Consider the following 72,089-nt stretch of genomic DNA (forward strand, 5'->3'; position numbering starts at 1 on the left):
CGAGCTTGCGGGATATTTTTGAAGTAGAAGAGGCTTGAGTTAGGGATGTGCCTTATCACCATACTTTTTTGTAATCAGTATGAATGTTCTATCAAAGTTGCTAGATAAAGCTGCTTCCGCGAGGAGAATTGGTTTCCATCCGAGATGTCAGAAGATGGATGTCAAACACCTGAGCTTTGCAGATGATATATTGGTCTTCACAGATGGAAAGATCAGATCTCTAGACAGTATTGTTGAGATTTTTGAATATTTGGCAAAGATATCAGGACTTAAGATAGGTTTGGAGAAGTCTACAATCTATTTAGCTGGTGTGTCAGATGCAAGAAGACAGGAAATGGAGTCGAGATACTCAATACAATCAGGAAAGATACCTGTGAGGTATTTGGGGCTTCCACTTTTTAAAAAAGGATGACGATAGCAGACTATAAGCCGTTACTGGATCGTATCAAATGCAGGATCAGTTCATAGACAGCAAGACACTTATCTATGGCTTGTCGTGTGGCACTTATACAATCAGTTATTGTCAGCATAACAAATTTCTGGCTTTTGGCTTTTAGATTACCACAAGCATGCCTTAAAGAGGTGGATAGAATATGTGCAGCATTTTTGTGGTCAGGTCCGAGCTTGAATTCTAGAAAAAAAAGGTTTCATGGGAAGCTATTTGTAAGCTAAAAACAGAAGGAGAATTCTTACATCAACTCCATCTATGTGGGTCAAATGGATTCAAACCTATCTAATCTGTGATGAGAATTTCTTGTCAATCAAAGATAAAACCAGCAAAGGTTCTTGGATGTGGAAAAAAATCTTGAAATATAGAGAAATGGCTCAAGGGTTTTTCAAGAAAGAGGTGAAGAATGGCAGTCAAACTTCATTCTGGTTTGGTAATCAGAGCCAACATGGAAGAATTTATAATCTGACAGGCCAGAGATGAGTCATAGATACTGGGATACCGATCACAGCAACGGCAGAAGAGGCTCTGAAAAACAGAAGGAGAAGAAGACATAGAGCAGATCATCTAATAGCTATTGAGAATCTCCTATTGCAGCAGGAACATATATTGGTCAACGAGGAAAAGGATAAGCCTCTTTGGAAGCAGAGTGAGGATACTTACAAAGACTGTCATGTCCCCGATCCTATATTGGATCGTCCGGAGGGACCATGGTGCAAGGAGACGCACCAGTCAGGTCGTAAGACCATGAGACAAGGGTATCATTGTCCAAAAGGAAAGTTAAGGGTATCAAGAAGCTGAGACTTAACCAGAATATGAGGGAACAAGTAATAAGGAGCTGGACAAGTGAATCGGGAGCTGGACGAGGTCCGGATCAAGCTCAGTCAGATAGGTGCTGATGGAAATCAGTTCACCTTGATTTAATCAGCTCATAGGAGCTGGAAGACTTGCTCACTCAGATGGGAAGAGTGTTCCGGTCCGAACCAATGTGGTCGGGTCCGAGCGGTTATGGACCGAGCCGGTGGTCCGAGTGTGATGGTTACTTCAAGTGCATCATAGGTCGGACCAGGAGTTGAGAAAGGGCTCAGGAATCGATTTGGGGAAAAGAAAGAAAAGGGAGAAACCGCCAAGGGCAGTTACGGGGCGACAATTATGGGGAGAACTGCCCCTTTTGGTTATCTTTTAGTAACTGCTCGTCCAGGCAGTTATGGGGCGGTTATGGTCGATTTCTTCTTTATTTTTCCTTGTCTCTGTCGAAAATATGATGGCAGAGAAGACAGAAAACTCAGACAAACTTCCAGAGAGAAAAGAGAGACAAACCGACGGCTAGGCGATCTGATCCATGGTGGTTCGTGGTTATTTCCGGTGGAGTTTGTCTGTGAGATCAAGAGGATGGATACTAGGCTGAAAGACAAGGAGAAGGAGATTGAGAAGGAGAAGGAGACAGCCCCTAGAGATCGTAACCCTAAGGTGAGAGGTGTGGCCGAGAACCACCGGACATAGCCGGCGGATGAACCGTCTGTGCGTATGGTTCGGTCTGGTTCGTTTGGTTACACCCATCTCTGATCTTATACTCTGCCCTTCATCTACTTCTTGTTGTGGTATTGGATGTTGATGTTTCAGATATGGAGTCATTCATCCTAGGCCTTGGCCGGATCAAAGAACTGATGACAGTTCATGGCTTTGGACGGACTTACCATGATCAGGATCCTTGATATATGGTGTTTTTGACATTATTGTGTGTGTGCTTTCTAACTTTTTTTCAGTGTTTTATAGAGTTAGTCTAGTCTTTTTAGAGTCATTTCAGGTCTGGAGATGACTGAAGAGGTAAAGGAAGAAGCTGAAGAAAGGAGCAAGAATTCGAGATTTTCCCGAAGAACAATCCAGCGGAGCAGTCTGACGGTCGATCCAACCAGGAGCAGCCAGACGATTGTTCTCGATATTTATGAAAGTTTCCATATCTTTCAAAGATTTGCCCTCATTGTCGATTCCCTACTATGAAGTCTATGGGAACCTCCATATAAAAGCGGCCCCTATCTATCTTTTACTTTCACGCTAGTTTTGCAAGAGACCTAGACCTATTCTTGATATTTGCTATTGTAAGGGAAACGGCTCCTATTCTTGACAGAGAAGATCATCCTGAACCCTATTGATTTATCTTTGAACTTATATGCAGTATTGTTCAGTTATCATGTCTTGTTCATATTGTGTTATGGCTGAGTAATCAGCTAGCTTGTCTATGGTTCTATGGTGTAAATAGCAAGGCTAAATAATCAGCTCTTAATGCTAGATTTAACCTGATCACCTACTGCTAGATCTTAGGTTTAATCCACTCATTAACCGTGTAGTAGTTTGCTAGACATTGGATGAATGAGCCGCGCATCTCTAGTCAGCGAAGGTAGATACTAGAGTGCTCGGTGAACTTATCGGACTTGATCTCTATCGCTGTGATCGATCCTTGATCCAAACGACAGTTTAGGTTTCGAGGTCGAACCGTAAAGGGAACATCACCATGACAGTGGGTTGTTCTGCAAATAGTAATCCGTGTTCCAGATTGCGTTTTAAGGAGCTTGAATAAGGTTTTGGTTGAGCTTAACACCCGATGAGAACCCCTAGATCGGCTTATCTCTAATATTGAATTTTAATCATCTGAAATCATTTACTTTACTTGCAAGTCATAACTTAATTAAAAACCCCACTTTTAGTTTTAGCTAAGTTGAAAACTCATAAGAACAAAGTGTAGACTGGTCCTATGGATTGAATCTCAAATACTACAATTACCACTGTTAACTTGACAGTAGGAAATGTTCAATTTTAGTATGTCAAGTTTTGGCACCGTTGCGACGGGGACCAGATATTTTACCTTTGCTTTTCAGTTCTATATTTAGTCTAAAACATCTAACTTGCTTTTCTCTCTTTGTTTCAGCTAATGATCCAGGTGCATGACCAGTAGACATACTCGGAGCAACGCACAAGGACAATTATTCATGCTACATAACAAAGAGCTCGCAAGATTAGAAAGACAGAACCGTCAACAACTGTGGCCTACTAACACCATCATGGTTGATCACGGAGGCCAAGATGATCTCACTGCTGGAATGGCGCTCATGCAACAACAGATGCAGCAGATGCAAGAGACCATCAATGCACAAGAAGCTGCTCGCCAAGCAGCCGCCGACCTCGCTGCTCAGCAAGTCGAGCAACAAGGCGCTCCCATCGGAGAGCGGTACCTTCCGCGAAACTTCCCCACCACTCGCTCAGCCATCATCCCTCCTCCCTGCAGTCGACATGATTATGAAATCAAACCTGCTTTGATCAGCTTGGTGGAGAAGAAAACGTTTAACGGTCTCGTATCCCAAGGCTGATAACCCGGTTGACAACGCGTCGAACGGTCAAGGGCAGAACAACGGCTAGAACGGTCAAGGGCAGAACAAGGGCTGTAATAACCCTCACGAGCAGATATAATTTTGGTCAAGAAAATTCTTTAAGATCAGTTTGAAGATTGATCGATCAGAATTTAAATAAAAATCGACACGGTGAATTAATCTCGACGGGGCTGTCTTTTGGTCGAAAAACTATCTCTTGATGGTTCTAGGTCGAGTGTTAATTATTATTGTCGATTTTTATTCATGATGGGCAAGTTTATTCAGTGCAGGACGAGATTCGAATGATGAAAAATATTTAGTCGAAATAGTCCGAAAAATATCGACAAAACTCTGAAAATTATTTCTGAACAGTTACATGCCTTGCACCTTGTAGCGTACTTGCTTCCTCAGTAATTAGGTCACATGACCTGCACCTACTTGCTTGCCTGCTTGCTCATTATAAGTCACATGCTGGTCACAAGCTACTTGCTTCAGCTGCTTGTAGCTTTCTTCATGGGAAGGAAAAGTTCAGCTGCTTGTGCGGCTTGGTGTGCTGAAGCATGTCTCCACCTGTCTAGCCTCAGCTTTGCCTTGTGTGGGAGTGAACCCTCATCTGAAGTAACTCCTTATGCTTTAAAACACCTTCTTCTCTCCTCTGGACGTTCATAACCTGCAAGAAAAACCAGAGAAAAATTCAGAGAGAAAGAGAGAAAGAAGAGAGAAAAATCTGTGAGAAAAACTAGTTGCAAAATTCAGAAAAAAATTCAGAGAAGAGAATTGAGCATGGACGAACCTTTCTCACCATCCTGTGACTTTAATCAGTGAGTATTTGTGTGTTTAAGAGCTGAAGATTTGGCGTCCTGAAGTAGAGAATCACCCATGTTCTTCAGCCTTTGATTTTGATCGGTAAGATGGTTGTGGATCAGTTTATGTGAGAAGTTTTGTTGGTTTGCCTACACTGGGGATAAATTCTGAATAAATCCAACCATGGATCCTTGTGGTGTTGATCAGGTTAATTAGTGGTTAGCTTGAAGAGAGACAACCAGTCAAGTTTAATTAGTTGAGTAAAGCCGGTAAGCTTCAGGTTCTTGATTCAGCCATGTTTTGATGAGAACCAATTGTTGTATGTTGGTTAACCTGTCAGGATCAGTTGTCTAAGGTCTTGTTCTCTTCAGTCTTGGTTGGTTTATGATTTAATCAGTCTCATAGAACCAGTAGACAAACTGATAAGAATTATGGGAATTAAACCGAACTGATTTGATCTTATTTAGAACTGAATTGAGCTGAGTATGTTCTGATCGGATCTGAGCCGAGCTGTCTATGGTCTGAAATTGTCTTGAACTGATGTCGTCTGAGTATAACCGAGTTAAGCTGTTGGGAACTGGTTAGAACCGGAGTTAGCTGAGCATGAACTAAGCAGATATGAACCGAGTTAAATTGTTAAAGCTTGAACCGAGCTGAACATGGTATCAATCTGTCTTGAACCAAACTGATATGAGAGAACTGAACTGAAATGTTATGAACTTAGTTGAGTTTCTTCTTGAACCAGACTAGTGAACCTTATGTTCCAACTGTTATGTTTTGAATTCAGATGGCTAAGGAGAGTATTCGGATCAGCCGGATCCTTGTGATGGTTCTGAACCGAGAGTGATCCAGAAGTGAAGTGTGATTAGCTGGAGTTTGAGTCTAGTCTTCCTTAGCCAATCTCAAGGATTTAAAGGTGAGTCTAGATAGATGATGAATGAATTATGAATGAATATGCATGATTGCATATTGAATATGGTTGATTAATTAAGAATTAATCATGAATTAATTAAGGGATAATCATTGATTAATTAAATATTAATCATAGATTAATTAAGGAGTAATTATGGTTGATTGATTAAGTATTATCCCTTGATCTATATTTATATATGAAGTATTTATCTAGTTTAAATGCTTAAGAATTAATAAGAATAATTCTTTGAGGTTATCCCGAGCCTTAGTACTTGTTCTCAAGTACTTATCTATAAGTATTCAATTAATAAGTGTGAATCACGTGAAGTCTTATTGTATACTCACTCTCCCGAAAGTCCCGCATTGCCGTGAATTGGTCCTGCGATATGGATCAAGGTCATGAAGACACGATGATGGGGTCGCACCCTGGAGGCCGTGTAACTGCATGCAGCGTTGGATGTTCTATCTTGGAATATCTGATGGAGATGATGGTTATATTTATTCCCCGTTAGGCTCGGTTAGCCTTGGTGGTTTTTCGGGTTTAGCATATATATATATTAAGAGTATGAGTGATTGGCGGGTCTCGTGGAGGTGATGTTTAAGATAGATTCACATGGATGGATTGAGAGGCCTTATAATTATATTAATTATGGAATATAATTCCACTGCATTCAAATGGTGTCGCTTGCTCGGGATACTATTGATATGTGTTTGGGTGTGGGATTAGACTCACTGAGTAAACTAATTACTCATGACCCATTTGATATGCAGGTAACCAGTAGGTGGGAGACCTTTACTCTAGGACGGGAAGGAACGACATTAGCCAGCGGTAGTTTTATTATCCTTGCAGTCGTTTTGATATACTTTATGTATAAGGTTTGTTGACTGAAAACCTCGAGGTTAATCTGTAAGATTTTGTAAGATTCTTTTAAAATGAATAAGTATATTGTGTATAAAGAATATTTTTAAAGTACGGGTTCCAAATGATATTAGTCCTTGTCCGGACGAACCAACTATGGGGTATTACTCTTAAGGTTGTAAAGCCTCGGGTTATACCTAATAGGATATGTGTACTTAGGCGGTTGGCCTAAGGTACCTGGATTTATTTCGGAAACTTCGGGTTAGTCGTTTATGTACACATTGTGGCTTCTCGGTTTGGTTTCAGTTACGAGTGATCGGCTGTGCATGTTCTTGTTTGATTGTTGCATGGCTGGTCGAGTCAACTTATACTTAGACCAGATCGGGGGTGTCACAACGGCTATCAGTAACCATACCAGGGAAGAACATATGTCATGAGCCAAGCGCAGCACAACCAGTTCCAGAACCAGAAACAGAAAGCTGCTCAACATACCGCTCCTTCGCCAGCGATTTCTCTGCAAGACGAGATAAAGGGTCTAGCGAAGATGATGCAGCAGTTGCTGCAGGGTCAGCAAATTGAAGGGAAAGCGTTGAATCAAGTCACCAGGGACATCAACTCCAGGATGAACCACATGTTCAATGACTTGAGTACCAAATATGAAAACATAGCTAGTCATATGCGCCAGATGGATGTTGAGATCGCGCAGATAGCTTAGAGCGTCACGAGGCAGCAGGGTACTATACTTGGAAAGACCGATAAAAACCCTAAGGAATGCAGTGCCGTAGCACTGAGGAGTGGAAGAACCCTACCGGATACAATTCCCAAGAAGTTGTCAGCAGCGGAAAAGAGGGTGAGCAACCATGATCTGAACCACCCCCTTTGTCGGACGAGGAACCGGAACAATCTGCTGAGACTGATCCAACCCCTAAGCCCGTTCCTCCGCGCGAATACGCCCCTAAGGTTCCATATCCTGTTCCGGCAAAGACATCTCGCAAGGATCGGGAGGAGACCAAGTGTAAGAAGATGCTAGAGGATCTAACTATCAAGTTACCTCTTGTGGATGCGATCCAGATGATACCTTCTATGCGCAGCTTAATGAAAGGGTTGATCTCTGGCAAGGTAACTGGAGACAGTGAACTATTGATTATTTCAAAAGAGTGCACTTCGGTACTTCAGAACAAGACGATTAAGAAATTGGATGATCCAGGTAAGTTTGTTCTCTCCATACAAATTGGGAGAACCGTATTCGCTTGTTATCTATGCGATATGGGTTCCAGCGTCAATCTCATGCCTTACTCCGTGGCAAAACGACTGGGCTTCACAGACTTCAAGCCGACAAGAAGCTCCCTAGTGTTCGCCGACAGATCAGTCAAGTCACTGGTGGGTATTTTGGAAGATTTTCATGTCCGAGTGGGTAACACGTTTGTTCCGACATATTTTGTGGTTCTGGAGGTTGAAGAAGAACCGAGGGATCCACTCATTCTAGGTCGTCCTTTCTTGTGCACAGCTGGTACGATCATTGATGTTCGACAAGGGAGGATTGATCTTCACCTAGGAGACATTGCGATGAAGTTCGAAATGAACAAATTGCTGAAGAAACCGATGCTAGATGCGCAGACCTACACCGTTGAGGATAAAGATCAGGTGCTATTTCCTCAAGAAGGAATGATTGAGGAAATCATGACCGACGATCCACTCGAGCTAGCCCTGATCCGTTATGAGACAGATCATAACGTCATGAGTGTGGACGCGGATGGCTACGACAAGACGCTTGACTCTGCCAAAAGCATGGAAAGGCTTGTTGCCTATCTAAGTCTAGGGGAGAAAGACTAGAGGAATCAGAGCGACGGTCTTTCTCATGAGGATCCCAAAGATCTTATCAAGAGACTTGAGGAGTTAGCCTCAGCAAACAACTACGATGAAATATCTGCAGACTACATTATCTGCAAGATCTTCCCCTATTTTTTATCTAGAGATGCTTTTAGCTGGTTCAGTAAGCTGCAACCAAGATCTCTAACATGCTGGGAATACATCAAAGAAGCCTTCATAGGCAAATTTTTCAGCGAGGCTGTAGCAACTCGAAGTAAAAGGCTTGATTACATGATTAAAGAACAGGAGAAAGGAATAATGATTAGTATGAGTCAGATTCTTGACTTCATCTACAGCGAGGAGAATGGTGATATTGGAACAACGACAACTCATGTCAAGGAGCCAGACATTCAGGTTCACCATGCAGATGAGAGTAAGCAGAAGAACGAACTGAACAGAGAAAAGCTGGTCAACCATGATACAGTTGAGGATGATGAATATCATGTATCAGGAGAGCAGAGCAAAGTAGAAGAAGCTGATACAAAAGATCCGACTTCAGCATCGATCGACAGTAGTAACTCAGAATCGATCGATATCCGCACTTCAGAAACGATCGATACAGATATTTGTCATCGATCGATACCTTCTACAATCCCTGATGCTACCACTGTGTATGTTAGGACTGGACGACCGAAGGCAATTAGAGACTATAACAGTCCTGAGGATGCCTATGCTAAAAGGTCTGCATTGCGTCGTTCAGCACTTCAGAATACTGTCCTTGAGCTGCACCCTGCATATATCTCTCTTGTGGGTCAGCATTCTTTCCATGGTTTTTCTCATGAAGATCCCACTAGCCACCTGGAGACATTTGTAGATCTGGCATCGACCATCAAACGCAATGGAGTCTCTGAAGACTACTATTTATGCATATTATTCTCATACTCTCTTGCTGGAGAAGCAGTATATTGGTTCAGGAAGTTGCCACTAGGATCTCTCACTACCTGGAATGACATCATATACGCCTTCCTCAACAAATTTCTCTATGATGCTGCAGCAAATCTAGAGATTGAGATAAGGTCTATGCTGGAATATATGGTGGAGGATGATGAGCAACATGAGTCTGGAAAGCTGAGCACAGTAGAAGTAGCTGATATTAGTGACACAAGCTCATCATCGATCGACACCCTTACCATAACATCGATCGTCACCCCCACCTCATCGTCGATCGACCCCAGTACCTCAGAAATGATCGACACAGACTTTCGTCATCGATCGATTCCACTTGAAATCCCTGAAAGATCGAGTTGTCCTCAGGACATTGCAAACTCGACACAGGAGAGCATCGATGAATCAAGCTGTGATCTTACTTCAGATGTCGACAAAGTCACTCTGAAAGACTTTCTGGAGTTCGAAGAATGGCTTCGGCAGAAGCTTGATGATCAGCCCGCTTCGGGAAAAGGTTTGGAAAATTCCTTAAAGGCTGACGACATTGACCGACATATACCTGATGAGATCGATCGACACCCATCCTACGACATCGATCTACAGTCGCCATCTAACATCGATCAACATACACCTGACTGTATCGCTCGATACCCACCCGATTGCATCGATCGACACCCATGTTTGGATGAACTATCAGGATACATGATTGAACCAGAACTGGTTGGAAGAAAAGAACACACGTCTGGAGCCTCACACCTTGCTGTCCCCGAAAATCTAAGACCACCTCTATGCAAAGAAGAGGCTGTTGGGATTTGCAAACGAGTGAAGAGGATACATGATCCTGTGAAGTTTGTTGTTCCATATGAAGTGTTTGAAGCTGAATCTCCTATCCCACCAGATAAAAGTATGGAGTTAAGTTCCTATGGTGGAGTATTTGATGATAATAAGTACGTAGAAGCTTCTCAAAGAGGGCTGCGATTTAGAGATGAAGTAGATAACTGCCCAGCAGAAGTACCATCGAGCGACATCAACAGAGCAAAATCGATTATAACTATCATTACATCATCGATCGATACCGGTCATATACCATCGATTGACACCCTTCGCGAATCAGAGCAGAAAGAGTTTGAAGTGTGTCAACATCTTTTTGATGGAGGCACCACCACGCGATCAGACAAGTCTGGGGGAAAGAAGTGGAGGAACTGGAAGAAAAGAAAAAGAATCAATGAAGATTCTCAGTTATCATTGATTCCTCACTTCTCAGATGATACCAGTAAATCCAGAGTGAGATTACACAAGTCTGTGGGAAAGAAGGGGAGAAATTGGAAGAAGCGGAAACGAACCAAAGGAGGTTCTCAATTACCATTGACTCCTTACTTCTCAGATAGTATCAGAAAATCAAGAGTGCGCAGCAAATGCTTCTCACATCCATATGCAAAACTTAGAGCACTCCTTATTGTTGAGATGATAGACAAAGGACAAAGGTCTATAAAGGAGACTTTCACACAAGAATGATAAAGCTTCAAAGAGTAGACATTGAGACTTGATTTGGAGCAAGTTCTCATTCTCATCCGGACTGAATCAGATCTCCAGAAGTCAAGCTAATGACTAAACATAAGCGTCGAGTGGGAGGCAACCCACCATTTGGTTTGTTTTAAATATTGTTTAATTTTCATTTATTACTAATTTTTCTTGTTTTCTAATGATTTCAGGTAAAAAAAAAAAAGAACAGTAACGACGGTACTGTAGCAGAAACACTGTAGCAGCAACATCGAGCGACACTGTAACATCGAGCGACTGTAGCAAAACACCGTTCATCGAAAAAAATATATATTATTATTATTATTTTTATTGATTATTGGTTTTATTATTTATTTATTAATTGTATTAAATGTTTTGTTTATGTTTGGTAAAAGGACAAGATCCGAGAAAGACGAGATTGCAGGAGAATCGATGATGGCAACGTAGCATCGATCGACAGAGCATCAAGAGTATCGATCGCCACTTAACTGTGTTGCTCGACACTCACATCCAAGCAGGTATACCGTTTTTCCTTGTTAAATATTGTTCTTATGATTTATTTTCCCACCAATCTTAGACTGGATAGCGCTAGTGATAGTGTTGTTTAAGTAATACTCCCAAGATAAAGCATACACATTTATTTATGTTAAGAAATGAAGTTGGTAGAGAAGAATGTCCGACATGATTTGCTAAGATGTTGGATAGGTGAATTTGGTTGCTAAGCTACGATATTGTATAATGTGCTTCTGTGATTAGGACTTTTTAGATGTGGATTGCAATATTGTAGAGGTGATCATTCTAAGTTTTAAATCATGTGAGTCTCTGCTGTTTTTAAAACCTCTTTCAGAGAGACTGCCCAACTGTTTTGCTTGAAGACAAGCAAAAGGGTAAGTCTGGGGGAGTTGATAGACCATATATTTTACCCATTTTTAATCATGGTCTATAAGTGTTTTAAAGTGTTTTAAGATACAATTATTATGTTTTGGAGTCTATTTAGAGGTTTTACAGGTTCAGGGACGTTTAGGAGAAATATAGTGATTTTGGAGTCTTTTGGAGCCTTTTGAGGTGTAGAGTTGCACAGACGCGTCAGATGTTTAGCTATGGATGGAGACCTTCCTACCGTTAGATTGAGCCCATATTTTTCCAAAAGATAGAGCTTTGAGTTATCTTTCCAATGCCACCAGTCGCAGTTCAATCAGCATCATGTAGCATACGTTATGCCCGTTTTACTGAAGAGTGGTCAGTCTACCTCGCGAGAGGAAGCTGCCGAGAAGAGAAAGCCACGTCGATCGATGCAGCACTCTGCACGTCGATCGATAGAGATCCCAGATCGTGGGCCTTATATATTTTATGACTGCGTGAAGTCCAGAAGCCACAAATTACTAGAACGCCCTTGGACGACCAAAAACCCTATTTATGTTATTTTTAAGCCATTGTTGACGGCTACGCTTTTTACGCGCTTTCTGTTTCATTGTTTCTCTTAGAGGAGAGAAGGGAGGAACTCCTATCAGAGTCCTCCTGGAACTCCATTGGTTTTCTTATCTATTCTATTTCAGTTTTATATCTAATCATCTATGATTTCTATTTTCATGTCTGAGTAGATCCACATGTTAGATCCAGGGTTCATATAGGTTTATGGGATTAGCCCCAAACTATAGATCTGCCTTGTTGAGATATTCATGATAGATCTATACTTATTGCTTGTTCTAGAGTAATTAACTAGAATATTGATTATAGGATTGCATACACAAGCATCCTTGTTATTCCATACTGACATCTATCTATCATATTAGGATTGCTAGAGAGGGCTAACCGCCAGTTTAGCATCCTAATAGGGCAAATCATCTCGCGCATAGGCCTGGCTAGAACCCGTCGATCGATGTCCTCAACTGACTATCGGTCGACGTAGGTAAAGGTGTATCGGTCGACGTCCCTATAGGACCATCGATCGACACTCTTTCGTTGTCACCATACTAACCGTTGAGATACGAGATCTAGCGAGTTAACCAGTGAAACATGCGACAACTGATCACTGAGTTAAGCGGTTGAGCTCTAACATATCATGCATGCAACAGATAGGTACCTATAGGAATTATAATCTCCAACACCTCAATAGAAACCCTAGATCTAGCAACCATCCTTCCATCGAACAACCCTTGCCAAGCTGAACAATTGACTTGTTCAACTTGTTTACTGCTTTGTTTATTTAATTGCTATTTTATTGCTTTATAATCTATTAGCCTAGTTTATTATAAATTGTTTAGATCTAATCGTTTCCCTAGCTCCTTGTGGATTCGATCCCTAAGTACTATAACTCGATCTCTTTCGTTGAAAGTAACACTCTTTAGGGTAATTTGAGTGATATCACGCTCAGAAAGATGCTCTGGTACAAGTCGAAATTCAGAAACTCAATAACCCTCGACAAACCGCGGACGATCCAGAACACCCTCCACAAGGCGATGGACTACATCATAATTGAAGAGGAAACGAAAGTCTTGTCGCAAAAGCATAAGTCGACAAGACCATCCTCGAAAGATGTAGACCCAAAAACGAAGAAGAAAAACTCTCGTAACGACAAGTACGTCCATCACGAGGGGGAAGAACTCCAAGGGGCGCACAACTACGCAATCAGTTCAGATCAAGGTCGAACCACGGGGAAGACATTGATTCGCAATCAAGGATACGACGAAAACACCTTCTGCGAGTTCCACCAGTCCCGAGGACACTCCATGACCAACTTCAAACTCTTAGGAACGAGATTTGCAGCAAAGCTACTAGCTGGAGGGCTCTCAAAAGTAACCAGCGTAAAAGATCTCATCCTCGAGACCGATCATCCCCCAAAGACGGACAGAAATCTACCCGCGGAGAAGTCCCCTCAAAGTAACCAATCCGGGGATAAACGCGGAAGAAGGTCGGACGACAAAGGAAACGACAACAATCGTCGCAGAGTCAACATGATCATCGGAGGATCGCAATACTGTAATGATACGTGTTCGGCCATCAAGGCTTACCAACGGAAGGCCGAATCAAGTGCAAACTGGCCTACATGGTCCCCTCCCCGAGATGGTCAAAGCAGCTCAATAACTTTTACGAACGATGAAGCCGGCAAGATCGATCAACCTCATTGCGATCCACTCGTCATAGATCTTTTCATACGATATCTGGAAGTCGGGAGAGTCCGCATTGACACGGGAAGCACGGTCAATGTTATCTTCCGCGACACTCTCAATTGGATGAACCTCGAACTCGGAGAAGTATCCCCAACGCCAAAACTACTTACGGGTTTTTCGGGCGAAGTGTCAATGACTCTCGGATCGATCCAGCTGCCAGTCATTTCCAAGGAAATCACAAAAATCGTCGTTTTCGCGGTGCTCGATCATCCCGCCATCGCCATCTACAATGTGATCATGGGAACCTCATGGCTCAACGCCATGCAAGCCGTTCCATCTACATACCACCTTGGCGTCAAATTCCCAACCCAAAACGGAGTCGCATCCATCTGGGGATGTCAGAAACACTCGCGGCTATGCTTCCTCGCGGAGCATAAGTTAAGGCAAATCGCAACTTCCGCAACGGCAACTCGCAACCGCACGAAGTTAGCTCAACCTTCGGCCGAAAACACCTCAAAGAAAGATGATTCGATATCGTCTGCTGACGCGAACGCTTCAGACATCGAAACTCAGCACGATTACGACGACTCAGCCGAAAAACCCGGATAAAACATTGACCCTGTCACGGTCACCACGATCAAGGCGGTCAGCACGGCGACAACCGCCGAGTAAGAATACTCGCCGCATAAAACAGAACTACGAGATGGCTTGATCCTCGAAAGAGGTATGTAGGCAGCTCGTCAAAAGACGAGTTCAGCTATCCCCCTCTCCAAAAAGGGGGGGAGTGGGTACGTATACTCGTATACTCCCAAATTTTAAAAGATGCATCATTGTAATCAAGTTTTTTAAAACTTTAATACGCATTTTTTCTTTTATTAAACACTTACGTATAGTCTTCGAAACAACTAGGAGACGTTGCCAAGTTAAAATTCGAAATTCTGCAAACAATTTTCCGAACGCGACCATAAAAGCCCGACACATATTTACTCCCCGTTCGTTGATTGGCCCCGACGAACACACCAGCAGTCTTAAAAAAAGGCAACCCGATCACTCTTTTGATTCTCGAAAATCCATCACAAGGATAAAAGTGCGCTACAAAAGTCCGAAATTTTGGTCAAGCAGTTCCAGTTGGCTTAAAAATTGTCTCTAGAAAGATGCTCGATTCATGCCACACAAGTCATATAAGCCGAGAACCTATCGTGGATTTTAAATCGGTACAAACCAGGTAGAAATCGCAACAGAAAAATCGATAGCCGGCTAGTCAACGCACAAACCTTAAAACCGAGAGTAAACCTAGGTCTTGCCCTAAACCCATCGCATTGGTCTCTAACATCTCAAAACATGATATCTAAAAAATGATACGAGATCCTAAACTATATCTCTCCGTTCATGTCTCAACGTTCCCGAAAGTTCGTAAGAATAAATAATTTTTACAAAAACTCACGTCTCGAACAAACCAACAGATTGAACATCTCAACAGAATTAAATATGAGATGACAACTCATGTTTACTTCAAACCCACTCGAAACAAAGTAACTCAAACAAACATCCGTTTTATATATATAAACCGTAGAGCTACGGATTCAAAGCCACCAACGGCTAGTCCCGATAAAGATAAAAACGGCCAAACAGGCCAATACAAAGTTCAAAGGCCACATTTGGCCGGACACAAACGAACGAAAGCCACACTCGGCCGCAAAATACTAGATAAGGGAAAAAAACTTCTTCCCGTCAAACGCTCACCTCTCACAGATCAAAGTTCCCGGACAAGGAAGCTCCGAATGCATCTGAGGGATAGTTCACTTCCTCGTCGTCACCAGCAAACTCGGTCGTGGCCTCTACAGTATCGGGAGAAACCGGGACGGGATGCGAAAACCCCTGGATCCTCCCATCGATCGGAGGAATGAGCGTCTCAGCATGGGCATGGTTTTTCATGCCATCTTTCATGAACCTCATCTCCTTCTTGAAAACGTAGTCTTCCGCGTGCATCTTCCAAAGACTCCCGATTGAACCGCGGCACTCACGGTAATCACCCACCAAAGTGTAAGCATCCTTGAGGTTCTCGTACTCAATCTGGAACTGAGAGGCACGACTCTTCATCACCGCGACGATCTCCCTCTTACCCTTCTGTTCCACCTTACGAACGGCATTTGCATGATCACGAGCAAGTTTCGAGTCTCGCTCTAACATCTCGCCTTGCATATGAGAAAGATCCTCTCTGCCTTCTCCGCTTTGAAGCGATAGACCATGGCCTCTCAATGGCTCGCCTCAAGGGCCGAGCCAAGCAAGTTCAGACCCTGCAAAACCAATTAACATGTTTTAGGGGGGAAAAGGAATATATAGAAATGTCGGCAAAATTCTCGAAAACTAACCCCATAGATGATACGAGATCCTTCTGCAACGACTCTTTACCTTCCCGATTCGTCCACAGGCGGGGGAGGATAGAAACTCGAGGGTAGACCGGCAAAGAAATCGTCGAAATCCAGGATAGGGATCTCGCTCGTACCACTTCCATCGCCGTAAGCACGGTCCGGGTCACATCCTGGGAGCGTACAATCATCCACTGAAAACCTGAAGCATCAGGCTCGGAGTCGATGTCTGTTTCCGCGTTCGAAGCAGAACCGGGATGCGCGAGCCTCAACGCCTTTCGAACTATTTTTGGCGTGATGGAGGTCCAGAAAAATGGACCATTCCTGAGAAGATCCCTCGCTGCGATCGTATCTTCAGGAAACGGAGCAATCAGATTGATGGAGGGACGATCGTTCGGCAGACTCCGAAACAATAGGATGCAACTCTCTTCGACAGACGCGGCGTTTATACGAACAAAGAAGAAAAATTTCTTCCACGAGTTAAAGTTGGAAAGAAACCCCTTGACCACTGACTTAAAGTTCCGAGGGACCAGTGGGTACTTGTCCGTATTCCTAACGATCTGCAACCTGAAAAGCGCTTCGAAGTGGTCGACGGTAAGGGAGAGACCGTGCTCGTAGCTCAAGATCAGAACGCCAATAAGGTGATGGATACTAAGGGGGTTCAGTTGACTTATCGACACCTCAAAACGATTCGACACGCGGACGATGATTTCAGGAATCGGGAACTACAAGCGGCAACGCACTATGAATGCTTCGTAACAAGTAAAGTAACCCTCTGGGGGACTTCTAGCACGCTGTCCTTGACAAGGAACCCGGAATTCCACCGTGTCTGGAATTCGGTAGAACGACCACACGGTCCGAAGAAAGTCGCTAGTGCTCCTACTCGGTGCACCTTCTTTGACCAAACGACGGTTCATGACTGGGAACAACTTCTCGTTGGGAGGTGTGATCGAACCATACCTCGCAACCCACCTACCGAATGAGGCACAAACTCGATCTTCGGCACAAGGAGTTCTTCGTGGACAAGAAGAAGAAGATGGAGAGGAGGGAGAAATTCTTTCAAAAAACTCCTTATGAAAACAAGCAAGTGAAAAATTATGAAAAAGTTACCTCTCTTATTATAGGCATGAAAAATTACTATTTACCTGATGACTTTTGGATATGAACTTCGCCCAAATACGCCAATCTCGTCCAAACTCGCCATACCGCATGCTAAAATCTCAACGGGAATCCACGATTCTAACGAGTTGGGGGCAAACTTTTGGGGTCGAAAACGGTTACGACGAAGTTAATGTCCAAACCTCCGCAAAAACAAGTGTGAGTGTCCTTCAGCGACAATTATGCTTGGTAAAAAAAATGTCACGACACAAGATCTCGAGATAAAACCTTGTTCGAGTCTCAGATGGATCAAACACAAGCTGTACCAAGCTAACGGAAACGTATCTAAACCAGCCACGGATAAGTTCGAGTGTGACGATTGGACAAGCCAAGTTCGGTCACTACACAACGACCGAGCGTGCGTCCCGCTCGGTCGCTACGTAGCGACCGAGCGTGTTTCCCGCTCGGTCGCTACGTAACGACCGAGCTTTCCCAAAACGTCGAATACAACACGAATCCATGCGTTCTCGTCTACTCTTTGATGCTATCTCCCGAAGACCGTAGCAAACCCAATTCATGTTTCTCGACATTTGTAATCATTAATCGAACTTTACGATAAAAACCGCAGAAAGTTTGTTTATCGAAAGAAGCCGTAATAAATGCTTCAAGTTAAAAGACGGCCCAAAGGGACCTATGACATGACTTGAAGCCCACTTTACGATTTCTTAACCAACAGCCCGTAAACCGTATGACAGTTTACGCTTGGTTCGCAAGAAAAGATAAATATCAAGTTTCCGCGGATAAATACGAAATTTTGAAGATAATTACGAAGATCGGGAAGAATGGAATATCTCCATTTTTAGGCTATGTTGGCTTAAGGGCAGAAGGCGAAAATCGTAAACAAACCTAGGAGCGAGTATATAAGGAGTCCTAGGCAGAGGCATGAGGAGAGAACTTTTTTCACAGCAAACTTAGCATTTAGAGCGATTTTAGGCAATTTTACGTTTTTGTTATTCGAGCTGCAACTCAATTAGTATTTTTCCGTCTTAGGGTTTTTAGAACTAGGAATCTCGCCGACAGTTCTCATAGCGCAGGATCTTACCTTGTTGTAAACGCTCAAACGTAGATTCGGAATAAGAACTATCTTGTTCTCTTTTTCGATTCCTTATTTTATTATTGTTCTCGTTTCGTTTCGTGTTCTGATTGCTTGGCGTGTGGTATTAGCAGATATCTGGGACCTCTAGGAAACTAGGATTCTCCTACTCTCCTAATTTAAACGGAAATCGACAATGCGAATTTCGGTTCCCACAAACGGCGCCAAATTTGACACCACTCAAATTACCCTAAAGAGTGATTTATAGTCTCTCAAATAAGAGGTTGAGTTGTAGTACTTAGGGATCAAATTCACAGGGAGCTAGGGAACCTAATAAATCTAATATGATTTGTTAAGCTAGATAGTTTTAGAGATTTAAACGTAAATTGCAGTTTTATATTGGACAAGTGTTTGTTCAATAGATTGATTGAGATTTTGATGCTTAAAAAGGAAATAGTTAGACTTAGGATTTTTATTCAAGAAACTTGGAATTATAATCCCACAGATGCCTAATGAGTTGCATGCATGATAATGTAAAGCTCAACTACTTAGTCAACAAATCTATCAGCTTTCACATGTTTAGAATTGTCTATTAACAGATCTAATGATCTCAACTATCGTATGTCGATCGATGATCCTATAGGGATATCGATCGATACACCTTTCGCTCCGTCGATCGATTATTCAATAATGATATCGATCGACGCGCTTCTAGTTAAGCTTTATGCGCGGGTTGAATGATAGCTTACTAAGCTCACTAGATCAGCTCTCGCCTTACTCATAGCAAGAAACCTAGCTCAGTTAGAATGTTTTCAGGATGAGAATGAAGTTCTCGCTTTTATCTATCAAATCTAGGGTAAGTTCTAGGTAGTTAATCTAGAGACATGCATTATTGAACAATTCTAAGGACAATTACCACAACTTAGCAATCTATAGTTAGGGCTAATCTCTCCTAACCTATTTAAACCCTAAAATTTAACAATGGAACTACTCAAACATGGCTAAGCAATTCATAACAACAGTTAGGTAAAAAAACTTCATTAGAATAGTAAATAGATATTAATAGAGTTCCAATCACAAATTATAACTTTAGATCTTCTCTCTAATCTATCAAAATCCTAGAAAACCTTGCTGTGAAAATAATAAAACAAGAAAAGCACACTCTGCCTCTAACTTGGTGGCAAAGCTTATATAATTAGGTTAAAACTCGTCAGGGTTAATCTTGTAAATTGGTGAAGACTTGGGCTTCAAATCGGTTGTGACCAAACGGGCTTTGACCAAACGGGCTTTCTGCGCGCTTTGCTGTCGATCGATGTCAAGATATAAACATCGATCTATTATTCCTTTCCAATATCGACCGATGGTCGAGCTCGATGGTCATCTCGGGTGCTTACTCCAAATATCTCCAAAATGGTCTAAAATCATCACTTATCTCCAAATCACTCATGGTCTTAGAAATATAATAAATAGACTTTATATTATAATAATTATTAGTAAAAAACCTATAAGCTATGGATGAAAATGGGTCAAATCCATGGTCTATCAACTCCCCAAGACTTACCATTTTGTTTGTCCTCAAGCAAAACAAACGGGTAGTCTCTCTGAAAGAGGTTTTAAAACAGCGGGGACTCACATGATTTAAAACTTAGAATCATAACCTATAAAACATGGATGAAAATGGGTCAAATCTATGGTCTATCAGTAGTGTTCCTCCTTTTCACTTGTGCAGGTTATGAGCTTCTTTTGGTTGACGAGGCGGTACCGATCTCAGATCCGAAATTTCTGCTGTGTGTTTGGCGTTAGAGGTGGGCTTGTTGCCGTTTGGGATTATCTTATGGTAAGAGCGACGCTCCTTTCCTCTCTTTTCGCTTACCCTTTCATGAAGGCAATAATTACAAGTTTTCAAAAGTTCGTCGAAAATCAGCTACTCAGAAAACGATAGAGAAAGACCCCGACATTCGAGGAAACAATGTCAGTCACCCCTTTCTAGGGTCATCGTCGATGGTTGAGAACAGCAAACGACTTTCAAAGATTGTGAATCCGAGCTAGTTCCAGGCCGGAGATATGGGTCGAGTGAAGATTAGTTAAGAATAGTTTAAAATGGAGAATTTTGTTCGAATTGATGCTTGTAATCAAATCCGTATTTCCGTCCTCCTATTGATTAAAAATATTTGTGTTTAAAAAAAAAAATCTTGTTTTACACAACATGGAATCACATGTAAGTCAGTGATACATATCATATTTACTATGTCAAATCAAATTATAACATTTTCATTTAATCTCATTTATCAATACTTAAAAATGTTCTTAAGAAATAATCTCTATAATACTATTTGATAAGTCAGTTTTTTATGTGTCACGCTCACGTTAATTCTCACGATGGTTGATTACACTGGTACCCTTAATGAATTAAATATATTACATTTAAATACTATTATTGAATTTTTTATATATTTTCCTTTTAAAAAATTTCCAAATAACATATATAATAAAAAAGGAAACATTTATAAAGGTTTAAAAACAAATTTAAAAACGAAAATATATGTATATAAAATATGATTTCATTAAAAAGGAAAGTTCACAAAATAGAAATATTCCATTTGAAAAATATTTTTCAATAACATAAAATATACTTTTGAAGTAATAAAATATTTATTTATATCTATATTTTCTTAGATGAAAATATATATTTGCATATAATATGATATCATAAAACAACAATCACACACATAATCTTGATATTAGAAAAAAAAATATTATTTATTCTAAAACATAATTTTAAACAATCCAAAAGTATATATTTTCAAAGTAAAAGAAATATTTTTTCTATATCTATCTATTTTCTTAGATGATTACATAAAATAATTAATTAACATAAACTGATACAATATATATTTAATTGATAGAAAATAGTTTATAATTAGTATTATTGAAATGTTTTATTTATTTTTCACATATTTAGTTGACTATAATATCTTTCAATTTTTTTAAAAGCTTATTTTTACGAGATATTAAAAAAAAAAATTAACATTAAACATTTTTTAATCAAATAATTACAAAATATTTTAAAATAAGACAACACTATATACTTTAACAAGGTAAATATATTATATTTTATCATTATTAAAATTATTTGTTTCATAATATTAATTTTTCTTTTAAATTTTATGCTTTTATTTTTGTGGAACTTAATATGACTATAATTAAAATACCAAAGCATATCTGAATTCTTATTTGTCAATTATTTAAAATTAATTTCAGTATACCGTTTAATAAATCTAAAGCATAAAATTATTTAGAATTTATAAAATATTTAAATTAATTTAAATATTAATATGTGTTTATGAGCTTTCGAATGTATTAGTTAGTTATGTATGTAACTTCATATTGATCATCGCTTTATTTTCTAAATATTATGAAACTACATGCACATTAAATGATACATAAAATTAATTTGATTTTACTTAATTATAATAAAAAATAATTATACTTCAGTTTGAATTTGAAAGAATATATGTAATTTAATATACTCACAATATGAGTGACTCGACTAATCCAACTTACAAAATCATAAATTTAACTACAATAAAAATAAATATATAATTTTATAGTCATAATTTGTTTTATAAATGTAAATTATAGGATAACTCAAAACATATTAGCAAATAAAAATAGAAATTTAACCAACTGTTATAATTTAATTCTTTTGTAAAATATATATATATATATATATATATATATATATATATATGCATGCGACTATATAATATTATCATTATATTAATTTATGTAATTTAGATTCAAACACTTTAGTTTATCTTATAATTCATTCTAAGCACAATATATCTTAAGTTATACATAATCTTCCTTAAATATATTTAAATATCTAAGACAACAACTAACGTAAATACAAATAAGAAAAATCACAATTTTAATATATTTAAAATAAAAAATAATTATAGTGGAATTTAGAGAAATTTATGCAATCTAATATACCCAAATGATAACTAAATCGATTTTAAAAAATAATAAAATCGAATAGATATTACATATCTAAAATCATATGTCTAATTAAAGTAATATAATATTATCAATATAAATTATACATAGAAATTATAAATTAATTAAAAATTAAAAATAAATAACAATCAATTATTATAATATATTTATTTTATAAATATTTATACCCGTGCATGAACACGGAAAAATCACATAGTAGTATAGAATTTGAATCTTATTTTTTCTGTATCACCCACCGAGGAAGAAATGCTTGAAACTTTTGCATAGGAATGTGAAATTTCATTGTTTTACGTAAAGCCGTGATTTAGTGCTTCAGAAAAGTTCCGTAAGCAACAACCTGACGAACTTTAACAATATTACATTATATGTAGACAACTCATTACGACCGGATAAGTTCGTAGAACCATCAACCTCACAAAGGACTGGCCTAACCACGGATCAGAGTGACACCAAAGGAGATGGTACAGATCATGAGACCAAGCAATCCCAAGAAACCGTATTTCCTGTCACAACATAGAGTTTACAAAAATCAGAGGCTATATATAACAAAGTTGGATAGATTAATAAGAAGAAAAAAGTCACACCCGATGGTGAGGCGCTTCATGGGATCTCCTGTAGAATAACCTTTGAAATAGAAGAATCGAGAAATATTGTAGAGCAAACCCAGGCCAGTACAGATGCAAGGGTGTTTCAACCCACCAAGGATCATTAGTATAAAGTACATTGGCATCATCTCTAGAGAGTTTTGGTGTCCTCTCTATACCCAATAATTTAAAATAAGTTTGGCTTAAAATAAGTATGGAGATGATAACAAAAACACATGGAAGAATAGATATTGGTTTCAAACCTGAACACAGTTGAAGAGCTTAGCATCTTTGTTTTCTGATTCTATAGCATATAACGTTGGAAACTGCACATTGTACCTGCATCAAGGATTACAGAACATAAAAGTAAACAGTTACATTAAAGAGATCTGACACAGATCTGAGGTCACAAAATCGAGAGAGATCAAGAGCTACGACACGATCTAGGATCATCGTCGATTCGAGTAAAAGGAAAAGGAAAATGGAGAGAAATTTGCGGGAAACCTTTTGCGAGCTCTGCCGACTTGAGCGCCCATCCAAAGGTTGAGGAAGCAGTAGAAGACCAGGACAAGAACGACATATCCGTACTCTTTAGGCAGAAACTCGGTGATCGCCATCGATAGCGCTGAAGAAGGTTTTGAAGGTGAGCTTCTGAAATTAACACTCGCATCAGATCCGATATAAGGTTCAGTCAACAACAATATAAAATACTTTTCAGTAGGCAAATTGATTTATTTTATTTTTAATAATATCAGATCTTGATATTGTGTTGTCCAAACAGAACAGCGGTGGGATCAAACCAAACTCAAATTCATCAATTTAAAATTTTCTACACATCAGCAAGAGGGTAGGCACTATTGAAATCGAACTCTTAGATTGATATCAAAACTCTTCTTCTTATTGCTTTAGAAACTTACACAAAACTAAAGCTTTCTCACAACTCATAAGTTATACCACATCATGGTATCTCCTTATATATAAATCTTATTTTCCTAAACTCATTAGGAATCACATATTTCCTTTTCTCTTAATCCTAACCTCATTAGGATAACTTATAACCTAAATTAACTTTAAGCTTAAGTCAACAATCTCCCCCTTAAGCTTAAAAACTTCTTTTGAAATATCTTGAACTCCAATGAAACTTCTCATCTCCTTGAACTTGATCTTCCCAAGTGCTTTAGTGAGAATGTCAGCCTTTTGCTCTTTGCCAGCTACATGCTCTACGTCAATCAAACCATCTTCAACACACTCTCTTATAAAATGAAACCTCTTGTGTATATGCTTGCTTCTTCCATAAAACACCGGGTTTTTAGTCAAAGCAATAGCTGATTTGTTGTCTATGCGAAGTACTGTCTTTGCGGCTTCATCACTTGTAATCTCACCTAGTAGCTCTTGTAACCATATAGCCTGCTTTACCGCCTCTGTTGCAGCCATAAACTCAGCTTCACATGATGATAGAGCTACGATCTCTTGCTTTGTTAAACTCCATGATACTGGACACATGTTAAGATAGAATATATGCTCTGATGTGCTCCTCCCATCATCCGGATCAACATTGTAGCTGCTATCACAAAAACCTACAAGCCCGCTTTTATCATCACGCCCAAAGAACAATCCGTGTGAGCAGCTTCCTTTTAGATACCTTAGGACTTGTTTTAATGCTGCTCCATGTGATATCTTAGGCTCATGCATATACCGGCTAAGCACACCAACGCAATAGGCAAGCTCAGGTCTTGTGTGAATCAAGTATCGAAGGCATCCAATATTTCTTCTAAATTCTGTTTCGCTTATCCCTTCCTCTTCTGATGCCTTCGAAAGCTTGAGACCGGGATCCATTGGTAAGTGAACTGCGTTGCATTTTTCCATCCCCGCTTCCTCTAGTATCCTGGTCGCATACCTCTCTTGCTTTAGTACTATACCTTCTTTGGACTGAATTACTTCAATCCCAAGATAGTAAGTAAGTTGTCCAAGATCACTCATCTCAAATTTGGTTGCCATCTCTAGTTTAAACTCTTGTATAACCTCAAGATTCGATCCAGTGACCAGTAGGTCATCGACATAGACTGCGACCAACAGAAGGCTCTCTCTCGTTTCTTTCTTAAACAATGATGGTTCTTTAGAACATTTGGAGAAATTCAACTCCTTGAGAATCGACTTAAGCTTGATGTTCCAAGCCCTAGGCGCTTGCTTCAGACCGTATAATGCCTTGTGTAGTCGGTATACTTTCTCTTCACTACCTTTCACCTTAAAACCATCAGGTTGTGTCACATAAACTTCTTCACTTAAATCTCCATGAAGGAAAGCCGTCTTCACATCGAGATGATGAATTTCCCAGCCATTAGATGCAGCTAATGCAATGATAACTCTCACTGTTTCTATTCTTGCCACAGGAGCAAAAACTTCTTCAAAATCTATGCCATGACGTTGAACATATCCTTTTGCTACGAGCCTAGCTTTGAACTTCTTGATACTTCCATCCGCATTCTTTTTTATCTTGAAAACCCACTTCAGCCCTATTGCCTTGCATCCCAAGGGAAGATCAACGAGTGTCCACGTTTTGTTTTTCTTGATTGATGTGATCTCATCTTCACACGCCTCTCGCCAGACCTTTTCATGCTTTGCTTCGTTCCAGTCCCATGGCTCCTCGTTGAGCAGTAGAAGAATCCTCTCGGTTTCATTTATCTCAGCCACTAGAACGTAATCATCAAGATAACTAGGCCTTATACTCTGTTGAGTTGATCTTCTTAATGGCTGCGACTCTGTTTCAGGTTCCTCTGTTTCGCTATTGTCGTCTTCTTCTTCCACATCTTCTGAGTCGCCATTATTGTCTTTCTTCTCGTTTGTGACTTCTCTTCCTACACCAAGATCAGGCCAAGAAATATCTTCATCTTCTCCGAGGGTCTCACTTCTTTTCACATTCCAAATCCACGTTTTATAATCTGTAAAAATGACATCTCTACTCACAAACATCCTTCGAGTGTTTGGATCATATAGCCGATAGGCTTTTGTGCCTGGTTCTGTTCCGAGATGTACCAATTCTCTTGATCTGTCGTCCAGCTTCTTGAGGTGAGGTGCTTCACTCTTTGCATAACAGACACACCCAAATACGCGTAGATGTCCTACGTACGGTTTCTTTTTCTTATAACACTCGTATGGCGTTTGTGTCTTGAGAGTACGAGTTCCAACTCTGTTGATCAAATACATTGAGTGCCTTACCGCCTCTTCCCAAAGATAGTTTGGTAACTTTGCGTGCTTCATGATGCTTCTAGTCATCTCCATCAATGTTCTGTTTCGTCTCTCAACAACTCCATTCTGTTGTGGAGAATATGGAGCTGTGAGATGTCGATTTATTCCATGATCTTCGCAAAAACTTCTAAACTCTTGAGAAGTAAATTCTCCGCCTCTGTCTGTTCGCAGTGTCTTGATCATAGCTCCTGATTCTTTTTCAATATTTTTCTTGAACCGTTTAAAGCCTTCAAAAGCTTCGCTCTTCTCCTTTAACAATATTGACCACATGTAGCGTGTGTGATCATCGATTAGCACAAAGATATACCGGTTTCTTCCTGCGGTTGGTGGGGATATTGGTCCATAAAGATCAGCATGAATGAGCTCTAGAACTTGGCTAGCACGGTATGTTGTTGCCTTTGGAAACGATGCTCTTGCTTGTTTACCCATAAGGCAAGAAGTGCAAGTCTCTTTCTCAACTGATATGTTTGGTATGCCAGTGATCATCTCTTTACTTATCATCATCTTCATAGTGTCTGTACTGACATGTCCTAACCTTGCGTGCCAAGTAGCTGACTCACTGATTTCAGTTAGTTGTAGACACTTCATGCTTTCGACTTCCATGGTTACCTTATACAATCGGTTCTTCGATCTTATCGACTTCACCAATAGGTTGCCTTCTTTATCGTATAATATCAAGTAATCATCTCGCATCCTGACGTCGCAACCGGACTCTGTGGCCTGTCCAAGACTGATAATATTACTCCGTAGATCCGGTATGAAGTATACATCTGCCAAGATTTTTCTTTTACCATCTTTTGTGATGAAAAGAATTGAGCCTTTACCCTTAATCTCTATTCGAGAATCATCGCCAAACCTTACTTGCCCTGTAATCTTTTCATCAATTTTGCAGAAGTATTCTCGATTTCCCGTCATATGATTGCTTGCTCCGTTGTCTAGGTACCAAACATTAGCACAACTTGAATGAGTTTCAAACTTGCTTGGCACGATATTCTTCTCATTGAGGAACACAACTTCATGCATCATCAAATCCTCTGCTTCCCTTGTGCTTTCATTATCAGTTTCTTGTGTTTCTTGGAGCTTAAGCTTTAGATCAAAACAGTCGTTTACATAGTGTCCAGTTTTGTCGCACCGAAAACATACTACCCGAGACATGTCTCTTCCTTGTCTCCAATCTCCTCCTTGTCTCCAATTTCCACGGCCATTGTAACGACCTCGTCCTCTTCCTCTGTTATTATACCTTCCTCCTTGTCCTCTGCCTCTGCCATAACTTTCTTGATGATTTTGAGACTCCATATTAGCGTACATAAGTTTTCCTTGATCTTCCTGTGTATCATCTTCTTGAATTCTCTCTTCATAAGCTTTCATCCTACCAACGATATCTTCGAAGGTTGTTGTATTGAGATTGAGTACTTGTTCGAGTGCAGCGATGATATGGATATATTTCTTTCTTGGAAGACTACTCAGAAACTTCTTCACGAGTTTGGGTTCTTCAATTTCTTCTCCTAATTGTGATGACTTTGATGATAGTTCGGAGAGATTTCCTGAGAACTCATCAATCGTATCTGTATCTTTCATCTTCAATCTATTGAAGTCATCCATCAGAGTTTGTAACCTTGCTTCTCTGACCCTGGCTGCTCCCACATGTCTGGTCTTTATTTCTTCCCATACTTCTTTCGAAGTTTCAAGATTACCTACTTGAATAATTAGGGTTTCTGGTATTGACTGGAACAGGAGTGCTCGTGCCATGTCGCTCTTATCTCCATCGTCTGTTCCAGGTTCTATAGTCTCCCAGACTTTATGCACTTTCAGCAAAACTTTCATGCGCATGCTCCACACCGTATAGTTGGTGGTGTTGAGCATTGGACACTTGATCGAAGGACTGCCCTCCTTCGGTGATTTAGCAACTACAGCTAAATCTCCCATGTTTGTCGTCTTTTCTTATCACAGGTTCGTCTTGTTTCGATTCCAATAAAGAATGCTCTAATACCAATTATTGAAATCGAACTCTTAGATTGATATCAAAACTCTTCTTCTTATTGCTTTAAAAACTTATACAAAACTAAAGCTTTCTCACAACTCATAAGTTATACCACATCATGGTATCTCCTTGTATATAAATCTTATTTTCCTAAACTCATTAGGAATCACATATTTCCTCTTCTCTTAATCCTAACTTCATTAGGATAACTTTAAGTTTATGTCAACAGGCACATGTCCAGATATTTAGGAGTTTTAAAATATTTCTTTGGATTTGTCATTACATTACATGTGCTTTTTTTTGTCAACATTGCTTTTTATAAAGCTTAAACATCACAAAGAATTCGAAAACCGTTTCCAACACATAAAAGCCCAATACAAATCTAAAGATAAGATTAATACAAGAAAAAGCACGTGTAGAACACGTGTTAAAAAAAAAGGCTTGTCTTTGAGTGGTGAGAAGATTCCCGAAATGTCTACACCTGCTCACCGGCGCTCGGATCAATTTTCCGATCATCTCTCCAGTCGTCTATTTGGAGATGACGCATGACGTTTTGCCGCCTCTTTCGAATCCGTCTTGAAACCCACATGCAGTGTTCGCCGGCCTTCTTCTTTGAGCTCAGAATGATCCTCGATCATTAAGCTCGAGATGGTCTTGACCAATCAAAAGAACAAATCATATGTTAGGACGTTTCATATAAAACCCCAACTTTGCTAAATCTGCTTTCAATCGGTATGTCTCATCTATTAACTAAGATTCTCAACCAAGAAGGAGAAACTTCCCAACTTATTTCAACAGGAAGAAGATGATTACTCTCCCATTCCCATGGAGGAGATCTAGCACTCAAAGATCAAAAGAGAGCTAATAAAAAAACCGGAATGAAAAAATTTAATTTTGCACGGGAGAAGAGAATCAAGCAAATTAGAGATAAAATATGAAAACATGAAGAAAAGGATTGGCTTGAAAATACACAACAAAAAAATTGCGAAGCGAAGAAAATTTTCGACAAGCGGAACCGAAGTCGCCAAAGCGAAGACTAAATCCGACAACAAGCGAAAAACCTAATCAATCATAATTGATAGTATTTATAACAAAAAGAAAAAAAAAAGTGGTAACGGTAGCCAAGGCCACCGGCCACCTTCTTTATGAAAACTTTTTTTTGTTTTTGAAAAGAAGAAAGTTTTATCAAATTTTATTACATTACATGTGCTAGTTCTTAAAACTTAGATCTCACCTTTGAATGAATATATTGAATGAAAAAAAAAACATGTGCTAGTTTATTGACGACTCACCTATTTAAAAATATTAATTCACAAAAAAACTATTTAGAATATTTTAATCTCAAACAGTTCGGTACTATTTCTTCAAAAAATTATACTCACGTTTTTTGTCACCTTGTTTTATAACAGTCTAATGGGGAAAAATACGGGTAACAAACTTAAGTAATTGAGATGCAACAAAGACGCAGTTTGACACTTAAAACCAAAAACCCATTTTTAATCAGGTCAGCAAGTGCATGATCTTCATCTCCACGTGTCTAGTGATCACTAGACAAGTTACATAACACGTGCATGAACACGAACCTGTCATGCATCTTTGTCTTATATGTCACAACTAAGCTTGGATTCTCAACATAACTCTGATACTTGTTGAAGCTACTCCTTTATGTTCGCCTTCATCACTCATCTTCAACTTTGTCGACCATCCAAACGGAATGCCTCCACGTCTCCGGCATAATTACAATTCGGAGATCTTCCACCCCACTAAGGACTGACGTCTCAAGCAGAAGCAAAATTATCCAATCAAAGATAGTGTTTGATCCAAAAATGGTGTTTATGTTGAAATGTTTGTTGAATCAATACAATAAAAGAATCTAAAAATAAGAGATTAGATTCTTGAGGTTTAAGAGAAATCTTCAAAGAATCAAATGAGAAATGAACATCAAAAAGAATTTATAGATCAAAGATTGTATTACAAGAGTGATCAAATAAATCTAAATCTATAAACTCTTTGTAAAAAGTGTTCTAGGTCTAAAATAGAGAAGAAGAGATCCTTTCATAAAGAGAGGTATCTCTTTATTTATACAAGGAAGAAGCTAGGGCTTCATAGTAAAATGGGCCTAATTTATTGTCTACTGGGCCTTGAGAGAGAATGTAAATCCACCCCAACATTAAGTCCCCCAAGTTCGTAGAGAGAGATGAAGTCGATCTCTGTGAATTTTACGAATAGGGTTTATTAGACAATAAACTAGACACATTCATACCTATGATGGTTTAGGCGAGTTTACTTCGAACTTGTGCCTAGTAAAAGGCGAGTTTGCTTTAAACTCGTGCTTAGTGAAAGAAGAGTTTACTTCACTCATGCTGAGATAGAGGCGAATTTACTGAGAACTCATGCCTAGTAGAAGGAGAGTTTCTGTAAACTCATGCCTAGTCAAAGATGAGTTTTTGTAAACTCGTGTCTAACAATAAGTGAGTCTAATGCAAATTTGTGCCTAATAAAACGCAAGTTGAATTTAAACTCGTGCCTAGTAAAAAATAAGTTTACCGAACTATTGCCGATCCGAAGTCTCGTGTTGAGATCGTGTGCGCCGAGCAAGTTGTTGGCTTGTGCCGCTTGTACGGCTTGTGGTAAGCTCTTCATGAGAATCAGAATCTGGACTTGTCATTTGTGGCGCAATGACAAGAGACTGATCCGAGCATGTCACATGTCTTTGATGATGAGTGGCCAGTGGTCATGAGTTGTTGGAGATGAAAGTTTTTTTTCTTCTCTTTTTTTTTTATAACAGCTCCAAGCTCTGATTCAGTCTCCTAAAGGAGTAGAAGAAAAATAGAGAACGTGGCCAGTGCAGTGAAACACAACCGAGATGGCAAGCTTGTGATGAACAGCCTTTGTTGCCGAGAGAGGCTTCGTTGTTACGTCGAGATGACCATGACGAGAAGGCTTCTTGGAGAGATGATCCGACGATTAGGTCATATCTCAAGTGCTGTTCCTTCTTAACGAGAAGCTTGTGCTCATTGTGGCAAGCATATGGAAGTTTGCGACGAGATGATAGGCTGTTGGTCGTGTCCTCAAGATCATGATGTCGTTTCTGCTTGGTTATTGCCTTCGAGTCCAGTGTGAGAAGTTCTCCACGAGTTTTGCCATGAAAGAACCGTCACAATCAAATTGCCATGATTAGTTGCTCGCCGCTTTCACTGAGGTTGAGCTATGTCTATGCAGTGGCAACGTCGCTGCTGAGCTGAAGAACAAGCATGCTCTGTGCCGCTACTGATGTTGATGCGACATGTGAGGACTGAGGATAACGAGATAGCCGAGGCCAAGTATTGAGCTCCGACGAGAACGAAACGCATGGACTGCCGAGAATGGTTTTGACGAGATGCCTTTGCCGAGGTCCAAGCTTAACGAGATCAGAGCATCTTTGGCCTGAAGAAGAAACAAGCGTCTGAGGTAGAGATCAAGCGACAGTAGAGATCGAACTGTTTCAGAAACGATCTTTTGATGAGCTCTTGCCACGGTTGCGGCAGGCTTGTGCTCTCTTTCCGTTAGGAGTCTTTGCAAACAAAATGATGAGAGGACGAGCTCTTGTGATGAGATGGTTCTTGCCTGGATCAAGTCTTGAGCTTTGATGAGGAGAATCACCATGTTTGCTGAGATTCATCATTGGGCAGGTCAGCATTATCTTGTTCGGTGATGGGCTCTGTGTATCACAGAACAAGCCAGCAAAGAGAAGCAAGAGATTCCAACAAACAAAGGTGGAGCTTGAGTGACAGGGGAGTCGCAGGGAGGAACACGACAGTGAGATTCCAGAAACAACAGTCATTCAGACTGGAGCAGAGATGTTGAGCAGAGGAGGTGACTTGTAAACAGGAGAAGTCACCGGTCATGGTGGAGCTCAGCCATGAGAGCTTCTTGAAGAACATGTCTCAGGTTGAAGTGGTTGCAGGTAGTGCCGTGATGCAATCAAAGTAGCAAGCTTTACGAGACTCATCTTCTCCCTATCGTGGTCGGTGAGCTTCTTTGCCTCAAGTGTGGAATCTGTAACCTGAGGTTTGCGAGGAGTAACAAAACGAGCAAATACTTGATCTTGGTCGCAGAAACAAACTGCTCAGGTGATGATAGAAGCTCTCTGAATCAATTCGTCGAACAAGACGCGTGCTTGATTCTAAATCGAGAATTCTCGCGGCGTCTCTCTTCATCTCCTTCAACACGTTCAGAGAAACTCCTGAGGAATCTCAGAGCTGTTGATCTGTCTATCAATGGCGTCCAAGCGGTTTTGTTGGTGAGAGGAGAGGTAGTGAACTGAGTTGAGATCTCGGTTCTCCGTCGCGAGCTCCAAAGCTGAGAACTTTCGAGTTCACGACTGCCGTTGAGGTAGTGAACGACCTCTCTCTTTTCTCCTTCCGCCACAGGCTGGCTCGTCGTTGGCGGAGATCGAACGGAACTCGACGAACTCGACCGATGCGGGAAAGCAGCGACAGCCCCATCGACGTCGTCTGTGTTCGATTCCCTCTTTTTCAGAGTCGTCGTCGGTCACGACTCCTAAAGTCAGAAATAATTTTTTTTTATATTATTTCCATTCCTTTTCAAAGATAAACGTATGTATCTTATTATGCCAAGATTATGAATCGAATTTTAATAATGAGGTGAGATTGTGAAACTTATCTTTTTCAAAGATGATTTCAATACTCGATCAAACTGCCGACGAAGTGCTTGATGATAGTCCCATCCCCAACAAAAACAAAGCTTTATGAAAGCTTCATCTTTTAGCTTGAGATGAAGTTAGATCTAGGATTTTCCCAAGGTTGATATGCTTTAAAGATAGTTCTCCTTGCCCCCTCCTTCTAGTGCTAACTGTTTGTTCCAAAAATGGTGTTTATGTTGAAATGTTTGTTGAATCAATACAATAAAAGAATCTAAAAATAAAAGATTAGATTCTTGAGGTTTAGGAGAAATCATCAAAGAATCAAATGAGAAATGAACATCAAAAAGAATTTATAGATCAAAGATTGTATTACAAGAGTGATCAAATAAATCTAAATCTATAAATTCTTTGTAAAAATTCTAAGTCTAAAATGGAGAAGAAGAGATCCTTTCATAAAGAGAGGTATCTCTTTATTTATACAAGGAAGAAGCTAGGGCTTCATAGTAAAATGGGCCTAATTTATTGTCTACTGGGCCTTGAAGGAGAATGTAAATCCACCCCCAAAAGATAGTTGCTTCCGGTGGGAGAGACATCAGTCGGAATTAATGTAAAGCTTAAGGGAATTCTTCGAAAATCCTTATATATTGATGGTTGTAGTTTTTAAGATTTGAAAACTGTTTTAAGCTATTAAATTTACATGACTATCATAACTCATGTAATAATATTCCTTAAACATGTTCATATAATCAAAATTAATTACAAGTATACAAGAAAACCCACGTGGATACAATTCTGGTTGAAAAATTCTTTATGATAGCAATATAGAGTTTTATCATTATTGAAAAACGTATTTTTTTGAAAATAGAAAAAAAATACTTTTTAAAAATAACTATTTCTATTTATATATATATATAATAAATATAAAAGGGTCTTTTATTCCTTTAATGAAACCTATTTGATCATTTTCCTCTTTGTGTGCTCTTTTGTTAAAAAAATTCCATTTTAGTGTTTTGAAAATTGCCCAATGTAATTTAATAATACTAAAAAAAATACCTATATATATTTTAAACAATATTTTTGTTTGTTAAGTTTAATTACACAAAATAATTAATTTTACTTTGCTTTTACACACTTAAAAATAATCTTTTTGTCAACAGCAAATTTATAATAATCAAACCGTACGGTTTAAATATAAGTTCGGATTAATTTCATTTTAAGGAATTTGGGTTTAGTTCAGGTGGGTTTGTGTTAGCCCCCGGGTAGTTTAGGTAATTCGGTTCAGGTAGTTCGGTTTTCAACTAGTCCGCTTCGATCAAAATTTCTACGAATTAAATCGTAAAAAGTTCACTTGGTTTGGTTTGGTATTCGGATAGTTCAATTTTTAAAAACATATATTGAAACCTAACATAAGGTTTTGGTTTCAATTATATTTCGGTTAAAATTTTGGTCAAGTCGGTTAAGTACAGATAATTTTGGTTAGTTAGGCTAAACTTGGTTCAAAATTTGGTTAATTCAGTATGAAATTTTGGGTAATTCGGTTTAAAATTTAGCTACCAATTTTTTAAAAAAATCGAACTAACCGATTACCAAACTGAACCAAAAACTAAATTTGTTTTTATAAACTTGCTGAAATGAACCGAACTTCTCATCGAACTAACCAAAATTTCGATTCAGTTCGGCAGATTCAGTTAAAAATCCCAGCTCTAGTTTGTTGTATATTGTGTACCCCTTTGTATCAAGAGTAAGGGGAGAAGAAAAGTGCAAGTAGAAAACCAATAATTCATTTTTCTTTTGATACATTAGTCGAGTAAAAATGAACATAACCACAAACGTAAAAACAGAGGAGCATCTAGAAAACACAATTAAAACTAAGAGAGACAAGACAATGAATCATAGAAAAACCAAAATTAAAGGAAAACACACTTAAGAAGGGGTTGAGAAAGAGTCAACCTTAACATTGGTACCACGAGACAAGAACTTCATGCAGATATGAGGCTTAACACCAGCTAAAGCAACTACAGAGCTTGGTAATGTCCAAATGCCTTCACCACAAATCAAGCCAGAAGCAACAGCTGAAGAATAAGCATCAGCTTTTAGTCCATTCAGCTTCCTCCATATGAACAAAATGAGACTTCCCACACACATATAAATCGTGAAGTACCCTCCGATGTGAAACGATATAGCCATAGCCATCGGTAGCGGGGTAAACCGAGCCCAATTTGGCCCCATGAGATCTTTTAAACCGTTCACAAACACTGCTGCTGCAAAGAATATGTAACAGAGCATGAGGCAGTGTTTGGGCAAAGCAGAGAACCCTTCTACCCCGAGTATTGACATGTTTCGGTAGACTAAACGCGTAAGGTCCGGGATATGCTGTCCCGGTTTGACCAAAGTGAGGAAAGGCTTTGTAGAACATCCAGAAGATGCAAGGAGAAATGACACAGCCCATAGCGGTGCCAATCGCTCGGCTAAAGAACATTGATCTCGGCGAAGCTAGTGTCATGTAACCGATTTTGAAACCTTGCATAAGATCAGACGCGGTGGAGACAAGCTCCGATGGTGAAAATGGCGAGTTTTTCGTAAGTAGAAGCTAAAGACCAGTCTGTGAGTCCGCAACCGTAGGCGTTGCAAAAGGCTAGGACTGGAGCGATTATGTACATTGTCAAGATGTGGTACCATTTGAGCTGAGGGAAGATGTGTGGAACTGTGACGATGGAGACAATAGCTATGATTACGTAACCTGTTACAGCGATCCATGATGGGATTCTATCTTTAAGGAAAAGCTTTGTTCTTCATTTGTCGTCGTAAGAAATGGTTATGGTGGTTGGTGTTGAACGGTCGTTGACAGGAAAAGCGTCTCTGTCCTTGAATTGCTTGTATAGACCAACGACAGTGCGGCCTAGGACTTTGATGAAGTTGTAGAGACCCACACACATATAAATCGTGAAGTACCCTCCGATATGAAACGATATAGCCATAGCCATCAGTAGCGGGATAAACCGAGCCCAATTTGGCCCCACGAGATCTTTTAAACCGTTCACAAACACTGCTGCTGCAAAGAATATGTAACAGAGCATGAGGCAGTGTTTGGGCAAAGCAGAGAACCCTTCTACCCCGAGTATCGACATGTTTCGGTAGACTAAACGCGTAAGGTGCGGTATATGATGTCCCGGTTTGACCAAAGTGAGGAAAGGCTTTGTAGAACATCCAGAAGATGCAAGGAGAAATGACACAGCCCATAGCGGTGCCAATCGCTCGGCTAAAGAACATTGATCTTGGCGAAGCTAGTTGATGTGCCCTGGATCGTAGAACCGGGCCAGGATGGTGCACAACTCGACCCAACCAAGGTTTTCCCATCGGATGAAGCAACCATGGTCGAGCCAGAAGCTAACTTTGGACGAGCTGGACGAAGTGACACTTATTTGGGCGAGCTGGTCGAGCTGGTCGAGCTGAATCAAAGTGACACTTACATATCTGAGCTGGATGAGCTGAGTGAGCTAAGTGACACTAGCTTAGAGCTGAATGAGCTAAGTGACACTGAAGATGGAGCTGGTTTAGTTGCTGGGCGAAATGGACCTTTTTCAGCCCAAAGAAAAATTCATAACAAATTCAATTTGGGTCAATTTTACACCAAATTCGACCAGGCCTTTGCTGATGGTCTCCTGCCCATTTGTATCAAGAAGTATCAACAAAAGGAGTCAAAGTCGTGATCATCCAAGAGCCATTCAACAACACACTTATTTCTAGTCAAAACTCTTAGTCTTTGTTTATGTTTTCTAAGTTTCTAGTTTTCTACAAAACTCTTAAGTCTTTCTTTGACTCATTGTACTATAAATAAGTAAACTCTGCCATGAATAAAATCAGTCTATGTTTTGAGTTTATTTAGTTTCTTCTCTGAGAGAGAAAGAGAGAGTTCTTCAGCTAGTTCATCGGTTTGAACCGGCTTGTTGATTTGGTGGTCAGCCAATCATCTTTGTGTGTCGTTTGGTGGTTAACCAACACACTACATTTGTTCTTAGGTGGTTAGCCTTAGATCGTGGGTATATCAAGAGCCATTCCGCATCTCTTGACGATCCTTTCAATCCATCTCAGTTCCAGAAGTGCCGTTTACCTTCTCGGATCATATCCAACACCCAGCTAAAGTGATCCTCCCTATCCTAGGGTTCTTCAGTTGGTATCAGAGCCACTTTGGCTGGTTTGTTTTCATTTCATCTTCTCATCTCTCCACGATTTTCTTTTCTTATTTCTTTTTGGATCCGGGCTGTTCCTTTACTCCCTTGTGATCGCCAGTTATTAAAAAAAAAAAAAAAAAAGAGAAAAAAAAAATCGATCAAAATACAAAAAAAGAGTAAAAGTTTTGGCTTGAATCACTTCTGAAGAGAAATCCAGGGGGAGTGGTGGAAGAGAAACCCTGCTGGCTGAAGAGAAACCCAGCCTTAGGACAGTTAAGGCGGATCCATATCAAAATTCTCTTCATCTTTCTTTCTCTTTTGTTTTACCACAAAAGTTTGTTTTGGGTTTTGACTGCTGATTTTTTACTGCCTATCATCCTTTGAACCAGTGAAAGAACTCTGAGTGACCACCTAAAAATCGTGAGCTAAACACTTTGAGAGTGTGAGGATTTTTATTTGCTAACTCTTTTGTTAAGTGTTTTCAGGATGTTTGGACTTCTCAAGAAAGCAAAACTACAACAAGACGTCTACTTTCCTTTTAAAACCGTGTTAGAAAAAGAGCAAATGATTTTTGGAAATAAGAAACAGTTTGCTTCTAATGGGTTTGATTTTGTGCAGAAACAAAGAAATCAAAGAAAGAGGCAAAACAGGTTCGATGATGATGAGAAGTGGATCAGAAGTGGTGATCGTCCCTTCACCAAAGCCAAGAGAAGCAACCGTGATGTGTTTGATCAGAACGAGCTTCAGACTTATGCCAGCTTGGAAAAGATGTTGTATAAGGCGATTCATGTTGTCCGGCAACTCAAAAAGAAGGAAAACAACAACACTTCTTCTGCACCAAAACAGCAAAGTAATTTTTCTTCTCTTTCAAATTCTGATTTGAAAACTAATGTGTTGTCTTCTGATAAAAGCAAAGCTGTGAAACCCACAAGCAAAGCTCATTCTACCAGGTGCTTCAAATGCCATAGGATCGGTCATTATGCTAACAAGTGCCAAAATCAGAAACCGTTGGTGACTTTGGAGAATGAGAACGTTGAAACCGAGCCAGAAAAGGAAGTTCTATTGCCAATTTTCGATGACTATGCCCATAAGCCGACGGCAGGTAGTTCTGAATTGATTTTTCAGTTTGAAATGAATTCTAAAAAAGTTTTGAACAAGAATGAATTTTCTGGTCCTTTGAATGGTTTTGATATCGGCGCATATGACTTTGGTCTTGGAAGCTTTGTGTCAATACAGGAAGGGTCTGATGAAGAACAATACCGTGGTCATCAAGCCAACCAAGAAGAATCTTCTTCCATTCAAAAACCGGACCAAACTCAAGGTGAGCAATGTTCCGATTATGATTCCTTTGCTTATAACCCTTTTCTTTTTAATGTTCCAGATTTGAGGACAAATCTTTTTGAAGAGGGAGGGAATGATGTGCCCTGGATCGTAGACCCGGGCCAGGATGGTGCACAACTCGACCCAACCAAGGTTTTCCCATCGGATGAAGCAACCATGGTCGAGCCAGAAGCTAACTTTGGACGAGCTGGACGAAGTGACACTTATTTGGGCGAGCTGGTCGAGCTGGTCGAGCTGAATCAAAGTGACACTTACATATCTGAGCTGGATGAGCTGAGTGAGCTAAGTGACACTAGCTTAGAGCTGAATGAGCTAAGTGACACTGAAGATGGAGCTGGTTTAGTTGCTGGGCGAAATGGACTTTTTTCAGCCCAAAGAAAAATTCATAACAAATTCAATTTGGGTCGATTTTACACCAAATTCGACCAGGCCTTTGCTGATGGTCTCCTGCCCATTTGCATCAAGAAATATTAACAAAAGGAGTCAAAGTCGTGATCATCCAAGAGCCATTCAACAACACACTTATTTCTAGTCAAAAGTCTTACTCTTTGTTTATGTTTTCTAAGTTTCTAGTTTTCTACAAAACTCTTAAGTCTTTCTTTGACTCATTGTACTATAAATAAGTAAACTCTGCCATGAATAAAATCAGTCTATGTTTTTGAGTTTATTTAGTTTCTTCTCTGAGAGAGAGAGAGAGTTCTTTAGCTAGTTCATCGGTTTGAACCGGCTTGTTGATTTGGTGGTCAGCCAATCATCTTTGTGTGTCGTTTGGTGGTTAACCAACACACTACATTTGTTCTTATCTGGTTAGCCTTAGATCGTGGGTATATCAAGAGCCATTCCGCATCTCTTGACGATCCTTTCAATCCATCTCAGTTCCAGAAGTGCTGTTTACCTTCTCGGATGATATCCAACACCCAGCTAAAGTGATCCTCCCTATCCTAGGGTTCTTCACTAGTGAATGTAACCGACTTTGAAATCTTGCATAAGATCAGACGCGGTGGAGACAAGCCCCGATAGTGAAAATGGCGAGTTTTCCGTAAGTAGAAGCTAAGGACTAGTCTGTGAGTCCGCAACCGTAGGCGTTGCAAAAGGCTAGGACTGGAGCGATTATGTACATTGTCAAGATGTGGTACCATTTGAGGTGAGGGAAGATGTGTGGAACTGTTACGATGGAGACAATAGCTATGATTACGTAACATGTTACAGCGATCCATGATGGGATTCTATATTTAAGGAAAAGCTTTGTTCTTCGTTTGTCGTCGTAAGAAATGGTTAAGGTGGTTGGTGTTGAACGGTCGTTGACAGGAAAAGCGTCTCTGTCCTTGAATTGCTTGTATAGACCAACGACAGTGCGGTCTAGACTTTGATGAAGTTGTAGAGACCATCACCAAGAATCATAACTATATGGCTATAAACACCTGATGCATCAACCAATATTCAAGAATCAAGATTGTAATTCGTAAAAATCAATTAAACTTGTGTGTGTGTGTGTGTGTGTGTGAGAGAGAGAGAGAGAGAGAGAGAGAGAGAGAGAGAGAGAGAGAGAGAGAGAGAGAGAGAGAGAGAGAGAGAGAGAGAGAGAGAGAGAGTAATATATTATAGCCTTGGAGGCCTTGGAAACTACTTGAACTAAGATCAGGAGAGTACCATTTGCCTTTTTGGGCATCTATGAGAGGCCACATAACACCCTATGAGAGTATTGATCTAACTAGAAGTGACACATTGATTAGATATGGACGTATCATTCCAACACCAACATATGTAGCCGAGAAGTCGAATTAGAACCTGTTTTTATATACACAATAAAAAAATTAGTTTAAGATGAAATTGTAATTTCACCGATATGTGGACTGTGAATAGTTAGAATACTTATTTTTATAGGCTTTTAGACTAAATTTAGGGAAGTTAGCAAAACCACAGTTATCACTGGAAGTAAATAAAGAACCATTAGAAGAAACGACGAGGAACAAATGCATTCCCTAACATTCCTTAAAAAAATCACCATTCATAAGGAATAATTTTTCCTTCTTATTCACTACCTTCCTTTTTTTGTAGAGAAATAAAGAACAATTTAATTCTTTGTTAAATTTGGGATGGAACCACCATTCCTTTTCATTCCTACAATTTTATTCCTTTACATTCATTTCCTATTATTTCCTCTTGTTTCCAGAATGGTCACCGGTCAATGAAAAAAACTTCCCAAATGCTCTGACTTGCTTCCTGCAAGTGATTAACTTTCAGAACACGAGAATCATCGTAATATAATTCATGGGAATGGATCATGATCAAAAGATTCGCACTTTGTGAGCTTGGCATCTTGAGGTGTGTGGAAGCTGTTGATGTGATGAGCAGTTGCAGTACCACTAGGATATGTCAATTTGAAGTCCACTATCATAATCTGAACCAAAAAAATTCACTAGATAATAAGACTTAATGCTACAAAATGTATTAAAATGGTTTATGACCGGAGATTTAATAATGGACATATATGTACCTTTCGAAGAGGAACGACTGAGAAAAGACCGAGAAAGCTAACAATAAAGAGAAATCCAATCATCTAACCAAATGAAGATTCTTTATGTTGAGAGGAGTATTTGCTTCAGCTGATTGTTTAGCAACAACATCACTCATCCCAAAAAGATAATTACCAAACCCTCCTGTTTAAACACAAACACAGCAAAATCATCAAGTGAAACCCAACAAACAAACGTTGACTCGATCATCTGATTTTCAGAGTCTCAGGTTGTGTGAGTGAAGAACAAGTGATATACCATGGATTTAACCCATTTTCATTCATGATATATAAGTGTTTTACTATCTATATATTATATATTCTATCCTATTTGGTATGTTTTCAGGTTCAGAAGTATCTTGGAGTAAAGTGATGATTATGGAGCATTTAGGAGCTTAAAAGAGATTCATCCGAGCTGACCATTAGAGGTCGATACGAAGAAAAAGCAATCGATCGATGTACATCCTGTACCATCGATCGATGTCGAGACGCGAGACGCGCGATTTGGTTCCAGCCGACTTTAAACCCAAGGCTTCACCAAATTACAAGATTACTCCTGACGAGTTTTTAACCTAATAGTTATATACTTGCCTAAGTGTGAGGAGGCGAGAGAGTTTTTTGGCCACCATTGTATTCTTATTAGGAGAGAAAATCATAGAGAGATTTGTGATTGAAACTCCATTGATTCATCTATTATATTCTATGCAGTTTTTATCTATATTTTGTGTCATGAATTGCTTAGCTATGTCTGAGTAGTTTACTTGTTAGATTCAGGGTTCAAATAGGTTAGAGGGATTAGCCCCAACTATAGATTTGCTAAGTTGTGATATTCATTGATAGATTGTTCTTAATGCTTGTTTTAGCCTTGCTAACTAGAACATAAACCTAGGAATTTGCATGTGTCAAGCATTCTTGATCATCCTGTCCTGAATCTAATCTGTCACGCTAGGACTGCTAGAGAGAGCTAACCGCTGATCTAGGAGACTAGTGAGCATTATCAGCCTGCGCCTAAGGCTTAGCTAGAAGCATCGATCGATATTGTCTTCTGACAATCGATCGATATTTGCGAAAGGTGTATCGATCGATATCATATAGGATCATCGATTGACACTTTCTTGTGATCAAAAGATGACAATTGAGATCCAAGATCTAGTTAGTTAACCAGTGAAACATTGCCATCGCTGATCACTATGATTAAGGAGTTGAGCTCTAATATACCATGCATACAACTGTTAGACATCTATAGGATTATAATCTCCAACACCTGAATAGAAACCATGCATCTAATATCTTCCAATAAAGTTACACCCCCAATCATCTTGTTAGTCGAGCAATAGACTTGCTCAATTAGGATTGCTATTTACTTTTAAACCATAAAACAACAAACACCTAGAATTAATAACTTGACTAAATTTAATAGGTTCCATAGCTCCTTGTGGATTCGATCCTTAAGTACTGCAACTGAACCTCTTATTTGAGAGAGTAATTCACTCCTTACGGTAATTTAAGTGGTATCAAATTTGGCGCCGTTGCCGGGGAGCTTTGATCGCCATTAGATTTAGTGTTGTTGATTCTTATTCTTTTCTCTACCCCCATTCTGACACAAATTTTTTTCTTGTCTTTTCAGGTACATGCCCAACAGTACCAGAACCAACAAGGACAAACACATGCCATTCTCAGAAGATCCTGCTCACTTGGAACACACGATTCGAAAAGACTAACATTCCACATCGATCGACGCAGCAGCTTTCACATCGACCGATTCTCGCACCCAACCGTCGACCGACACCCAACCTTCATCGTCGACCGATCTACATCATTCGACATCGATCAATACTACACCACGTACATCGATCGATCATCAGTCGCGAAACATGGTTGCGATTGTTATTCTCATACATGACGAGAATGGAAACCTGTATGACCAGGATGGTCATCTACATAATGCAACAGGTCAGAAACTAGACACTCAAGGGAATGTAATCCCTGATACTGATGCTATATGAGCTGCTCAACCTGTAGAAGAGGCTGCTCAACCAAGGGCACTGGCTGACTACAATCGTCCAGATGAGTACTACGCCAACAGATCAGCTATTCGACTTCCAGAAATTCAAAAGCAGAATTTCGAGCTGAAGCCTCAGTACTACACACTCGTGTCGCAGATATCCTACTCTTGGTTACCGCACGAGCATCCTATAGACCATCTAGAGAGGTTCGAGGATCTTATCGTTGCTATTCGTATGGATGGAGTCCCCGATGACTACCTATTGTGCAAGCTCTTCAAGTATTCTCTGACTGGAGAAGGGATGCACTGACTTAAGCAGCTACCCACAAGATCTTTAACATCCTGGACCGACATCATTGCTTTCTTGCGAAACTTCTTCGATGAGGCACGCACTGAAGACTTGAGGAGCAAACTTGTTACATTCGCGCAGAAGACTGGAGAGTCTTTCAAAGATGCGTGGATAAGATTCAAGTTCTTCCAGCGAGACTGTCCACATCATGGATTCAACGAAGTGCAACTGCTGAGCACGTTCTTCAGAGGTATCGCCTTGAGGTATCAGATGGCTCTTGATACAGCTAGCGAGGGAAACTTCAACACCAGGAATCCGGTGGAAGTTGTGAGACTGATAGAAAATCTAGCAAACAGCAGCAACACCATGTCTACAGCCTCTTCTCCTTCAGCTAAGAGGAAGAAGTTTGTTGCATCCCTAGGGAAGGAGCAGATGGACGAAGTTAGAGCAAAGTTAGATATGGTTCATGAGCTTCTTAGGAAGCAGGTCTGCTTAGCTGAAGGAGAAGAGGCTGTAGACATGAAAGGAGAAGAAGATGTGAACTACATTGGAGGTACTGGATTTCATAGGTCTGGAAACCAGGGTGGAAACATAAACTTCTATGGCAATGGTCAAAGGAGTAACCAAAGTTCACAGTTCTAGAAATCTTTCAGCAACAACAGCAGAGGCTATGGATACTCATTCTACCAGAATCCACCACCACAGACTCAGGCAAGCAAGATTGAAGCAATGCTTGACAGAGTTCTGGAAGGACATCAACAACTCACTGTCGATTTCAATGGGAAACTAGATTCCGCCTACAACAGTCTGAACACAAGAATTGAGACCTTAGGGACTCAGGTGAGGAAGTTTGAAATGCAAGTGGTTCAGACTGGAGACACTGTAAATAGGCAAGAAGCCTTGGCTAGAGAGGCATGACTTGAGAAAGCAAAACACCACGTAAATGCTAGATGATGATTTCTGGCAAGTGGTGAAGCATGAGAAATTTGGAGAAGGAGACTTCGAAGTTGAAAGCTCCATGAGTTTCGGCGGGTCACATTGGTGTCGTCCGATGTCAATGGATACACATCGCTGGACAGACCATGACGAGATTGGTCAGCAGATTACTCTAAACATCAATCGACGTCATCTGTTGAATCGACTGCGGAGTGTAGTGTAGTTCGAATCATGACTCATGAGGAATTCGCAGAAAAACATCCTCACCTACCCTCCCCTTTCTACGTTAAAATCGATCGACCGCACGAACCAGCAATCGACCGACAGAGAAAGACCGATATCGATCGACCCCCCTCACCTCCCATCGATCGACGGGCACCTCTCACCTATCGAGTGTGGTTACCATCTATTGATAGTGACCGAATCAACACACTCAGACCACCGCCTAAAGCCTTAGCAAACCCACCAAAACCTACAACCAACCCTTCAGACACTGCACCAGAGCCTATGCAAGTTGTTAAGGCAACTGAAGGAAGAAGGTTAAGGAAAAGGATGGAGAAGATTCCTAAACACCTTAAGAGGGAAGCTAATGAGAAGGAGATGGATGGTTTCACTAAGAGAGTCCTCAGAATCCCAGTGGAGAAACCTTTTGATGAAGTTTATTTCACACACCGGTTGTGGATGTTCTTTAGAGAGACTAAGGAGACTGGGGAGGACATTAGGAGAATGCTTGATCATGTCAGGGAAAGGATGAAATTAATGATCACATTGAAGAAGAAGAGTGATCCTGAGAAGTTTGCAATACCATGTGTGGTGAAGGGTATTGGATTTTCCCATGCACTTTGTGACACAGGAGCATCAGTCAGCATACTACCTAAGGTTATGGCAGACCAGCTGGGTCTGAAAATAGAGCCCTCATCAGAATCTTTCACCTTCGTGGACCTTTCAGAAAGAAGCTAAGGAGGCATCATAAGAGATCTTGAGGTGCAGATTGGTAATGCCCTTGTCCTAGTAGATTTTCATGTCCTGGACATCAAACTTAACTGGAACTCTTCACTTCTGCTTGGAAGAGCTTTCCTGGCTACAGTAGGAGCTGTATGTGACATAAACACCAACATATTGTGTCTGAAACTAGATCCAAACGTCCACTGTGACCCAGTTCGAGTTGTGAGACAACAGGTCAACCTCAGCTTGGAAATGATCTTGGCTACATTCCAGCATGCCATTGTGGAGCAGAGTACGAAACAGAGTACTCAGAATCGATCGACATTCACACTGCATCATCGATCGTTTCCAATGAGTCACCAACGACCGATGGACACTATCCCACGTCGCTCGACGGGAAGCAACCGCTAGACCACTTCACATTACCAGATCAGTGTTATCCAGACTTTGCCTTTCAACAACCCAACAAGAGAGGACGAGATGACTATTCAATAGGCAGTTGGGCAGAAAGTGGATTCCATGAAAGTTTTGCAGTGGATAATGTAATTCCTTCATCCAATGAGGATCTTACTGAGGAGTATGATGAGGATTACTGGAAGTAAAAAGCTATAGAGATTTCTATGCAGGATGACAAATATTCAAGCCATTCCTCTAACAACACTTCTCCACCATCGATCGACAGAGTCTACTCAGCATCGGTCGATACCCACCCTCATCCAACAAAACGATCTTATGCATCGATCGATAACACACCTGGTACATCGATCAATATTACATCCGCCGCCTTAGAAAAGGAAAAAGGGAATGTTTCAATTCCAAGTAGGGTTACCAATACCTATATAAGGAGTTTTACACTCCATATTACTTCTCACGACACTGAAGCAGAAAAGATGAATGCTCTCACAAACCTATCAGAAGGAACATCCAGGAGGAGCATTTAATCCAAAAACCATAGTTCAGCACACAAACGTTTACCCTCGATCGATACTCCAGTATCAACATTGATCGATTCTCATTCTAAACCTAAACTTTCTCTATCCACTAAGAAGAATATGAGTATTGATTACGATTTTCTAACTCCTGATGAACTTGGTATTTTCAGGGACTCAGATGGCCAAGCAAGATCTATTGATGGAAGGATTCTACAAGTATCCAGAGAGGACATAGCAGATATTCTTCAGTTAGCCAATGGACTAGACAACTTGTTTATGCAGCAACGCAGCATTCCAGACAACATTCCAGCCGTTTCAGACGAATATCCAAGTGCCGACACAACAGAAATTGGTTCACACCAATCGTGCCGACCAGTTGGCCAAGCATCGATCGACAAGGTTGCTCCTACATTGTTCGACAGGGTAACACCAACGTCGCTCGACAAGGCACCTTCACCATCGATCTACAGATGTTACGAGTTTGGACATCGGGCTTATGACATCTATGGAGCCAGAAAGTTCATATGGGAACAGAAGGACGAATATGGTGTCTACAAAGATGAGTCTTGATATGCAAGAAGCGTAGCTGGTGAGATGATCCCTGTTACCAAGGAAAACATTAGAAAAATTCTGGAGAGAGCATCCCTATTTGAAGAGAGTCACATATGCCATCCAGAACATGCCACTTCTTTCACACCTACAAAACTGGCACCAAAGATTTACACCAAGGATGAGATTAATGAGATGGTGACTGATATTTGTGGAGCTCAGGAAAAGCTAGGAGATGAATTCAAGACATTGGTAGATGACACTTATCAACCTTTGGACAAAGGTTACAGTGAGCTTTTCAGAAGTATGACAGAGATGAGGACAAAGATTAAGAGTATGCAGCACAACCTTGAGAAATAAGCTACGACATCACCATCGATCGACGCCAACAAAGCTACATCAGTCGACATCAAGCCACATACATCCCAGATCCCAGCAGAACCGGAAAGTTTGGCAGAGAAGAAGGATGAATGGGACATCGCATACATCAACACGAGGATTAACGACGTCTAAAACCCTCTCAACAACAACGTGGACTGGTTAAGCATGAGAATTGATCTGCTACTGCAAGATTTGGACACCATTTGCAAGAAGGATCCACAGCCAGCCACATCGATCGATATCTGCACCATCACATCGATCGACAACAAGTTCGCAGCCATGGAAGATAGGTTACACACTTATGAGGATATGGACGACCGTTTCACCTCACCTATCATGCGATACTTGGACACCTTGTCTACACAGATGATGAATGTCCAGAGGAACATTGGCAAGCTTAATGATCAACATGATTTTCAGGAAGAAGGCTCAACATCGATTGACAGGTTCTGCAGGGCATTGCTCGACGGCAAGAAACCTACAGAACATCTTCCCTACACAGCAGCAGAAGTTGATCAGATCACATCAAAGCTTTACACAGATATAAACATCATGGAGCAACGACTTGAGAAACGGTGTGATGACATCTACTTTCCATTCGACGTCAGGCTCAGTGGACTGGATAGCCAAGCAGAGTGATTACAGAAGGAAGTAAAGCCATTCAGAGGCAACTCGCATCTCAACACCATATATCAGCATCGATCGACAGAGCACGCTCCAAATCGATCGATAGTACTGCACCAACAACGATCAATAGACATATGGTCGCATCGATCGATACCACGTCTACACTAGAAGACGAACAGCTGATACAAAACAAAATGGAGTCGATGTATGAGGAACTGAACGAGCTATCAGCATACGTCTATGACAAGATAGGATGGCATCAGTTCACCATTGAAAACATCCTAGAAAGGCTACAAAACATTTCAAATGCAATACAAAAGATGGACCAGAAATGATGAGGCCACAAGAAGTTTCATTGCAGCTTGGTCCAGAATGTGAAGAGATGAGGTGGATGCTTGTTTCCCAACAAGTAGCTGTGTTTCCACTAACTAGCCACACACCTCCACAGTCAAGCTAAATGATTATAACAAAGCGCTGAGTGGGTGGCAACCCACTATTAGGTAATTTTAATTGGTTTTCTTAATTACTAGTATTTCCTTTCGTTTTCATTCTTTCAGATTTATTGCAAGACCCAAGTAGGATGATTACCAACATATCGACTGTGGACGAGACGTCGACATCGATCGACCTACAATCACATATGACAATCGATGCATACCGCTGCACATCGATCGATTCTCACTCCGGTCAGGTTTATCTTACTAACTTGTTACATTGAGTACTCATGATTTATTTCCACCATAACTCCGACTGTGTTACACTGAGACAGTGTAATTTAAGTCTGGGGGTAGGTTTATTGATATTATTTATTCTGATTCTTATAAGTATTTAATAAAGTTATGCTTAGCTATGTGAAAGAAACTATGATTTTATTACTTGAATGTCTAACCACTCTTTAGCACCATTCTAGATTTACTGATTGCAGATAGTACTAAAGATGCTAAAGTGGATCAACCTGTCAACTATACACACTTGCCTTGATTATTTGAAGGAACCAAAGCTGACCTCCAACAATAAACCTGACATAATCGCTTGTCTTGGGGCTTGGTATAGATGGGATCAGATTCTTCAGACAAGTCTGGAAGGTAACGCCTTGTGTAGATTCATTTATCACATTTCCTCTCTCTATTTCAACCCTAGAGTAGTTAGTGATATTATAAAAAAAAAATCTGAAATTTATTACTAAATTAGAACTTAGGATCTAGTTAGGAGGAGTCTGAACAGGACTTGGTGGCTAAAACCATTAAGGCTTGATTCATAAATATTCCAATAAAAGAATTCGAACGGGACTTGGAGGCGACAATCTTCAAGACTCGCTTCCCAAAAAATTCTTGGATATAGGTCAAAAAGAAGTGAACAGGACTTGGTGGCAACCACCATTAACTCTTGATTCATGGAAGCCTGTCCAATCTTGGTCACTGATCCTGTAATGGAAGCAGAGTTTAACTCAAGAGAGAAATTAGAGAGAGAGAAATTAGGATCTAACTTTTACCTGCAGTTCCAGATACTTGTCTGAAAATCCTTGCATCATGTGATCGATATTCCGAAGGTAAAGCATGCACTTTTATATTTACGGTAAGAAATGAGGTTAATAGAGGGGAATGTCAGACATGGTTTTCTGAGTTGTAGACTAGTTGAATTTGGTTGCTAAGCTATGATATTTCATAATGTGCTTTTGTTATTAGGACTTTTTAGATGTGGTTTGCGAAATTGTAGAGGTTACGATTTCTATGTTTTGAATATGTAAGTCCCTGCTATTTTCAAACCTCTTTCAGAGAGACTGCCTATTTGTTTTGCTTGAGGACAAGCAAAATGGTAAGTCTGGGGGAGTTGATATACCATGGATTTGACCCATTTTCATCCATGGTATATAAGTATTTTACTATCTATATATTATATATTCTTTTCTATTAGGTATGTTTTCAGGTTCAGAAGTATATTGGAGTAAATTGATGATTATGGAGCATTTATGAGCTTAAAAGAGATTTCATCCGAGCTGACCATTAGAGGTCGATACGAAGAAGAAGCAATCGATTGATGTACATCATGTACCATCGATCGATGTCGAGACGCGGGATTTAGTTCCAGCCGACTTTAAACCCAAGGCATCATCAAATTACAAGATTACCCCTGACGAGAGAGTTTTAGGAGAGAAAATCATAGAGAGATTTGTGATTGAAACTCCATTGATTCATCTATTCTATTTTATGCAGTTTTTATCTATATTTTGTGTCATGAATTGCTTAGCTATGTCTGAGTAGTTTACTTGTTAGATTCAATTTTTAAATAGGTTAGAGGGATTAGCCCCAACTACAGATTTGCTAAGTTGTGATATTCATTGATAGATTGTTTTTAATGCTTGTTTTAGCCTTGCTAACTAGACATGAACCTAGGAATTTTCATGTGTCAAGCATTCTTGATCATCGTGTCCTGAATCTAATCTGTCATGGTAGGACTGCTAGAGAGAGCTAACCGCTGATCTAGGAGAATAGTGAGCATTATCAACATGTGCCTAGGGCTTAGCTAAAAGCATCGATCGATATTGTCTTCTGACAATCGATTGATATTTGCGAAAGGTGTATCGATCGATATCATATAGGATCATCGATCGAAACTTTCTTGTGATCAAAAGAAGACAGTTGAGATCCAAGATCTAGTTAGTTAACCAGTGAAACATTGCCAGCGTTGATCACTGTGATTAAGGAGTTGAGCTCTAATATATCATGCATACAACTGTTAGGCATCTATAGGATTATATGCTCCAACACCTAAATAGAAACCGTACATCTAATATCTTCCAATAAAGTTACACCCCCAATCATCTTGTTAGTCGAGCAATAGACTTGCTCAATTAGGGTTGCTATTTACTTTTAAACCATAAAACAACAAACACCTAGAATTAATAACTTGACTAGATTTGTTAGGTTCCCTAGCTCCTTGTGGATTTGATCCCTAAGTACTGCAACTGAACATCTTATTTGAGAGAGTAATTCACTCCATAGGGTAATTTAAGTGGTATCAACAAGCCCTTTAGGGGGTGAGGAGTCTTGAACTGATGAAGGAAAGAGTCTGATGGAAGAAAGTGCAACTGATTGAGAAACATGAGATTATGAGGAGATTAGAGAGATTAGAGAGACTGAGAGTAAAAGAGATTGAGAGATTAAGTAACCAAAATTAGAGTCTCATAACCAAGAACACTTTCAGATTATGAAGGAAGAAGGGAAACCCCCATCTCTCTCTTGGATTACAACTTTCCATCTAAATGCCTTTAAATAGAAAATCGATTACAAAATTAGTATGAAAATTGCTTGCACATATTTGGTTTGGAGTTTTGTTTGCCAAACAGCTCCAAAACCTTCTTTCTCCAAGAGATCTCTTCATGCTGAACATGAAAGGATAATAGACCTTGGGAAATCTCTGGACACGCCTTGGTTGCAGTCTTCTTCCTATTGAAGAGATTGAACAACCAACAAGACATAAACTTCTCCAATGGTTTGAACAACAATGAGGGTGAGCTTGTGCTTGATTTGAAGCTTTGTGATTTTCAGGAGTTTGGAAGCTCTGATACCATATAAGATTTCCAGAGTCTCAGGTGGTGTGAGTGAAGAACAAGTATGTTAGGGCGTCAGGAGTCTTGAACTGATGAAGGAGAGAGTCTGATGGAAGAAACTGCAAGTGATTGAGAAACAGGAGATTATGAGGAGTAGAGAGACTGAGAGTAAAAGAGATTGAGAGATGAAGTAACTAGGATTAGAGTTTCATAACCAAGAACACTTTTAGATTATGAAGGAGGAGAGGAAACCCCCATCTCTCTCTTGGATTACAACTTGCCATCTAAAGGCCTTTAAATAAAAAATAAATTACAAAATCAGTAACCTAAAATCAAGTTTTGACTTGGGAGGATTAGGTCCTCCTCCAGCTATGGTGCGAGTTCGATCAGGAAGTCGGCGAGGACGCCGTCCGATTTTTGAACACAATGTCGTCCTCACAGAGCTCGATAGCCCACTTCAATAGTCAAACCGACAGATTGGTGTTCTGCATGACGGTACGAAGGGGCTGATTCGTTAGTACTGATATACCATGGATTTGACCCATTTTAACCCATGGTATATAAGTATTTTACCATCTATATACTATATATTCTATCCTATTAGGTATGTTTTCAGCTTCAGAAGTATCTTGGACTAAAGTGATGATTATGGAGCATTTAGGAGCTTAAAAGAGATTTCATCCGAGCTGGCCATTAAAGGTTGATACGAAGAAGACACAATCGATCGATGCACATCCAGTGTCGTCGATCGATACAGAAGAGAAGCCTCGACGATTGAAGATTAAGATCGATCGATGTACATCCTGTACCATCGCTCGATGTCGAGACGCGGAAGCACGGCTTGGTTCCAGCCGACTTTAAACCCAAGACTTCACCAAATTACAAGATTACCCCTGACGAGTTTTTAACCTAATAGATATATACTTGCCTAAGTGTTAAGAGGCAAGAGAGCTTTTAGCCACCTTTGTATTCTTATTTTCAGCAGAGAGTTTTAGGAGAGAAGATCATAGAGAGATTTGTGATTGGAACTCCACTGATTCATCTATTCTATTCTATGCAGTTTTTATTTACATTTTGTGTCATGAACTGCTTAGCTATGTCTGAGTAGTTTACTTGTTAGATTCATAGTTCAAATAGGTTAGAGGATTAGCCCCAACTATAGATTGCTAAGCTGTGGTATTCATTGATTGATTGTTCTTAATGCTTGTTATAGATTAGCTACCTAGAATATTGAATCTAGGAATCTGCATGAGTCTAGCATCCTTGACCATCCAGTCCTGAACCTAATATGTCATACTAGACAATTGGAAAAAGGCTACCGCTGAACTAGAACGCTAGTGAGCATTATCAACTTACGCCTAAGGCTTAACTAGAAGCATCGATCGATAATGTCTTCTGATAATCGATCGATATTTGTGAAAGGTGTATCGATCGATATTTGTGAAAGGTGTATCGATCGATATCCCTATTGGACCATCGATCGACACTTTCTTGTGATCAATATACGACAGTTGAGATCCAAGATATAGTTAGTTAACCAGTGAAACATTGCCATCGCTGATCACTGTGTCTAAGGGGTTGAGCTCTAATATATCATGCATGCAACTGATATACATCTATAGGATTATAATCTCCAACACTTGGATAGAAACCCTGCATCTAATACCTTTCCAATAAGTTACACCCCCAAATCATCTTGTTTGTCGAGCAATACATTTGCTCAATTAGAATTGCTATTTACTTTAAAACCATAAAACAACAAACACTTAGAATTAATAAATTACTAGATTTAATAGGTTCTCTAACTCCTTGTGGATTCGATCCCTAAGTACTACAATTGATCATCTTATTTGAGAGAGTAATTCACTCCTTAGGGTAATTTGAGTAGTAATAAATTTGGCGCCGTTGCTGGGGAGCTTTGATCGCCATTAGATTTAGTGTTATTAATTCTTTTCTATTTCTTTACCCCCATTCTGACACAAAATTTTTTTTCTTGTCTTTTCAGATGCATGCCCAGCAGTACCAGAAGCAACAAGGAAAAAGACCTGCTATTCTCAGAAGATCCTGCTCACCTGGAACGCACGATCCGCAAAAGTCAACGTTCCATAGCGCTCGACGCAGCAGCTTTCACGTCGACTGATTCTCGCAACCACCCATCGACCGACACCCGACCTTCATCGTCGACCGATATACCTCATTCGACATCGATCGTATCCTACACCGAGTACATCGACCGATCCTCAGTCGCGGAACATGGTTGCGACTGTTATTCTCAGACAGGATGAGAATGGAGACCTGTAGATGGTCATCTGCGTAATGCAACAGGCCAGAAACTAGACGCTTAGGGGAATGTAATCCCTGATTGAAGTGATCCTGGATAGATTGATCATGTCCCTGAATGTTCTCCAACGATTGTGATGATGAAATAAGAAGTGGATTGAGATGATATTTCTAAGAGTTGCGGAATTGGCTCTCAGACTATCGGGTTTTGCTTGCAATGTAAGGATGAATCCGAAATACACTAGACAAGCTTTGATCAAACAAGATTCAGAGATAATTTTTATTAGAATAGAGTTTGATGATTTTATTGAGGAATTTCGTCCATAATATATAGAGAAGAAGACTGTACATGCACAACTTCTTGGAAACACAACATAATTAATGAAAATAAAGACTAAAGTTCAAATTTAAAAGATAAACTTATGGATACTTCTTCATGGACGAAAATGGGACAAGAAATGAGCATGGTTTCATCAAGAGGATCATGTGTAGTGTTGTGTCCAAGCCTCATTAAAAACCTTGTTTGGAAAACCCAGTGGGACAAAACCAAACCAAGGAAAAGAGTGCAAGTCACAACACTTCTCTTGATGAATGAGCTAGGCGGCTTGAATCACAACCAGTGTGGTTGGATCAGCACACTCTAGACTGCCCTGGATAGTGTGTAGGAGTTGGTGAAGAGCTTGCTGCAACCTTGCTTGCTTAGACCGAGTCATCAGATCAAGTGGTATGTGTAAATCGTCAGAATGGCATCCACGGGGTTGCATCCACTCAGTTGCATCCACAGAATCGTATCCACTGGATTGCATCCCTTCTGTAGCATCCACCGAGTCGTATTCTTTGACTTCCTTAAGTTTTGGTACAAGTTGTTGTATCTCCTTAGTTGCATCAGTTCCTTTGCTTGCCAAGATCACATCACTGATGCTGATGCTATTGGAACTGCTCAACCTGTAGAAGAGGCTGCTCCACCAAAGGCACTGGCCGACTACAATCATCTAGATGAGTACTACACCAACAGATCAGCTATTCGCCTTCCAGAGATTCAGAAGGAGAATTTCGAGCTGAAGCCTCAGTACTACACCCTTGTGTCGCAGCTACCCTACTCTGGGTTACCGCACAAGCATCCTATGGACCATCTGGAGAGGTTCGAGGATTTTATCGCTGTTATTCGTATGGATGGAGTCCCTGAGGACTACCTATTGTGCAAGCTCTTCAAGTATACTCTGACTGGAGAAGCGATGCACTGGATTAAGCAGCTACCCACAGGATCTCTAAAATCCTAGGCCGACATCAAGAATGCTTTCTTACCAAACTTCTTTGATGAGGCATGCGCTGAAGACTTAAGGAGCAAAATTGCTACGTTCGCGCAGGAGACTGGAGAGTCTTTTAAAGATGCGTGGATCAGATTCAAATTCTTCCAGCGAGACTGTCCACACCACGGATTCAATGAAGTGCAACTGCTGAGCACTTTCTTCAGAGGTATCGCCCTGAGGTATCAGATGGCTCTTGATACAGCTAGCGAGGGAAACTTCAACACCAGGAATCCGGTGGAGGCTATGAGGCTGATAGAAAATCTAGCAAACAGCAGCAGCACCAAGAACACTGACTTTAAGAGGAAGAAGTCTGTTGCATCCCTAGGAAAGGAGCAAATGGACGAAGTTAGAGCAAAGTTAGATGTGGTTCATGAGCTTCTTAGGAAGCAGGTCTGCTCAGCTAAAGGAAAAGTAGCTGTAGACATGGAAGGAGAAGAGGATGTGAACTACATTGGAGGTACTGGATTTCAGAGATCTGGAAACCAGGGTGGAAATATAAACTTCTATGGCAATGGTCAGAGGGGTAACCAGAGTTCACAGTTCCAAAAACCTTTCAACAACAACAGCAGAGGCTATGAAAACTCATACTACCAGAATCCACCACCACAGACTCAGGAAAGCAAGATTGAAGCACTCCTTGACAGAGTTCTGGAAGGACAGCAGCAACTCACTGTGGACTTCAATGGAAAAATAGATTCTGCCTACAACAGTCTGAACGCAAGAATTGAGACCTTAGAGACTCAAGTGAGGAAGCTTGAAATGTAAGTGGCTCAGACTGGAGACACTGTAAAGAGGCAAGAAGCCATGGCTAGAGAGGCAGGAGTTGAGAAAGAAAAATACCACGTGAATGCCATCCTAGATTATGATTTCTGGCAATTGGTGAAGCATGAGAAGCTTGGAGAAGGAGACTTCGAATTTGTAAGCTCCATGAGCTTCGGCGGATCACACTAGTGTCAACCGATGTCAATGGATGCACATCGCTTGTCAGACCAAGACAAAGATCGATCGACGGATTACTTTAGACATCGATCGACGTCATCTGCTGAATCGAGTGCGAAGTGTAGTGCAGTTCGAATCATGACTCATGCGAAATTCGCAGAAAAACACCCTCACCCACCCTCCCCTTTCTACGTCAAAATCTATCGACCACATGAGCCAGCCATCGATCGACAAAGAGAGACCTACATCGATCGACCCCCCTCACCTCCCATCGATCGACAGACACCTCTCACCCACCGAGTGCGATTAACATCAATTGATAGTAAACGAATCAACGCACTCAGACCACCACCCAAACCTTTAGAAAACCCACCAAAACCAACAACCAACCCTTCAGACACTACACCAGAGCCTATGCAAGTTGATGAGGCAACTGAGGAAAGAGTGTTAAGGAAAAGGAAGGAGAAGATTCCTAAGAACCTTAAGAGGGAAGCTAATGAGAAGGAGATGGATGGTTTCACTAAGAGAGTCCTCAGAATCCTAGTGGAGAAATAATTTGATGAAGTTTATTTCACACACCGGCTGTGGATGTTCTTCAGGGAGACTAAGGAAACTGAGGGGGACATTAGGAGAATGTTTCATCATGTCAGGGAAAGGATGAAACTAAGGATCACATTGAAGAAGAAGAGTAATCCTGGGAAGTTTGCAATACCATGTCTGGTAAAGGGTATTGAATTTCCCCATGCACTTTGTGACACAAGAGTATCAGTCAGTATCCTACCTAAGGTTATGGCAGACCAGCTGAGTCTGAAAATAGAGTCCTCATAAGAATCTTTCACCTTCGTGGATCTTTCAGAAAGGAGCTCAGGAGGCATCATAAGAGACCTTGAGGTACAGATTGGTAACGTCCTTGTCCCATTAGATTTTCATGTCTTGGACATCAAGCTTAATTGGAACTCTTCACTTATGCTTGGAAGAGCTTTCCTAGCTACAGTAGGAGCTGTATGTGACATGAACACCAACAGATTATGTCTGACACAGATAGATCCAGACGTCCACAATGACCTAGTTCGAGTTGTGAGACAACAGGTCAACCTTGTGGAGCTTGGAAATGATCTTGGCTACATGGCAGCATGCCATTGTGGCGCAGAGTACGAAACCGAGTACTCGGAATCGATCGACACTCACACTATCACATTGATCGATTCCAATGAGTCAAAGACGACCGATGAACGCTATCCCACGTCGCTCGACGGGATGCAACCGGTAGACCACTCCACATTACCAGATCAGTACTATCCAGATTTTGCCTTTCAACAACCCAACAAGAACAGACGAGATGACTAATCCATAGGCAGTTGGGCAGATAGTGGATTCCATGAAAGTTTTGCCGTGGAGACTGTGATTCTTTCATCCAATGAGGATCCTACAAAGGAGTATGATGAGGATTACTGGAAGGAAAGAGCTACAGAGATTGCTATGAAGGATGAAAGATATTCAACCCATTCTTTCAACAACACGCCTACACCATCGATCGACAGCATCTACTCAGCATCGGTCGATTCCCACCCTCATCCAGCAAAACGATCATCTGCATCGATCGATACCGCACCTGGTACATCAATCGATATTAAAGCCGCCGCCTCAGAAAAGGAAAAAGGGAATATTCCTATTCCAAATAGGCTTACCAACACCTATATAAGGAGTTTTGCACCCAGGAGTGCTTCTCACGAAACAGAAGCAGAAAAGATGAATGCTCCCACACACCAATCGGAAGGAACATCCAGGAGAAGCATTCGATCCAAAAACCCTAATTCAGCAGACAATCGTCTACCATCGATCGATACCTCAGTATCAACATCGATCGATTCTCATTCTAAACCTAAACTTTCTTTATCTACTAAGAGTATGAGTATTGATTACGCTTTCTATTGCATGATGAATTTGATATTTTCAGAGACCAAGATGGCCATGCAAGAGCTATGGATGGAAGGATTCTACAAGTATCAAGAGAGGACATAGCAGATATTGTTCAGTTGGCCAATGGAGTAGACAACTTGTTTACGCAGCAACGCAACATCCCATACAACAATCCAACTGTTCTAGACGTATATCCAAAGGCTACAATAACAGGAATTGGTTCACACCAAACGTGCAAACCTGTTAGCCATGCATCGATCGACGAGGTTGCTTTTACATCGCTCGACAGTGTAACACCAATGTCGCCCGATAAAACACCTTCACCATCGATCGATAGGCGTTATGAATGTGGACGTTGCGCTTATGACAGCTATGGAGCCAGAAAATTCAGATGAGAACAAAAGGACGAATATGGAGTCTACAGAGACGAGTCTGGACATGCAAGGAGCGCAGCTGGTGATATGATTCCTGTTACCAAGGATGACATCAGGAAAATTCTGGAGAGAGCATCCCTATTTGGAGAGGGCCACATATGTCTACCAGATCATGCCACTTCCTTCACACCTACAACACTGGCACCAGAGATCTACACCAAGGATGAGATACCATGAGATGGTGACTGATATTTGTGGAACTCAGGAAAAGCTTGGAGATGAACTCAAGACATTGGTAGATGACACTTATCAGCCTTTGGACAGAGGTTACAATGAGCTTTTCAGATGTATGGCAGAGCTGAGGACAGAGATTGAGAGTATGTAGCACAACCTTGAGAAAATAGCTACGACATCAGCATCGATCGACGCCGACAAAGCAACATCGATCGATGTCAAGCCACATACATCCCAGATTCCTACAGAACCAGAAAGTTTGGCAGAGAAGAAGGATGAATGGGAGATCGCATACATCAACACGAGGATTAACGACGTTTACAACCCTCTCAACAACAACGTGGACTGGTTGAGCACGAGAATTGATCTGCTACAGCAAGAACTGGACACCATTAGCATGAATGATCCACAACCAGCCATCGATCGATATCTGCAACATCACATCGATCGACACAAGGTTCGCAGCAATTGAGGATAGGTTAAAATCTTATGAGGATATGCACGACCGTTTCACCTCACTTATCATGCGCTACTTGGACACCTTGTCCACACAAATGATGAATGTCCAGAAGGACATTGGTAAGCTTAATGATCAACACGATTTTCAGGAAGAAGGTTCAACATCGATCGATAGGTTCCGCAGGACATCGCTCGATGGCAAGAAACCTACAGAACATCTTCCCTACACAGCAGACGCAGTTGATCAGATTACATCAAAGCTTTACAAAGCTATAGACACCTTGGAGGACAGACTTGAGAAGCGGTGTGATGAAATATACTTTCCATTCGACGTCAAAATCATTGGACTAGATAGCCAAGCAGAATGGCTACAGAAGGAAGTCAAAGCCATTCAAAGGCAACTCGCATCTCAACACCAGATATAAGCATCGATCGACGAAGCACTATCCAAATCGACCGACAGTGCTACACCAGGAACGATCGATAGACACTTGGTCGCATCGATCAATACCATGTACATACCAAATGACGCGCAGCTGTACCAAACCACATGGAGTCAATGCAGAAGCAACTGAACGAGCTATCAGAATACGCCTACAGCAAGATAAGATGTTATCAGTTCAGCATTGAAGACATCCTAGAAAGGTTACAAAACATCTCAAATGCAGTACAAAAGATGGACGAGAGATGGACCAGAAATGATGAGGCCACAAGAAGTTTCATTGCAGCTTGGTCCAGAATGTGCATAGATGATGTGGATGCTTGTTTCCCAACAAGTAGTTGTTTTTCCACCAACTAGCCACATACCTCCAAAGTCAAGCTAAATGACTATAACAAAGCGCTAAGTGGGAGGCAACCCACTATTAGGTAATTTTATTTGATTTTCTTAGTTATTAGTATTTATTTTCGTTTTTATTTTTTCAGATTTATTGCAAGACCTAAGTAGGATGATTACCAACCTACCGACCGTGGACGAGACGTTGACATCGATCGACAGACACTCACACACGACGATCGATGCATACCTATGCATATTGATCGATTCCCACTCCGGTCAGGTTTATCTTCCTAACTTGTTACTTTTGTACATATGATTTATTTCCACCATATCTCTGACTGTGTTACACTGAGACAGTGTAATTTAAGTCTGGAGGGAGGTTTACTGATATAGTTTATTCAGATTCTTATAAAAAAAAATTAATAAATTAGGCTTAGCTATGTGAAAGGGATTATGATTTTATTACTTGAATGTCTAACCACTCTTTAGCACCATTCTAGATTTACTGATTGCAGATAGTACTAAGATGCTAAAGTGGATCAACCTGTCAACTACATACACTTACCTTGATTGTTTGAAGGAACCAAAGCTGACCTCCAATACTAAACCTGACACAAACGCTTGTCTTGGGGCTTGGTATACATGGGATCGGACTCTTCAGACAAGTCTGGAAGGTAAAGCCTTATGTAGATTTATTTATCACATTTTTCTGTCTCTATTTCGACCCTAGAGTAGTTAGTTTTTATAAAAAAAAATGCAAAAATTATTATTTAAATAGGACTTAGGATTTAGTTAGGAGGAATATGAACATGACTTGGTGGCTAAAACTATTAATGCTTACTTCATAAAGATTCCAAATAAAGAATTCGAACGGGACTTAGAGGCAGCAATTTTCAAGGCTCGCTTGACAAAGAATTCTTGGATATAGGTCAAAAAGAAGTGAACAGGGCTTGGTGGCAACCACCATTAAGACTTGATTCATGGAAGCCTGTCCAATCTTGGTCACTGATCCTGCAATGGAAGCAGACTTTGACTCAAGAGAAAAATTAGAGAGAGAGAAATTAGGAATTAACTTTTACCTACAGTTCCAGATACTTGTCTGAAATCCTTGCATCATGTGGTCGATACTCCCAAGGTAAAGCATGCACTTTTATATTTATGCTAAGACATGATTTGCTAAGTTGTAGACTAGTTGAACTTGGTTGCTAAGCAAGGATATTGCATAATGTGCTTTTGCGATTAGGACTTTAGATGTGGTTTGCGAAATTGTAGAGGTGATGATTTCTATGTATTATATCTATAAGTCCCTACTGTTTTCAAACCTCTTTCAGAGAGACTGCCTGTTTGTTTTACTAGAGGACAAGCAAAAGGGTAAGTCTGGAAGAGTTGATATCCCATGGATTTGACCCATTTTCACACATGATGCACATCCCGTGTCGTCGATCGATACAGAAGAGAAGCCTTAACGATTGAAGATTAAGATCGATCAATGTACATCCTGTACCATCGCTCGATGTCGAGACGCGGAAGCACAACTTGATTTCAGCCGACTTTAAACCCTAGACTTCACCAAATTACAAGATTACCCTTGACTAGTTTTTAACCTAATAGATATATACTTGCCTAAGTGCTAGGAAGCAAGAGAGCTTTTAGCCACCTTTGTATTCTTATTTTCAGCAGAGAGTTTTAGGAGAGAAGATCATAGAGAGATTTGTGATTGGAACTCCATTGATTAATCTATTCTATTCTATGCAGTTTTTATTTACATTTTGTGTCATGAATTGCTTAGCTATGTATTAGTAGTTTACTTGTTAGATTCATGGTTCAAATAGGTTAGAGGGATTAGCCCCAACTATAAATTGCTAAGTTGTGGTATTCATTGATTGATTTTTCTTAATGCTTGTTCTAGATTAGCTACCTAGAATATTGAATCTAGGAATCTGCATGAGTCAAGTATCCTTGACCATCCAGCCCTGAACCTAATATGTCATACTAGACAACTGGAAAAACGCTACCGCCGAACTAGAAAGCTAGTGAGCATTATCAACTTACGTCTAAGGCTTAAGAAGCATCGATCGATACTGTCTTCTGACAATCGATCAATATTTGTGAAAGGTGTATCGATCGATATCCCTATCGGACCATCGATCGACACTTTCTTGTGATCAATATACGACAGTTGAGATCCAAGATGTAGTTAGTTAACCAGTGAAACATTGCCATCGCTGATCACTGTGTCTAAGGGATTGAGCTCTAATATATCATGCATGCAACTGATAGACATCTATATGATTATAATCTCCAACACCTGAATAGAAACCCTGCATCTAATACCTTTCCAATAAGTTACACCCCCAAATCATCTTGTTAGTCTAGCAATAGACTTGCTCAATTATGATTGCTATTTACTTTAAAACCATAAAACAACAAACACTTAGAATTAATAAATAACTAGATTTAATTGGTTCCCTAGCTCCTTGTGGATTCGATCCCTAAGTACTACAATTGAACCTCTTATTTGAGAGAGTAGTTCACTCCTTAGGGTAATTTGAGTGGTATCAAGTACTTTGATCATGTGTGATTGGAAGTAAGGACAGAGCTTTCTCCCCGATGTGATAACAACAAGGGCCATTTTCTCGAGTGTAGGGTAACAAGTCTCTAGGTCGGTCATCCGCTTGCTCGTGTAGAAGATAGGCTTTTGTTTGCCTCGATCTTCTTGGATCAGGACGCTGCTCACTGCTGTAGAAGAGACCGCAATATAGAGAGAGAGTGTGTCACTGGCTTCGGGTTTGGACAGCACGGGAGGAGTCGTAAGATACTGCTTGAGCTGCCCAAATGCTTCTTTGCACTTCTCATCCTAGATAAAACGTTTGTTACTGTGTAGTAACTCATAGAATGGAAGGCATTTGTCAGAAGATCGAGAGATGAAATGGTTAAGCGCCGCAATTCTTCCGGTTAGTCGCAGGACCTCTCGGCTGTTCTTTGGGCTGGGGAGATCAAGTATCGTAGTGATCTGTTTAGGATTCGCCTCGATTCCTCGTTGGGTGACAATGTAAGCCAAGAACTCGCCCGAGGTGACGCCGAAGGTACATTTTGCCGGGTTGAGTTTCATCCCGTACTCGTTCAGCGTCTTGAAGCACTCCCTCAGGTGATTGAGATGGTCCCCCGCACGAAGTAACTTTACCAGCATGTCGTCAATGTAGACTTCCATCTTGTTTCCCAGTTTGTCGGAAACATTCGATAGACGAGTCGTTGATAAGTCGCTCCTGCGTTCTTGAGGCCGAACGGCATTACTTTGTAGCAGTAAGTCCCCTGGTCCATGATGAATGCTGTCTTTTCTCGATCATCCGGGTGCATCATGATCTGGTTATATCATGAGAAGGCGTCCATGAAGGTTAGTAGTTCGTTTCCAGCAGTCGATTCGACTAGTCGATCGATATGCGGAAGCGGGTAACTGTCTTTCGGGCAGGCCTTGTTTAGATCGGTGAAGTCGACACAAACACGCCATTTTCCGTTCTTTTTGTTAACTACAACTGGGTTGGCTAACCATTCCGGGTATCGAACCTCCGCGATAGAGCTGGCTGCGGGCAGTCGCTCGACTTCCTCGTTGACAGCTTTGCTTTGCTCAGGACCAAGTTTACGTCATTTTTGCCGGATGGCTTGATAGTCGGATCTACATTCAACTCGTGGGACATGATGAAGGAGTTGATACCTTTCATATCTGAGGTGGTCCATGCAAACGTGGACATGTTCTGCTTCAGAAAGTCGATGATCGCGCATTGCATTTCGTCGGAGAGGAACACACCGACTCGAACTACCTTGCTTTGGTCGGCCTCGTCGACCGAGATCTCCAGGATCTCGTCCTTCTGAGGCTGAATCCGCTTCGAGATCGCGTTGATGCGAGGAGTTGACTGCTGTATTTTTACGGTAGCAATCAATAGGTCGCGTGCGGCCTGCTGGTCTCCTCAAAGGGTTTGTATTTGGCCGTCGGGTCCTGAAAACTTTACGCACTGATGGTACGTAGACAATATCGCTTTCATCGAATGCAACCAGGGGGTTCCGAGGATCGTGTTATATGGTTTTGACGTGTGAATCACAGATAATTTGACGGTGCACGTCACTCCGCATGTGTAGACTGGTAATTTGATTGTGCCAATCATCGTCTGGGAAGCTCCATTGAATCATGTGAGGGATCGGGACAATGATTTCATGTCACGCAGACCAACTCCCATTTTTTCGAGTGTATCTCGGAAGATCAGATCGACTGAGGTTCCTGTGTCGATGAGTAGTTTAACGATGTCACACTTTGTGATACCTAATTCAACGAGCAAGGAGTCATTATGAGGTAGGTGGACGCCTGCGGCGTCGTCAGGCGAGAAAGTGATCTGATGATCATTCTCGGGCTTCAACGGCCATTTCTTTGAGGTTACGGCTTGTCGCCAATAGTCTTTGACTGAGCGCACCGAGTCACCACAAGGGGGCGAGCCTGCCATGATTACATTTAGGAATGTAGCGCGTTCTGCACGTTTGTTCCGCAGCTGGATCCTCAGGTCACCGACCAGGTCTTCTATAATTGGCTCGGCTTCGTTGCAAGCTTTGGCCTTCAGTTCTTCCAACTTTCGTCTCAAGTCGGAACTTTTTGGTCAATTGAGCCTATCCAAAGGTCTTCTGATCTCGAGTTGAGATGATCGCGAAGGTCGAGGACTCGAGGTCTTAGATTGGGTCGGATGCTGTTGCTCTCGACTCGTTCAGCCTTAGACTTGTTGATGACTGCTCGAAGGTCGCTCCCGGACTCGTGCGTACTCTCGGTTGCATGTGATTTTCTCTTAAGCTTACTTCTTAAATCGCATGTTCCGCTTGGATCGCTGCTTTCGCTCTGGAGCCCGACGGGATGCTCTTGTGAGTTACAGACTTTGGCATCTTCTTCTTTGTCTGACGAAGAACTTGGTCGTGCGAGGATAACTTGGACGCGTGTCCGGTTGCGAGGCTGCTCTGTGCCGGCACATGCCTCATCTTCATCTTGTTCATCCGGTTTGTCATCCTCTGCGCGTTTGGATCGAGCACCGGCCTTGTCTTGAGGCTTTTGAGCCTTCTTTTCTTTGCTTTTGCTCCAGTTCTTGGCGTTGTTCGGCCTTGGCTTGGGTGGCTCGACGTTCGACGTCCGTTTTTTGTAGGATGTAAAGAGAGCATCCACTAGATGCCGACAGTCCCTCGTATCGTGCGCCTTGGACTTATGATAGCTGTACCACTGATTCAGGTCGAGGGAGCTAGGACTCAAACTTGAAGGCGCTGGAGTAGTTGCGGCTGTTCGTCGGTCGCTCTGTCGCAAACGTTCTATCCTTTTTCGCGCATGAAAACTTTGGACCCTGAGAGCTCGCTTTCCTCGACGACATAAACGAAATTTTTCTTTTGCGGTGGTTTATTGCTGGGGGCGTGCTGTCAAGGTTCCTGACACGCCTCGGCGGCCTTCGGGGTTGCCGATTTTGTTGTCACGTTCATTTTTTTGAGTATCACTGATGTGTCTTCCTCCATCCGGATGAAGTTGTTTGACCTGGCGATAGCGTCCTGGAGTGACTTTGTGGGGTTTCGGTAAAGATCTTCGCAAAAACTGGATTTGAAGAAGAGAGTGTTCATCAGAGCGTCGACAGCGATGCTGTCCGGGATATGTACGTTCAAGACGACAGCTTTGAACTTCTCCATGTAGTCGCGGAGGCTCTGATTTTTGCCCTCAGACAAATTCCAAAGGTCGGATAAGGTTGCTCCCTGCTTTGTAAACATGATGTACTGCTTGAGGGAGGCAGCCGGGAGGTCGTGGAAGGTGTTGATAGAGTCTGCCTTTAACCCAGTGAACCAACCGAGTGCTGGTCCTTCGAGTGTTTCGACGAAGAGTCAGCAATACCCAGCGTCTCTCTCCTCGTCGAAAAAGTTAGTCCGACCCATCGCGATGTTGAAGGCTGTGATATGGTTTGTGGGGTCGGATTTTACGTTGAAAGACGTAAGACATATATTCTCTGTCGGTCGGTACCGTAAGTCGGTGATTTCCCGGGAAAAGGGGGTCCTTAGGGTTTCGGCGAGAACGCGTTCGATTAACGGCGCCGAAGTGGGTCCTTGGAGGATCTTGTCCTTCATTTCCAGGACCGACTGCTTAAGCTCAGCGAGTTCCTGGATAGTTGTGAGATCTGGACCGTCGGGTGTTTGGATCTGGATGGCGTTTGTATTTGCCGTGGTCTCGATGCCGGCTGTTCGATAGGTGTCGAACAGCTGTTTTCAAACTGTTGTGGCTGGATCTGCCAAGTTTACGGCTAAGGGAGCTAAGATTGTGGCGATAGCGGCCAGTTGCTTGTTCGTCGCCTTCTGAACGGCATCTTTCTGAGCATTCTTTCTAGTATAGTGTCTTCGAAAGCTTCTGCTATCGGAGCAGCTTCTGTCGGAGGTAACTCGTCGCCAGACGGCGAGTCTGAGTGAGCCATAATCTTGCTGACGCTACTTTGTCTGCCCTACGGTGGGCGCCAACTGTTTGAACCGAGTAATGTCGATAAACCAGTAAAGAAAAGGAGACGAATTCTCGTCGGTGGATCGTGACAAAAACGTTTTATTAGATCAAGGAATCGTTTGATTGTGTTACAAAAGAGGAAAAAACGGTGGAAACAAGCCGGCGAAAGCTAGTTGGCCGAAAGGTACAAGTCGGCAAGAGTAAAGATGTAAAATTCTAGTTTTTAGCCGAAAGTAAGTGTGTAGTGATTTGCGGATCTTTTCCTCGTTGCTTTTTTTCCCCTTTTATAGACGATTGCTTGTTAACCTAATTCGTCTTGATCTAATGGGTTTTTTGTCGATTGGACCGAGCTGTCGGGCCGCTGTTTCGAGTCGTCGAATCGACTACTTTCAGTCGCTCGTTCGGTCGGTTAAAAAGTCTCGAGTCAAACCGATCAGTCATTCATGAATTGCTGAACCGAGTCTCTACAACATACATAGTTATGTGTTAGGACAACTATCCTGTGGACTTTCTGAGAAGGTCAGACCCGTATCCAACAGGGAGTCCATTATCTTCCGTCGAATCCGTCTCTCTTAGAGTCCAAACGAGAAACCATGGCGTTTGAAAAGATCAAGGTGGCAAATCCCATCGTCGAGATGGATGGTGAGATCTCCTTCTCTCTCTCTATCAGTCTCTGTCTCGCTTTTCGTTTATTTGATACGGAAATGAAACGTATTACCTTTCGCTTGCCTAGTTCTTCTCGAAGTTTCGTTCTGATCTTAGAGCTGAAAACTAGTTTTACTTTCACGATCTCTTTATTTTTTGATTAGATGGTCTTGTCTGAACGTTATAGATCAATAATAACTGTAGCTCTGTTCATCGATTGGTCGATTCAGGTTTGATGATCCAATGAATATTTTTGGCTCGTTTCGTTGTATACTGGTAAAACTATTTAGTTTACACTTTACAGCTTCAAATCGGTGAAATAGATTCAATATATGACTATAACATTTTCAGATTTAATGTGATCGAGTGCTGTTAATTCCTTAGTCTTTAATTTAAAATAACTTTTTACTAAATACTAACATATATGCTTCGTTGGTCTTGTGTAATAGGTGATGAAATGACCAGAGTTATCTGGAAGTCCATCAAGGATAAGGTATGAGCTACCTATTCTAATACATGCGGTTTATTTTGTTTTTTTTTTAAATTCGTATGTTCCTATGTTTTCAGCTTATTACTCCTTTTGTGGAGTTGGATATCAAGTACTTTGACCTTGGTCTTCCCCACCGTGATGCTACTGATGACAAAGTTACTGTTGAAAGTGCTGAAGCCACCAAGAAGTATGCGTTTGAACTTGGAACAAACAATGACTACTCAAACCACTTTTTTATTCTCTTTTCTGCTTCTCTGAGTCTGACTTATGATGTTTGTGTAAATTTTGTTTTAGGTATAATGTGGCCATCAAGTGTGCCACCATCACTCCAGGTATGTTTTGTTAGATCTTTTGAAATTGAATATTTTTACCTCTTCTTCTTTTTTTGCGTGCAGATGAAGGCCGTGTCACGGAATTTGGCTTGAAGCAGATGTGGAGAAGTCCAAATGGGACCATCAGGAATATTCTGAATGGTGAGAAGTACACACGCCTACGAATTAATCATTTTATGCTGCCTTACACTGTGGTTTTTATTCTCACAGGAACTGTATTTAGAGAACCAATTATCTGCAAAAATGTTCCCAAGCTTGTCCCAGGCTGGACAAAGCCCATCTGCATTGGAAGGCATGCTTTTGGCGATCAGTACCGTGCCACTGATGCTGTTATCAAGGGACCAGGAAAACTGACTTTGACTTTTGGTAATATTAGTATATTACTACCTGGCATTGTATAGTTTCGAAACCTTCAGTTTCTTCCTGATGCTAATAGAGTCTGTTATGTCTTTGTTTTCAGAGGGTAAAGACGGGAAAACTGAAACTGAAGTCTTTACATTTACCGGTGAAGGAGGTGTCGCTATGGCCATGTACAACACTGATGAGGTATAAACACTTACACTCTCTTCCAACTGCAGTCAAAACTACTTGTTGTTTTGACGAGCTAGTTATATATTTTCTCCTTGTATATACAGTCCATCCGTGCTTTTGCTGAGGCATCGATGAACAATGCTTACCAGAAAAAGTGGCCACTCTATCTTAGCACAAAGAACACCATTCTTAAGAAATACGATGGCAGGTATGTGACAGTTAGTGTTTTGTTATTTTACCACACTATCTTTTTTGCTCTGTCCATATTTGATGTTGGTTGCATTTTTCGTTTTACTATGAAGATTCAAAGACATCTTCCAAGAAGTGTATGAAGCCAGCTGGAAGTCAAAGTATGAGGCTGCTGGAATATGGTGAGTCAGCATTTAGTTTTTTCATCCTCGGAGTCTCATTGTGCCTTATGCATGTTATATTTGACCGAGGAAGATGATTGAATTTGTTAGGTATGAGCACCGTCTCATTGACGATATGGTGGCTTACGCTCTTAAGAGCGAAGGAGGCTATGTATGGGCATGCAAAAACTATGATGGTGATGTCCAAAGTGATTTTCTGGCACAAGGTTTGTGAAAATGATAAATGAATATATATATAAGCCATTAAGTGCTTATGTCTCGTTATGTTTATTGTTAGCTAAATTGCTTCGTGCAATGTGTGTAGGGTTCGGGTCACTTGGATTGATGACATCTGTTCTGGTATTGATCATGACACAATCTTTGCTACAATGTTCCTTTTGAGCTGTTGATTAGACGTTGCGTCTTTTACAACGGTTGTGTTAATCATTTGATTAGGTCTGCCCTGATGGGAAGACTATTGAAGCAGAAGCAGCACATGGAACTGTTACCCGTCACTACAGGGTTCACCAGAAAGGTGGCGAGACTAGCACAAACAGCATAGCCTCCATCTTTGCTTGGACTCGTGGACTTGCACACAGGTAGCGAGAAAACAATCTCCTTCGCGGGTGATATTGTTTTTGTTTAACTAGGAAGATGAGTAAAAGCGAATGCAAACATATCTTTGAACAGGGCTAAGTTAGATGGCAACTCAAAACTCTTGGAGTTTACCGAGAAGCTCGAAGCTGCCTGCGTTGGTACAGTGGAGTCTGGAAAGATGACAAAAGATCTTGCACTCATCATTCACGGCTCAAAGTAAGTTACTGATTTCTTCGTCATCATCTTAGTTACATGTTCCCATCAAGATTGATATATGTTTGTCCAGGCTCTCTAGGGACACTTACCTGAACACGGAGGAGTTCATCGATGCAGTTGCGGATGATCTCAAAACAAGGCTAAGGCGGAGAAATAATCTACTAAATTCCTGTATCTAAAATTAAAACCTAAAATATCCTCTTTATAAAATGAATTTCTTTTTTATTTATTTTTAACTAGGACAGCGCGATGGATCGGTTTTTATAAAAAAAGATATAATTTTGCTTAAATTTCTTTATGTTAAGTTGGGTGTGAGTATGACTATGTTGTCTATGTTAAATTTCAATTTACTAATTAAAAATGACTGAGTTTTTAGTTTTGTTGTTTAAATTCAGAATTGTAAGATTTTATGGTATTTTAAGTATTATTACACTATAAAATACACAAATCAATCAAATTCGATATTGCGAATTGGAGATTTTATGGTATTTTGAATTTTCGAATACCATTGTATCTTTTTTTTTGTGAATGTTTGTAAAATAGTGGAGAATGAAGTTTTAATTTAGAGGAACATGATGTCGAAGTTATTATAGTTGTTTTGGACAATGTAATAATTGCTATTATTAAAAATTGTTTTTTTTTTAAATATTTACGTTATAATAGATTATTATGGCTACTTTATGTATTTTTTACAAAACTTATTGTGTTGTATAGATGACTAAAGAAGTATATTTCTTGGCCTTTCTTTGTATCTTTTGTGTTATGTTTTGGTTATATTTTCTTATATATTATGTAATAAATCATACTAATAAGTTTATTTATAAAGAAAAATGAATAAATTATAAATAAAAATAAAAATAAAAAGGTGATAAAAAATTATTTAAAATGGACAAATTGCTTAACATTTATCCAAATTTAAACACATAATAATTTTTTTTTTATTTAGAAATATTAATCATTCGTATATTATTAATTAAAAGACACATGAGTTCTTTCTTTCTCTGTTCTAATATAATCTTTTGTGATTTAGAATTAAAAACGTCTCTTGGCCCCCGAACTCATCCAATATGCGTTGCTCTATATGTCGCTAGCTCACATTTTCTTGGCTGACCTCTGTACTCATATGCGTTGCTACCCCATATCTCTCTGGAACCCATCACTCATCACATAGTCGCTACTATATAACTATATATATATATGTGTACATCATCACTTAACATCAAACAATCCAAACAATAGTTGAATCCTCTAGACCCCTAATTCTGGTTCACTTTGAATAAACTAACTACCAAACAAGGTTCAGACAGAATCGATTCAAAGAAACGGATCATGCTTCGAAATCTAAAGTACCATAGAAAACGTTTTACACTAGTACGGGATTTAACGGAATAGCCCTCACTTTAGCCAAAACGGAGAATCGGAGCAGATCGGAAAACAAACAAATTGACTTGATTACTAAGGTAAATTAGGGTTTGCCATGGATCTCGACTTCTCGCAACAACCCACCAGATCGAAAAAGAACAGAGACAACACAAATAAAACATGATTAATAAATTAATTAATCTAGGGCTGAAGGGATGATTACTTGTTCCTCAAGCAACAAAGAAATAGACACCCATATTCATGAGTTCTCACGCTTGACGAAATGACACGATTAAGGATCATTAGCATGAAATGAACATCACATAAGGGAATCAAAAGGTCTTACGTTCATCCCACGAACATGCATATAGACCGCATTGGAGTTGACGAGGGGTGATGAGACGGTGGCTCCGGCTTCACCTTCTCTCCTCATCTTGGTCATGTTCACCATCTAACGGATCCGGTACATAACTTTACCATCATGGACGCGGCGGCACCTAACTAGGCGTGTGATTGTAGTGGCTTCCTCCTTTGATCGCCATCAGGCTCGGCTCTGTGCATGTGCTCAGAGTGCATTTGCAAAGGGCCCATTATATCATTTAAAAAAATTAGTCCAGATTAGGACCCAAATATTTTTTAAATTATTATTTTTTCTTAAAGAAAAGGGCCCTAATTTTTTTTGTTTCTCTTTAAAAGGGCCCAAAAAACAATTTCAGCTCAGGATCTTATTTTCTATTGAGACAGGCCAGATCGTCATTTAAGGAGACGTGTGCAGCTAGGGTAAGGAAGAGGGAGGAGATACATACGAATATATATATAGCTAGGTAAAAATAATTAATTAAGATAAACCTACCAATTTGGCAAACGAAAACAAAACGTTGAGATAATTACTTAAACTAAAAAAAAACAGCTCGGTTTAGAGAAATTTAGTTAATAGAAAAAGAAACCCGAGATTTTACCCAAAAAAAAGAGCTCGGTTTAGAGAAATTTAATTAATAGAAAAAGAAACCCGAGATTTTTTTATTCTTAAGAATCCGGGTCATTACACTAACATTCAGAAACCGAGATGACTTAACTTTATAATATACTAGTTTTAGCACGGGCAAAAATCTGTTATAATTTTTAAATAATTTATTATAAATGTAAATTTAAATAAATTAATAATTTTTATATATATTACCATATTTTTATCCGCGCTTAGAAAGCACAGATTTATTTTTGACATTAAATAAATTATTCATATATAATTTCTATATAAGATAATGTATAGATTTGGGTAGATTTTCCCGGGTGCACTGAACCGTCCCAAACTGGAAAAAGAAAATCAAATTTAAGTTGAATTTCATAAATAATCGAGCATATCCCGTATCTTTGGAACCAAAAAATAAAAATCGAACTGAGAACCAAATGAGTACTTAAATTTTTAAAATACAAATTATATATGTACAAGTATTAATTATTTTTAATTTCTAAATGACCAAATATCCTAAAAAATATATTTATAAACCAAATTATGCAACAAAAAAAATTAGTGACTCTAATATGTTTTATTCAAATAATTCATAGTTAATTATTTATCTTATACTTTTTTCCAAACAACCTAAACTACCTGATTTAAAGCGTAATATATTTTACATTTGTGAAAATTTAATAAAATGTATTATATGCATTGTTAGAATTTCCAAAGTAAATAAACATGTTCTATTTAAACCATGTTTTTTCTACTAA

The 72,089-nt window shown here is 40.3% G+C and overlaps 3 protein-coding genes, 1 long non-coding RNA gene, 1 other non-coding gene and 1 pseudogene across 6 annotated transcripts; 2 read left to right on the forward strand and 4 right to left on the reverse strand.

The window, feature by feature from the left end:
• Window positions 1–7,411: 7,411 nt before the first annotated feature.
• Window positions 7,412–8,221, forward strand: LOC106423228. Its single transcript, XM_013864016.1, has one exon. The coding sequence runs from the start codon at window positions 7,412–7,414 to the stop codon at window positions 8,219–8,221; it is 810 nt and encodes a 269-aa protein (XP_013719470.1).
• Window positions 8,222–22,593: 14,372 nt separating this feature from the next.
• Window positions 22,594–23,801, reverse strand: LOC106423241 (microsomal glutathione S-transferase 3). 2 transcript variants are annotated; one of them, XM_013864025.3, is made up of 5 exons: window positions 23,669–23,801; window positions 23,442–23,573; window positions 23,201–23,276; window positions 22,938–23,110; window positions 22,594–22,856 (listed from the first exon to the last, which is right to left on the reverse strand). In XM_013864025.3, the coding sequence occupies exons 2-5, from the start codon at window positions 23,552–23,554 to the stop codon at window positions 22,781–22,783; spliced, it is 438 nt and encodes a 145-aa protein (XP_013719479.1). In that variant the 5' UTR covers window positions 23,555–23,573; window positions 23,669–23,801; the 3' UTR covers window positions 22,594–22,780. The 2 variants fall into 2 exon arrangements, with proteins under 2 accessions (XP_013719479.1, XP_013719480.1); XM_013864026.3 differs by lacking the exon at window positions 23,669–23,801 and having other exon boundaries at window positions 23,442–23,638.
• A 4,607-nt stretch (window positions 23,802–28,408) lies between these two features.
• LOC111206522 lies at window positions 28,409–33,166 on the reverse strand. The gene is made up of 2 exons (XR_007314347.1): window positions 30,712–33,166; window positions 28,409–29,934 (listed from the first exon to the last, which is right to left on the reverse strand). It is a non-coding gene; the product is annotated as an uncharacterized LOC111206522 (long non-coding RNA).
• A 1,566-nt stretch (window positions 33,167–34,732) lies between these two features.
• LOC125609950 lies at window positions 34,733–41,112 on the reverse strand (annotated as a pseudogene).
• Window positions 41,113–43,238: 2,126 nt separating this feature from the next.
• Window positions 43,239–43,346, reverse strand: LOC125575984. The gene has a single exon (XR_007314524.1). It is a non-coding gene; the product is annotated as a small nucleolar RNA R71 (small nucleolar RNA).
• Window positions 43,347–66,271: 22,925 nt separating this feature from the next.
• LOC106423217 (cytosolic isocitrate dehydrogenase [NADP]-like) lies at window positions 66,272–69,378 on the forward strand. Its single transcript, XM_048734829.1, has 14 exons — window positions 66,272–66,480; window positions 66,933–66,976; window positions 67,051–67,160; window positions 67,268–67,305; window positions 67,369–67,446; window positions 67,516–67,671; window positions 67,766–67,851; window positions 67,941–68,044; window positions 68,139–68,207; window positions 68,298–68,413; window positions 68,512–68,546; window positions 68,643–68,785; window positions 68,877–68,999; window positions 69,070–69,378. Exons 1-14 carry the CDS (start codon window positions 66,432–66,434, stop codon window positions 69,176–69,178), a joined length of 1,260 nt encoding a protein of 419 aa, XP_048590786.1. The 5' UTR covers window positions 66,272–66,431; the 3' UTR covers window positions 69,179–69,378.
• The last annotated feature ends 2,711 nt before the right edge of the window (window positions 69,379–72,089 follow it).

Source organism: Brassica napus, chromosome A6 (assembly GCF_020379485.1).
Source record: "Brassica napus cultivar Da-Ae chromosome A6, Da-Ae, whole genome shotgun sequence".
NCBI lineage: Eukaryota > Viridiplantae > Streptophyta > Magnoliopsida > Brassicales > Brassicaceae > Brassica > Brassica napus.

What these genes read in the sequence shown, in the direction of transcription:
- LOC106423228 (XM_013864016.1), top strand. Translation starts at nt 7,412, where the DNA reads ATGCTAGAGGATCTAACTATCAAGTTACCTCTTGTGGATGCGATCCAG.
- LOC106423241 (XM_013864025.3), bottom strand. Translation starts at nt 23,554, where the DNA reads ATGGCGATCACCGAGTTTCTGCCTAAAGAGTACGGATATGTCGTTCTT. An exon ending in GTCGGCAGAGCTCGCAAAAG is followed by an intron (nt 23,277 to 23,441) that starts GTTTCCCGCAAA and finishes TCCTTGATGCAG; the next exon opens with GTACAATGTGCAGTTTCCAA. An exon ending in AGCTCTTCAACTGTGTTCAG is followed by an intron (nt 23,111 to 23,200) that starts GTTTGAAACCAA and finishes TATTGGGTATAG; the next exon opens with AGAGGACACCAAAACTCTCT.
- LOC106423217 (XM_048734829.1), top strand. Translation starts at nt 66,432, where the DNA reads ATGGCGTTTGAAAAGATCAAGGTGGCAAATCCCATCGTCGAGATGGAT. An exon ending in AGTGCTGAAGCCACCAAGAA is followed by an intron (nt 67,161 to 67,267) that starts GTATGCGTTTGA and finishes ATTTTGTTTTAG; the next exon opens with GTATAATGTGGCCATCAAGT. An exon ending in CCATGTACAACACTGATGAG is followed by an intron (nt 67,852 to 67,940) that starts GTATAAACACTT and finishes TTGTATATACAG; the next exon opens with TCCATCCGTGCTTTTGCTGA.